The sequence below is a fragment of the Dromaius novaehollandiae genome, chromosome 4, assembly GCF_036370855.1.
Source record: "Dromaius novaehollandiae isolate bDroNov1 chromosome 4, bDroNov1.hap1, whole genome shotgun sequence".
Lineage (NCBI taxonomy): Eukaryota > Metazoa > Chordata > Aves > Casuariiformes > Dromaiidae > Dromaius > Dromaius novaehollandiae.
In genome coordinates, this window is record NC_088101.1 from 76,550,049 (window position 1) to 76,622,137 (window position 72,089).

Consider the following 72,089-nt stretch of genomic DNA (forward strand, 5'->3'; position numbering starts at 1 on the left):
CCAGGCTGCCAGTATAACTAGAGGGCAAATGCCACTTCCAGTTTAGGCATGACAAAGTAAATTGAGTTTTACTATCTGAATGTAGTTAAACCTGTTAATCTTTCTTTCTAGTAGTGACCATTCTGATGTATCTGATGGAGGTAAAGATAATATGGAAAATTTGTAGTTGAGCTGTGAGTCCTCAGTACCTTGGCTTGGCCCGCAGAAGTGGATAAAATGCTGCTGCTGATGGTGCAGCCTCATGTCCAGTTGTGTTGGCCACAAGCAAGGTGGGGGGACAGCACTGCAGCTAGGGTGCAAAGTTATGTACGAAAACCTGAGTGGGAGCTTTCAAAGTCATCTCCTTACCAAAAAGTGTCTTTCATTTCTTGTCTGTCTGAGGCCATAGTTTCATGAGAAAGAGTATCATTGGGCCTGACCATTATGTGACTTTGATCTGTGCGATAGAAAAAAAAAGAAAAGACCAAATCAGACGAGGGGTATTTTATGCCTGTTTTTTTGTGGGGGTTGCTGATCACAAGAAGCAGTACAGGACCAAGCTGAGGCTGTTTCTCACCCTGAGTGAAATTTCTCAGTGCTACTGTATTTCCAGCAGTTGAACTGGTAATTGCTTTCATTAGATGCTAGTTTAAAATCTTTTCTGTGCTTGTTGGGGAGATTCTTAAGAGATAAAAGCAAAATGAGACTAAGAGAAGTGGAGGGGAGGACAAGAAACAACATACAGTTGGGGGACATCAAGAACACCATGAAACATTGGTCAATGTATCCTTATTCTGTTCAGATGGTGGCTGGCATGTTTTAGTTTTATTCACAGTAAATGAACTGAAAGCATAATAGCATGCTTGATAGGACAGTCCAATCATTAAGTGTTTTTCTTGGTACCACAGCAAAGGAGAGTTTTTAAGATGGGCCTAGGGGAAGAGGGAGGTAACAGGGAAGCGTTAAGTAGGTGGAATATCATGAAGAAAAAGCATGAAGGGGCTTGTCTGAAAGTCTGCTATAGGAAATCCAGGCTGGCATGATCAGTTGATTTGAAGGGAGTCAACCCCAGCTACTGCCTGGGGTAGTAAGATGTGTTGTGAAGGGAAGGGCCTTTTGGAATAAACATCAAATAGTTTGTCTGAGGCAAGAGAGGCACAAGCCAGTGGAGTGACAAAAAGACATCGCTACCCACCTAAAGCAATTGGGCAGGAAAAAGATCTCTTTCATCATCCTCGATAGATCTGGATTGGCAAGATCACACTTGCTAAGGCCAGAGAAAAGGATGGGCAGTAATTAGTAACAAGAGACTTATCTTTGGGAGTCTTACAGATATGCAAAAATAATATGTAAAATATATAACTATACATATACAGACTGAAGGAACTCATCTTGAGTGAACCAAAGTTTACACAAAGTTTGGAAAGCTGAAAGCTGGGCAAAATGTTGTCAAAAAAGGATGGCCAATGGAGCATCATCTGGTGGAGAGGAATCAAGAAGGGAAATTACCCATCGGGGAGGGGTTAGTCCTGCAAAGGAAGAGTTGCCCACAAGATGCTCTCAAAGAGACATGAAAGATGCCATGCCAAGACTGTAGGATCTGCCTTGCTCTGCATCCACCTGCCTTGCTCCTGCTACCTGAAACAGTTCGAACTACAGTCTCACGGATTTTGGGAGCTGAAGGTTTCTATTTTCAGCCCTTGGCTGGATGTCACACTTGCCTGAGGCTAGACAGGATGGTGCTCAGACTATTGGTAGTGAGGGCTTCAGGAAATATAGGGTGCTCTCATGCTTCATGAGTCACTACTAAAGGCCATAAATAGAGAATAATATAAGCGATAAATAGTCTACACGGTGTGGAGAGAGTTTGACTCAGTCCAGTCACCCCATCCCCGATTTTATCACTTCTTGTATTCACTTCTATTGTGAAATGCTGGGGACAAGCGAGAGTCGGTTGCATTATTAAAATGTATCTTGAGAAACAAGTACTGAAGAAACACTATTTATAATGTATTGCAACAAGTGGGGAAAAAAGCTAGGATGAAATAGCTAGTGATAACTGTGCTAAAAATCTGAAGTTGAGGTTGGATGTGAAGAGAGAAAAAAGTACAGGGAAGAGAGTGGGGAATTTTCTTACTTAAACCCTTGGTGTATGTATAGTGAAACCAGGATTCCAGAGTAGGAGGAAAAGGGAGTGAAATAGCTCATTTACACGTTCACAAGAGTGGAACTGCATTTGGTGATCTCTCTTAAGCAAGCAGAAAGAAAAGGGCAGGTTTCAGGATCGGGTTGGAACATTTGTTTGTACCTTGACAAAGCAAGAGCGAAAACAGTGGATGGTGGCCAGTGTGAAAGGACAGTCCCCGGCAGTGCAATCGAGGCAGGGACCTTTCCATCAGCAGGAGAGCTGAGTGGTGTCTATGATTGAACAGGACTAAGTTTGAGGTGGGCTTTGTTAATGCGGTCTGTTCTCTTTGTCTCTAAGTCTTTGCTATTTTATAATCAAAGGTCTAGCCTTGTATTTTGCTAGATTGACTTTGTCTGGTGCTTAATCTTGTCTCATGGCAAGCCTCATCTCAAAGCAGCTTTGCAGACCCTGCATGCCTGTTCCTCTGGGAATGGAGAAGGAATTTAGCGAGGTGCAGGTATTATCTGAAGTGTCTTGTATCCTAAATGTATGCAGAAAACCCTTTATACCCCACTGACTAAGGGTGACAGTGTCTGGGTAGGAGAGGGAAGTGTTCCTGCAGAAGCATAAGTAGCTTGTGACTCAGATTTTAGTGAAACTCCTGTGCTTTTTCATAAAGAACCAGAAGAATTGAACTATATTTTATCATGCTGTCTAATGAATCAGACACTCTCATCCATGTGATCATCAATATGGGCTACAGACAGAAGAAACTGCATATTCTGACTAAAAGTGATTCCCACAAAAAATTATTTCTCCCCCTCCTTCTAAAACGTTTTTTATTTTGGGGAGAACTTGACCATTTCCTTCTTCTATAAAGTGGGCAGAAAGATGGAATAATTGGACTGCCGGTGGTCAGGTGGTGCCCTCAGTGGGAACAAGCAGCGAAGGGTGGGAGAGAGGGCTTGATTTGGCCTCTGCCAACAGCGGGCAGCCAGTGCTGGAGAAGGTCATGGCTCAGGAGGGAAGGAAACTAAACTTGAATTCACGCAGAGATAGGTGGTGGAGGTCTGACTGAGATTTTGCTAACTGGCAAATTCTGAACTTTCCTAGGAAAGGTCAAGCTAGTTTAGTAGGAGGGAAAAAAAGCTGCTTCCAAATCATGACTGCATTTCCTTTCTTTTCCCCAGCTGGGAATAACTCTGAATTTTCTAGGTAAAGTCTCAAGAGGCCAAATTTAGTCTGGTGCAGTGCCAGTAAAGTAAGCCGAGTTATGCTTAGCCAAGTTCATCCCTGGCATGACTATTCACTGAGCTGCTTTTGCACCAGGGACTGGTTGTATTCGCCCTTCTTTTAAGTTACTTCTCTGGACTATAATGAGCTCCTATCTGAGACATCTGAATAAAATAATAATTTTAAATCAAAAATATTAATAAAGTAGATATTTCAGATACTTCACTTGCAAATAATTCATTGCACTGAATTAATTTTCTCTAATCAGTTAGGAGTCTGCCAGGTACCAGCAAATGGTAATTTAACAGCAGGAGCAATTTTATGTATTTTTAGAGAGCATGAGAGAATAGAACCAATTTCTTTAAAATTGCTCCTCCAACCCACAGGGCCTTGGCTGAACGCTTCCCTCCAATGACACTAGGCCCTTTGTTCGCTAGTCTTCTTATTCGGAAAAAAGACATATTGATTTAGTGATATTTTCAGGCTAGTTATTTTGCTTGCTGGTGAAGTGCCATGAGTGTTACCCAAGTGAGCAGAATATACAGTCATATGATTCATATATATCAAGGGCAAAACCAAGATCTGCAGAGAGGAGTATGAGTACCTATAGTTTCTACATCTACAGCTGACACATGGTTGCAGCAAACTCCTTTTGCAATCAATACTGAGAGGTAGAGGACCAGCCTGATCCAGAATATCCAGATGGTGATCTGAGCTGTATACAGACACGTTGTTCTTGTGTTCCTTGATAGATATTGCTTATTAGTCATTAATTCTTTGGTCTAATCCAATTTGTTCTTATGAGCTCAGGGCTGCCTAGAGCTATCTAATAGGAAAGGATAGGCACATGTTGTGTCCAAACACACTGTCGGTAGACAAGGATAGAGCTGGGACTGGTTACCGTTTGGATAATGAATTTGGGATCTGAAAACCCATTCAGCAAGTAGCAGACCTGGTTCAGAGCCCACCTTAACATGAGGGAGGAATTGCCAGTCTACGTGATCCCCAGGCCGTGGGGTGGATTTGTACAGTGATGCTTGCCTTCAACTTCTGCTGCCAGACCTGGGTAGGTCCTTGTCGACCTAACCAAAGCCTCTATCTCTGAAGCTCCTTGAAGGCTTATGCAGACCAATCTATGACTAGGATGTATTGTACTGGTGTGCTGCTGTTTGATCTTTCTGATAGGATCTTGATAATGAAGGCATCGGAGTCCTAATGGTGAGACCTAAAACCTGTTGTGATTTCATGCAGCATCGAAAACATGGCTTGCAGTCCTCTCTACCTGCTTTTGCTTGGATGCTGGAGGCCACAAAGCGCACCTCTGGCTGTTTTTGCCTGCACTGACAAGTGCTTTAGTTTTCTTTATGCTGGTATTCAGGCCAAAGTCCTGTTCCAGCTGCAAGTTGGTACAAAATATGTCAGTCCAAGTAACATACATCAACAGTACAGCATGGAAATCAAAAGACAAATGCTGCTACTTTGGCAACCCACTGTCACATAATGCCATAGTCAACAACAGTCACATCGAGACTAGCAAAGCAGCTTTCGGTAGATTAAAGCAACATGTCTCAAATGCAAAAGGCATTTGGCTTCAGGCAAAAGCAAGTATGTGCCATGCAGTTGTCATTAGTGCTTTTCTGTGTGACTGTAAAACTTGAACAGCTTACAGACATCACATTGTGTGTTAATCAGTTCCACATTTCACTCGATAAAAATCTTGAATACTGATGTTTTGCAGAGCTGAGAAATTTCAGTGTCTGCTTCTGCAAACTCATTACACTAGTCTCACTATTGTCTAGTGTGTGGTTTTGTCTGCACAGCTGGTTGTCTCAAGCCATTTTCTAAGGGGAATGACTGCCATGCAGCCCAATGAAGTGATCCAAGCCGTGCTTAAGGCAAATATGCAACAGTGCGCTACCAGCTCTGCAACACTGAAGCTAAAGACTATCTGCAGCAGCAGAGAACATGTCACTATGCTGATGCATAAAAACTGTGACCGAAGCCAGAATGATTTTTGCCTAGCACAAAAGGTACCAGAGGAAAGTGGGAGTAGTGAGCTGAGGGAGCGCAGCTTGTCCGTGCACTCGCTCCCACTCTCAGCTTCTCAGAAGCTGAGTCCTTGGGGCTCAATCTATGAGAAACTTCATCACAACCTCTTAGGGAAAAAGGCTGTGTTTTTTGGTTTGTTTTTGTTTTTGTTTTTTTTTTTTACGTTGAACCGACAAAGGCATTTGTGAAAATGGATTATTCTTATAGCTCCTTTCATATTTAAGAAATTGCTATACAGGCTAATAATAGTGCTGTATTATATTTAGTGCCAAATGCTAAGGGCTATACAACAACCTGAAACAAAGACAGCCTCTACCCCTGTGCAAAACTCGAATGTGGTAAATTTCTGGTTAACCTTACTCACATTTTCTCACTAACTTCACTGAAACAACTTACAGGCATGAACTTAAAAACAAACAGAAGTGTTTGCAGATCAAGGCTTAAGATATTTTTAAGGGCCTGAACCGAGTTCCACGGAAGCCGGCAGAAGGCTCCTACCGACTAACAGATTTCAGAGCTCAGATCCTACAGACAGTAAGCTAGTGGGTAGATGCATACTCAAAAAGGTTCTTGAAATTATGAGAGTGATAACTGAAATTAGTACAAGCTTGAAACCCATCCTTTCATGGGGCTAACCCCGCCCCCCAGAAGCTGTACAAAATGACTGTAGCAACTAAGTTTTATATGTGATTGGTTTAATAGTTTTCTCGGAGGCATATTGCTTAATTTCTGACTTCATTAAATCTGTCCATTACTAAACAGTGCACTATTACAGTGGAGCTATAAAAATGTTTGTAATGATCAAAGCACAGCTTTTACAGAGGGTTTATATGACCTTTAATGCATAAAGCAGAATGCATAAAACAGAATGGTTCAGGTTGGAGGGGACCTGAGGAGGTCTCTTATTTAATCTCCTGCCCAAAGCAGGGCCGGCTTTAAGGTCAGACCAGGCTGCTGAGGGCTTTGCCTAGTTGGGGCTTGAAAACCTCCAAGGGTGAAGACGGGACAGCCTCCCCGGGCAGCCTGTCCTGCTGCTGGGCTGTCCTCAGGGGGGAAAAGCTTCCCCTGATATCCCATTTGAACCTCTCTTGCGCCAATTTATCTGTTGTGGCTCAGCCTCCCATCAAACATTACTGTGAAAAGCCCAATTCTTTGACTTTTACCAAGGATTTTTTAATGTTGCCTGGGGTTAGTGAAACCTTCTTGTTTACTGACTTGTTTTTACAAATTGGATCTCATTCTTCGTTGGAGCTTGGTGAATTGCATTTTGCAACAATATCTTGTGTCTTTTTGTAATTAGAGACCCTGTGAAAAGTGAAAAATAGTTCTGTTAAAAATGTGAACATTTAGAAGGGTTATTGAAATTTCAGCTTTTGGTAATTTCAGCTACAATTAAAATAATTATTGTGCAATCTGCTCTATGAAAATGTTTAAAAGAAATACTAAAGGAACACACCAAATTAAAACATATGTTTCAGGATTCATAAGCCTTCAGTCAGGATCTCAAAGGACCTCATAGTCTTACTGCTTTGAAATAAGCATGTTATGCAGAACTGCCAGACTTCTGGGCCTTTTCCATCTCAACTATTAGGATTCTCTACAAGCTTACAAAAATCTCTGCAGATAAAATGCACCTTAAGAAGGTTTTCTCATAATACTGTCAGTGGAGTATTCTACCTTATTAGCAAATTCTCTAGTGCTCTGTTTATGCTAGCTATAAAATTAGGATATACAATAATTTAATAATACTTGCATACCTAGAGAAGGCACCTTGCTACTCGGAAATTGTTTTTCTATTATAATAATTGACTTTTTTGTGGAAAAAGTTTTGCCTGTCAAAGGTAATGGGATATAATACGCTGGTTCAAAATTTTCACTTCTGTAATGACTTCAGTAATGTACTTTGGTAGCATGGTAATGGTAATATGTAACGCTGCTTTTCTGTCCACCTGCATCATATACTGCAATGCAGCATGTGCAAAAGTTTCTATGAACCTGAACATCGTGGGATGTGCGGGTGAAGTTCTTCTGGGGCAGTACATGTTATATTTACGTATCTGGCAGAAAGCTATAGGAAACTTTATTCTATAAAATCTGTTGATTTAAGTGCACAATATATCTGGTATCAGTAAGACCAACCTTGTTTGCTGGACAAGATATTCCATTATGACCGGCACACATGGAAAAATGAGACAAGATATTTCCTTGGGATGACAAAGTGCTGCGAAAGGTGCTGAAGAAATGCGTTTGCTCCTAGCACCCTGCGTAAAGATGTTTTCTCCAGTGTTGTTGGTCCTCAATATTGCATTCATTGATTTCTTTGATATGTTCCAGGGCTCAGGTGCGAGGTTCTTTTTTAAAAGACCGATCAGCTAACTGAAAAGCTCCTTTTTTTTTTTTTTAATATAAAAAAAAAGTCAGGTCATGGCTTTGGGACCCTGGCCACTCCTCACTCCATTCCCATAGGGGGGGATGATCTGCCAGCCAGCTTCTCATCCACTTAACGGGTCCCTCTAGTGGTGTCACCCTGGAAATTTTACTCTTTTCTTACATTCCCGAAAAATTAAGGAACAAATGCAAATAGAACCAAATAAATATTTTAATGAAATCTAGCATTAGTGAAAATACTACTGCACGATGAAATCCAGATATATTTGGTCTAATTACAATGTTACATTTGTGGAAAATGACATACTGGTGTAACTCCACTGCCTTCAGTTTAATGGGAGTTGAAGCAGTTTTTAGTGACAGCCAAGCAAGGTTGACAATTTTTATGCAAACATGAAACAAACTAAAAATAAATTTTTTTTAAGATGCAAAATGTTCTCTTCAGCTCTCTTTGGAAAGATATTAGAGGAAGTTTATTTTGAGAAAATTAATTATATTTCTATGGTGACCTTGTGAGAGAGAACTTAGTATTATCAGTGTGTGTAGTGCAAATGGATAGCTCAAGATGGGGTGTAGTGTTCAAAAACAGACCTGAGAAAATAAATGATATTTCTGCTTACTTGAAGCTCTAAAATAATGAGAAGAAAATAACAGTGAATAGATTGGAAGTGAAATGGAAACATTTCTGATAGTGAAATTAAAGAACTGAGAAATTTAAGATGTTCTTTGAAGTAAGCACATCAGAACATAAAAGACTTCAAGGTAGGTGCTCAATATCCCAATATAGCATTATTTTAATTCTTAGGGTGGTGGAGTTTTTTGTTTGTTTGGTTGGGGGTTTTTTTGCAATTCAGTTAGGAAAATAGGAGAGAACACATTGATTTGTAGGGGCTTTTTAACTTCCAGGATGCAGGGCAATTGGAGTAGATCTGCACAATGTTTTGGTTGACACTGGTCCATCCTGAGTGGCCAAATATAGAGTGTGAAGTTGGGGAAAATAGGTTCTGACCTAAATGACAGAGAATAGAAAATTACCAAGTGCAGGTTGTCCTGACAGGCTTTGTATTTCTGGTCAGAAATACACTCAGCCCTGCATAATGTGCTGATGGAAATCTCATTTAGCATGCAGTGGCTGCAGGCCTGGAGAAGCGGGGCGTGCCTGGGGTGGGAGGTGTTCCCGCAGCAGTGTGGTTAGGGCTGTCTGGAAAATGAAGTGGGCAGGAGTGGTGCAGCTGTAGGTAAATCCAGGCAATTAGAGTTTACTCACCTCCAATCTGAGCGAGACGCAATCATCCATTCCTCACCGCTTTGCCTGCAGCCCCAGACAGCTGCGTTCATGTGCTTCATTTCTCGTGCCACACTGCCAGGACGTCATGAGCGTAGAGCACATGATATTTTTTTGGGTGAGGCACTTAATCTGATCAAAATTCAGCTTCATCTGGCAATGTTAGCTCTTTTAGGCTTAGGAATCAAGAGATGGTCATAAGGGGAGTTTTTCCTCCAGTCTTTCTGGTCCACTTCTTTCCTTTCCCTTTGGGTCTAGAGACAGCGCAGTGGCACAGTTGGACTCACTGATCCAGGACAAACCACTCGTTTCAAGAGGGGAAGGAGGATTTTGACTCATTTTGCAGTTGTGTGATTTCTGGATCCAACACAAGAGAAATAGTGGGAAGGAAAATACAGTATTGTCCTTTTTTCTTTTCTCTAATAGATGGAAGCCAGAGCAGACTAAATACACTGTAATACTGTACCCTAACGCAGCCCTCTGCAGGGCCGCTGGACCAAAGCCAGGGCTGCCTGACAAGTCAGTGAATGCACAGGGGCTGCTGCCCGTACTGGGCTGGTTTACTGGTGTGCCGCCCCGGTGCTCAGCAGACGAGCTGCGCTGGCCTGGCCGGCCGGCTCGGCAGCTCCTGCGCTGGAAACCCAGCTCCTGTCCCCAGCCAGCACGGCTATTCCTACGCGGCCAGGGACTGTGTGCCCCAAACATACTCCGGCCGGCTTCTGAAACAGTCAGTACCACTAGTCTAGGATGTTGCTATTAATAGACACAACAGGCAAAATTTTCAAGGGGACCGGATTAAACCTACCATTAAAGTCACTAATAGGAAAACGCAGGCTGTGAAGTTTCCTGCAGTAAATCTAAATATTAACTTGGTGCAAGAGGACTTATCAACAGCTGCTTTGATTGAGTTATAGGTGCTTTAGGTACCACAGTTTTGTATTTTGCAGTGGAGTATTTGACTATTGAAAGCCTCATCCAAAATTTATTTTAAATTAATAAATAAATTTTATTTATTTCCTTAAGTTTGATTTTTAATAGATTTTTTAAAAAACATATATTACTTTCAAGAGGAACAGACTCTATCTGGGAAAATTTAAAAGGAAACAGACTAGAACAACAAAAAGATAGGATATGGGTATTTTTTAAATTTCAAAATACAAAACAGAGAGCTGTGACTGCCTGATCTTTGTGTTGATGTCTTTGAATGCTGAGTTCACAGAAGTGTGCTGACCGTTTAGAGAAGGTTTGGGCTCTGGAATCAATACTGAGCACTGAAGCAGCTTTTAGAAGCTCAGCTCCTGCTGTGCTTTTTCTAATTTGTGGTTTGTTGAAATCCAGTTTTAAATGTTACTGGAGGAGCCTGCTTTATCTTAGTGAGAAATCTAGAGAAGTCGGCAGTAGGAAATAATGGATCATCAGGAAATAAATGTAGGGAAAATGTATGCAGTGAAAACTTCAATCACAAAACTTCTTGGGTGAAGTCAATCACACATCTCTGCTAACTTTTTATTGCTACGAAATAAATCATCAGGCCAGAAAGATGTAATTTGTATCTTTTTTTCCTCATTTACACAGATAAACATTCTCATCTGAGCTCTCAAAACAAGTTGTCATTTGGGAAAAACGATCCCTGTAATTTTCCTTCCTCCTTTTTGATCCTTCCCTTAGTCTTACCCTGCTCTGGGCCAAGCATCATGTTCCCCAGGTGAAATTGCCTGGCTCCTCATGCGGATCAAGGTCTAAGCATCAAACTCCCACTGCTTCCCATCTCTTCTCCCGTACGCTGGGTTTTTGTCTCTGTGCAGTGTTATGAGAAGGGTTTTTGCGAAGTGGGGCAATATCTTTTGTCAGGATCTGTCCAACCGGCCCAGCTGGCCTGGTTTAGCTGTGTATGTTGTGTGTGACTATAACGCCTCTAAAAATCAGAGACCCTGCCAAAAAAGCACAGCAGTTACTATGTGTTACTTTGGCAAGCTCATGCTTGCAGCAAAATACATGTGAATGTTGGGCAGGAATCCCAGTGGGAGAAAATCAGTCCTCACCCTTTAAAGAGGAGAACATTTTGGTCAGTGAAACTTCCTCTCACCTTACTCTTTGGCAGCCCCATTTTAGAGGGAGCCAGAGAAGACCATGGTATCTGTCAACACACTAAATGGAGAAATGATATGTTTTAAAAAAACTCATGCAACCTCACTCTGGTCATGAAAGTGGTGTGAAGAAATGGTTTAGATGGCAATGTACTTTTAAATTGCAATACTGCTAGTGAAAATCCTCTCTCATTGTAATCCATGGATCAGTGAAGTCTTGTAATTAACAGGTTAAAAGGTTCCTTAAAAAGTTTCCTTTTAATACATTAAAAAGGCGCCTTACCTTCCTGAAAGGGCTTTCAAATGACTGGGAATTGATTTAGCAACTACTGAGTTACAGTTGCAGATGAGAATCTAGATGAACAAGTACTTGCACAGTAGAAGTTTTGAAAGCAGTTTGTACCTTGATGCGAGCAAGTGCCCTGACTTCTCTTATTGTTTAAGATTTTTAAAGCCCACAGAGCGGTTAGACATGTACCTGCAACAATAAGTCACTGCTGTTTGGGTGCCAATTCCTTTTTTATGCTTTCAAACATCCACTCCACACCAATGCTTTATGGTAGGGGGAGGGTTCCCAAAAGAGAGTCGTCATGGCCAGAGCCCAGTTTCCTGTTGGGGCAGGATGTAAAAGAGGGTTTTGCTGAAATAGCTCATTTGCTATATGCAAGGTGCAGCTCCCCTATCACAGCAGCCAATGCGTTAGCCTCTCTCCTCTTTATTTCTCTAAAAAGGCTGGTTGTAAGAGCTCTTTCTTACCTTATAAGGAAAATGGGAAGGGTAAAAGCTGTGAGGTCCTTGCATACAGCAGAGCTTGATGGTGCATATTAGAAGCAGTCTCTGTTTTAACATCTTCCCCTGACTGTACCAGGAAGAGTCCTTGGAACGACAGCGAGGGTTATGTTCATCTCCTTTGTGTTTGCAAGGCTGTTGGTGTTTTGGTGTAGTGCTTCTATGCATTACAATTTTGTTTTTCTACACTTTTGCAAAATACAGTCCAAGGGATCAGTGGGTTATTCAGCTTGTAAGTACTTTTTTTGTGCTATTTGCTAAGGTGTTAGCCATACCTCCTGTCTTTACATGCCTAGCAACTAGCAACATTGCTTTAATTTAATGCCTTTTGACCAGCAGAATTCAACTACTTCATAAAGGAAAAAAAATGAAACAGCTGTGTCATAGGCTGATATTTTAATATTACCCTCTTGTTTAATTAGTAATTAAATAGATACTGAGAAAGCATTTAATTTTAAAGTACATTCATTTGTCTTAAGGCTTTAGAATAGCCTTATTACCGCACCTACTTTGACTGAACAAATGGAAAAATCTGTTCTTAGCTCTGACCAAGCTGGTTTTAGACTTAAGTATTCTTTGCCTACCAATATGTGAATGTGATTTAGGTTTTGCAGTTGGAGAAAAATCTGGGGCTTTCACCTGCTACACAGAACACACCGAGGGCAGGGGAGGGAGGAAGTTCCCTGAGCTCCAAGAAGAGGACACTTCTGAAGGGGAAATGCACATGAGGGTTGCCCACGTCCACAGGGCACAGAGGAGCGCTGAGGTCCCACGGCACAGAGGGCCGGTGGAGGAGAAATCTGGAGGCGTGGGGATGGTTTCCTTGGAATCAGTAGCAGGATACCAGGATCCTCCCAACCTGGTGAGTTTGAACCTGTGGATTGCAGGCCAAGAAAATAATTCTTCCCTGTCCTCTGGGCTCAGTGTCTTTTCACTGCTGCTACTAGTTTTTCTAAGGAATATGGAGAGAGCAGCACCTGAATCAGCTAGGCACAGGAATGTGATCTAGCCAGAAAGTGCAAAACTTAAGGCCACCTGTTCAGTTGTTCAGGATTGCACCTCTGTGAGTCATTTGCTTTTTTAACCGCCAGACCAAGTAAAGCAAAATCCTAAAATGAACTATCAGTTCAGTCAAAGCAGTTTCTCAAGTGAGGGAAACATTGCCTCCTAAACGGACAAAGCAAATATCCTGGTATTAACAGGGATGGGTTTTTAGGAAGTGAGGGTGAGGAGGGAGGAAGCAGAACAGTTGCTCATTTGAACACATAGATGCGTTATTTGTCCACGCTGTGCAGAACCCTTCCTTTCTGTCTGTCAGTCCTTGGGGCGAAAGCCTGATAGCTGCTGTATGTTTTGTAAGAGCTCAGACAGCCTTCCAGCTGGAAGGGGTTATCAGTGTTACAGTCCTGGACTGGATTATTACCGAATGAAGTCTCAGATAGACTTTATCCCCACTGCAGAATTGTTTTAAAAAATGAGAGAGGAAAGTGCAAGCATGAAAACTCATTATAATATATAGCTGAACTAAGCCTTAGAGTAATGGAAAGTACATGCTGTATCTAGCTCATGTCCAATACCAGCTCGGGATCCATACCAGCTCCAAGCAACTTTTGCTGCAGCAGAGTCTCTCAGCAACAGAAAATTCACCGTGATGAAGTTGTAGCCACATCAAATGACATTCACCATCTCTCAGCCATGGGGCTATACACTGTTGCAGGCCAAAAACAGGGAATCTGATTCAGTGCAGACCTTGAAGGGCTTTGTTGCCATGTCTCCTAGGGTATCTTTTATAACTCTCTGAGTTACAGAAGCCTTGAATAAGACAAGCTCCTTCCCCTCATTGGGGCGGTTTTCTTCTTGGCCACCATGAAGTGTAATCTGCACCTGTAAGCCAAGAGAAGCAAATCTCAAACACTGTGTTCTTTTCTTTAGCAGTCAGATCTCAAATAGAGGTATGTGATTTTTGCACCTTGCCCTTGAGATTGCTCTCAAGGTCAAGGTCACTGGCCATCAAGGAGAGCTTTAGGAAAGCCCCCAACCACAGTCTGTGGGCCTAAGCGTTCTTGGCAGCTCTTTGTACAGCTTTTGGTGGTTTAATACAATTGCAGGAGAGGCCAGATGGGCAGCTTGTTGCCTGTATATAATGCTCCTATGTGTAGTGGAAATAGGAATAAAAGATGAGCTGTATAAGACAGATGCAGAGATACTTTCCATTAAGAATATAGTTACTCTTCATAAGTACAGCATACACTGTTCATATTTCTAGCCATTGAATTCATCAGTACAATGAATGCAATTTAGATGGGTAATGAAAAGTCTTCTATTTTACCTTAAACTGGCACATAATTTTACCTGTCAACAATCTGCAGCACAGAAGGTTGTTTCTGAATTTCCTGGCTCTAGAAGTTACGGAGATACTTATGAAAATGTACTTAACTGCCAGTGAGTCAGCATTCGTCGGTCTGAAACTCATTTCCAGGAATTATGTGATTTACAAGACTTGACTTCCAAACCTGGCGACTGACATAGCAAAAGCAAGAATAAAGAAACTCTCAAATATAAACGCCAGACGTCTTTCAAATGCAAAATACAGTAAGAAAACAGTCAGTTTCTTGAGACATATCTGTATTTGTCATTTTAAATTAGAGAATAAATAGTGGAGAAATAATCAATCATCTCTGTCGTCTTCTTTTTGGAGGCATGGTTTCTTCACTGATCTCAAGATGAAAGGTCACACTGAGCTGGAAAAGGAAACATTCTTTAAATTTAACAGTACTAATGAAGACCATTCTTGTTCTTTTGGATTCATCAAATGTGGAACGAATGCTTCAGGTGTATTACCAGCATCATAACAATGGACAGTATCTGCTTCTGGCACCTAAGCAGAATGTAAGTAACAGACTACTGGCAACAGCAGTTTCAGTATTGTTATTTAACATTAACATCCATATAATGTGGATTCCAGAAGCACTTTGACCAGGCAGGTAGAAGTGAGAACACTTTCAAGTCATATTTAGAGGAAGAGGCAGATTATTTATTTAGAGAGTTAAGACAAAGGAACTGACCCTACCTGAGTGCCCCACAGCCACGAAGCAGTATTCATTGGTAGCAACCCCTTAGGGAGAAGAGAGGTTTTTTTTTTCCTCCTGGCAGTGCCTTTAGTAGCTGAATGTATGCTCTTGGAAATAAGCTGCTGTTCTGTCTCATTTCCTTAAGCTCCTGGCTCTGTGTCCTACTTTTCAGACAGATATTTCTTCTTCTCAATAGAGATGTTGTGGTGAAGGTGTAATTTATACTTCTGTGACCCAGGGTGGTAGGAGAACTATTAAACACACAGGTGGTGCAGCCAGATGAGAGCCCATGGGCTGGAAGGGGAGACCATGCTCTGGGCTGAAAGAGGAGACCAGGTAGAGGCCAGCTGCTCCTGTTGACTAGATGGGACAGAGGATCAACTCCTTGCACTGGAGCGCTGGCTAACACAATCGTACCTTTCCCCTAATCGTGGGATGTTTGTAGTTGGAGTAAGGCTCATTACAGCAAAGAACTAAAATTTATGTGAACTCTCACAAAAATCTTTTTGAAAAAATTGGCATTTAATACTTTAATTTGTCATTTGTCTTGCTGCAAAAGCTGCTATGCTCTTTGTGGTGATAGATAAATGCCACTGGGGTATATGAAAATATGTAGAAAGTGCTAGTAGCTCTTATATGTATATGGAGTTTTCCCCTTGCTTATGGAAAACGTAGTCACTTGGCAAGTTCCCAGTGTCAGATAACCTGCAGTATCTTGCATTGCTATCAGTCCATTTTCAGACTTGGTTATTCCAGGGACACAAGTAGCTCTTATCTTGTGAGAGAAGATGATGTCCTCGTGTCCGTCAAGCCTCCATCACATTCTTCTTAAAAGGCTAGCAGATTTTGCTTGATTATTTATTGGTTTAGGCTTGTGTGTGTGATGTGATTGGAGTTGATAGATTTGCCTAAATACAGCTGTTTTGTTTATGTCTTTGACAGAAATCCGAGGTTCTTGATGGCCATCCTTTCTAAGAACTGTCCATTCTGCAGTCCCATAATGTCCATAAAATCCTGACATTTCTTTTGTGGAGTCAAGACAAACCTTCAAGGTACTTGTTTTATTTCAGTTATATTTCTACAAATTAACCCCCCTCCCTATGAAAGTGTGACAACAAATTAAATAATTTGAGTCAACTTGCTTGGGTTTTATCAGAACAGGAGAGGAGCTGTTTTCCAAGGCAGACACCAGGCGGTTACATAAAGAGGAATATGCTGATCATTCTTGTATGCCACACAGACTTTCTTTCAAGATGTAATATCCCAAGCCAAACATCTATGTTCCACCCGGAAGCCAAAAAGTGGTCTGCCTAGGTCTTTTCATAGTGCTGTCTAAGTAGTTTACAGATGGAAAGTAAAACTTCATGCACAATACAGTCTATCTGTTCTCAAAGCAACAAAGGTGTCTATTACGACAGCAACATCCTAACCCAGGCAAAAACCACTCTAGAAGCATTCGTGGGCACTGCACTAGGGTTTAGTATGGCATCAACCACAGGTCTGACAGCACTCGTCATTTGTGAAAATTTTGCATTTTATCCAAAGCAAACAGATATTCCCTCATCGCTACCCTGTATTTCATCAATTATAGTTCTATTCCTGGCCTGAGATAAGATGCCTGACTTTTCAATAGACATAAAATATATAATCAATAGAGCACTTGAAAAAGGTGGCTGTAAGCTATTTCTTATCACAGTCTAAATAGAGCTTTTAATTTTTATCTGGAAAAGAGAATTTCAATACTTGCCTTAGACATGATTGCTGCATTCAAAGAAGAGGAAAGCATTTTAACCAGGACACCTTTTCATCTGCTTTGTTTTGGTGAGGGTTATTTATGTTCTTATTAAAGCATCTATTAGCAATCAAGTGAGGAAAGGCAGGAGGGTAAACATGTTGGAAATTAAAATAGAAAGCACTAAGGAAGGCTCCCGTGTTATTTCCATTTTGCAGGCTGCAGAACTTGGCTTATTGTTGCAGCAAGCCAAGACGAGCAGGTACCATGTGACTCTGCAAAATCAGAGGGTCCAGCTGACTTCAGCAGACTCCATATGGGCAGCATTGATTTGAATGTGCACCCTGAATCCTTGAAGGATTCAGTCCCTCCCATGCAGAAGAAGGACAAATTCTGAGGTGAGAACTGCCCAACCAGGGATCAGCTTTGGAATGAAACAGTGTGACTCTTCCTGCTGTGATGGACTTCACACCTGGTCTGAGAGAAGTAACGTGCAGGCTGAGTGCTTCTTCATTGTTTCTTTTCCTACCAGAATTCGTCCTGTTAACACCTTGACCCTTCTTCCATTTGATGCAGGACCTAGTAAACAAATACAGGAATTATAGGGACAAATAGTTGGCTACTCTAATCAAAGATATTTATTAAGGGAATTGACCAAGATTTTTAATCCCATGAAATGGAATGTTCCATTAAGCCCATATGATACCAGCTAATGTATGTGCTGTCTGTTGATGGTTCAAGAAGACAGTTCCCTTTTATTTTAGGTAAATCATGTTTGAATACTGGATAGTTTCTTATACCTTTGCCTTTATTTCTACGATGTCTATTTAATGTACAGATAGATGCCTATGGAGGCAGCAACCTCACTAACAATGGATCATATGGACTATCTATCTGACATCAGCACAAATGATTAATGTATAATCTTTTGTTATTACATTGTGTGACTTACTGTTACAGCAAATCATCTGAAATTGTCTTGCAGTGGGAATGATAGCTATCAACCAGATGCTCATTTGCACGCCCGAGGGTCACTGAGAAACAGGAACAAAAGGTACAACAGCTTGGAGAGCTGACACCACTCTTAAAGTTAATGTAAACTCTCATTGACCAAGCTCACTGGGGTAGATCAGGCCCTGTAGAAGCCACTGCAATAGTAAAAAAGGCAAAAAAATAGACCTTTTGTGTAGAAAGATAGCAAGGTACTAAATAATCTTTCCAAACAAGCTCTTGATACAGAATGTAAAAGAATCCCTCCAGACAAATACATTTTAGTGAGGTTATCCTAATTCTCTCACACAAACCCTACATTCCCACTTCTCATTATTTATATTCACTGTGGTTCTCATGAGAGCAGCGAGCAAGATGTCATTTTGGAAGTGCTGCTATCAAGGGCATACGTAGTTTAATTATTAAAACAAAACTGTTGCTTAGCAAGCTTTAAATGCCACTGCTGCCACTTAGAAACTGATGTGATTTGCATTTCTTTTAATCAATTAGGTATTTAATTACATTATAAATGTAATCTCTAATTGAAGCATCTTTTCCCAGTGGGTATAGCTCCATGACGATTTTGAACGAGCTATCTGGAAGTTGGTGCATGCTGCTGCAGGGTGGGTATCTCACTAATAAGCACTTAACATCATATTTAAGTACTTTTGCAACTTAATGGATTTTCCCCCAGGATATCTATTAGGAAAATACTTGTTCTGCTGTAGTGTGTTGCCTTTTGTTCTTGTCTTCTACCTGTGGCTATTTGTGTGTGTGCACTTTTCTCTTTGATAAACTTTATTTTCCATGCCTGGATGCCCATCGGTATCTCCATCGTATGTCAAAGAGGATGCAAACCCCCATCCATGGGCATTTGACGGCAATGGTGGTGCTGTATTGTTTTAATCCTATTTAACTGCTTAAAGAGAGATGAAATTTTTAATAGCTATAATGTAACTGAAATTATTAAGCGAGCTCTGATATGTCAGTCTGCTGTGAGTAGTAACTTGTAGACCCAACTTACAAGAACAGCTCACTGCTGAGTATGCCGGGTAGAACTTCACAGTGTGCTGAAGTGCTGTATCTTTCTGATCACTAAAGGTTTAACAGCTTTAGAGATATTTACCTTAGCCTCCTGTCTAAAATCTAGTCTGAGCAGTTATTTTCTGCTTATCTATAATTTGTTGTTGCTTCAGTAAGGAGTTTCATTTTTTGTTTTTGTCTGTAAACTACTTCATACTGTTTCTGCCAAATTTAACTCCCAAGGTGGCTGAATGGATGAATTCAAATAAAACCTGTCTATATTTCTTAAATCTAGAGAGCGTTGTGAAGTTGGTGAAAACAGTATATAAATCAATCTATTTAGCTAATGTTAGTGTTTGATTGCAGGTCATAATGGTGTTAGGCAGGACTAGATGCCAAAAATAATAATCTGTGCTGTGAAGAGCGCCTGTTCAGCTTCTTGCATTGATTCTCATTTCCAAGACTACCCTTGGAATTGCCCTCTGTGCCGGCTACCAGCTCTCCTGCCAGCTCCCGTGGTGCTGTGGGAACCTGATGTTCAAAGCTGAACAAACAAAACATACAACAATTATGAGTTTTGAGCTCATCTCTGCTACTGCAGTGCAACTCAATTGTTCGAACTGTGGCGGAGGCTCTGAGGAGCAGAATAAGACGTTAAGAATTCTTCAGAGTTTAGATAGCTTAGAGACTCTCCCTCTCGTTCACTCTCCAACAGCATAGGAACTTCTACACCACGTTAACAACTGAAGTCTATCTAATATAGTAACTTACTCTTGTCAATAGACAGATATTAGAGAGAGGTCCCAGAAAAAACAGCACAAAGAAGACCATTTGTGGATTGCTTCTATTCCAATTTATTCCCAGCCCCCATAGGAATTTCTCTTTTTTCTAATCCTTATTTAAACTCTCCCTTCATTACCCATGTAAGTTTTCTCTGTGCTTTTGAACTGTGGTCTTTGTTCTGTCTAGCACTTCCTAAATACACAATGTTGATTACCTAAAGTCCTTTCATTGGCTTTAGTTTACTTCCACCGTGCTTTTCCCAGTTCTCATAGTAGGAGAAAGATAATCAGCGATGTGCCATCTAAGAAAGCTTGATATTTCAGTGATTCAAGAATGAATAAGGTGCAGTTTCCAGGATTACAACAGACAAGGTAAATAACAGCTGGGTAACCTTAGAAAATTCATGTCTCTCAAAGAAGACTTGAACGAGGGCATGCTGAAGAAGGACACGTTGTTACTGTTTCTGGTTACTCTCTGTATTCTGTAGACAATACAAGAATCTTCTCAGTTTCTTTGGGAGACATCCAAAGATTAATTTAACCAGTTTATATATACCTGATAGATGATGATACTTTTTTCCCCCAAAACCTCTCATTTTGAAAGATGAATCCTGACTTTCAAATGTGAGCTAAACAGCCCGTTTAATTACTTTAGGACTTTCCTGTCTGTGGGTGGATAAATTCTATTTGTTTCTCTGAAGTACAAGTTCCTTTTCACAAAAAGCTGAGAAAGCAACACCATTTATTTGTCTTTCCATAAACTGAGTGACTAAATACCTAGTTAAACTTGTTAGCAGAATAAGTGAAGAAGTATGGAAATATCATTTCCAGAGGAAAAAATGCACAAAAACAGTCTGGCTGCCAAATGTATATTTGTAAACAGTGCATCACATTCTCAGCTGCATAGCTTTGTTGACTTCAATTAATAAGGATTTGGTCTATCGGTTTTCTCTCGGATAAATATTAATGTACTCCTCCTTCTGTCTCAGAACAGTTCTCACTGATATCAAAAGCAGAAAGAAGGTAGGACAACTGAAATGAGTTCCTGGCTAAGACTTCTCCTTAATAGAGACTATGGCTTTTTCAAAAGTTGTTTCCACTCCCCTCCTTTAGAGCAACTTTGCATTACAGAACTTGGTAGTTGCTTTATTTTATACAATCATATGATTTGGCAAATAGAGCAAGCATGTTTTCATGTTGCTGTCATGCTGTATATGGGTCACTGTGACAGGTCTGCTGCTGTAAGGCAGCCAGGATCTCCAGCTGCAGCAGATCTCTCCTTCCCTGTCACTTCCTCTTGCCCATGGTGACTTCAGGGTACTCAGGCTCTCCCTAGGGCTTGTAAGGCTCAGGCTTCTTGTCTGGAGAGGTGGCTCGTGCATCCTTGCCAGCAGGCTCCCTGTAATGCAGCGAACTCTCCATGCAGGAGACCTCCTGGAGGAGACCTCCTCTGCTCTCACAGCCGAGCAATGAGAGGTAAGGGGCACAGAGGAAGGGGCACATTCACCCTGCTTGGACAAACGCTATGGGATGCTGAAGTCAGGGTATAGGTACAAAGAAATAAAATGTGCATATGCCTCTGGGAAAGAGGGGCAGCTAGTATAACTTCAGGGATCTTGCTTCTGAACCTTCCATTATCTAAGGTCAGCCCGACTCTGACTAAGCAGATGTTTTTGAGACATCATTCTACGCCAGGTGACGCATTTTGTGCTTTTAACAGCATCAGCAATCCCGTCTGCAGCTATACTGAGAAGGCAATAAAAAGGAAGAGGAGATTGAGGGGGATCACAGATACTTTTTGGTCAGGTTCTCTTATTGTAGCTTAGGGTTTTGAAATAATAAGGACGCGGATTGTGCCATAGCCTTGGAATGACCCCGAGCAGCCTCACAACTTCATGGTCATAAAGGACATTTTGCTAGAGATGTTGGCAGAACCTAACACAGGCCTGTGGAGCTTCAACATGAAAAATGTTCTCGTTATTATCACTGCTTGTCAAAAGAAGAAAGAAATAAAAGACTGCCTAACTCGCTAAGGGCTTTGGGTAAACCATCTGATAGTGCCTGCTGCAAGGCTTGCATGATCTTCAGGGTAGACCTGTGGCTGAACCTGCCTTGTCAGAAACCTGTGGCACAGGGTGGATGGTTGAGGGCGAAGTGGGTAGGCAGACAGGGTGGCCAACTGGCATCGGTTAAACACAGTAAGACCTTACTTGCTCCTTAACTGCTACTAGTAACTAACTAAACGCATGTTGGTCAAATAATCAACTGTGTACTTGGATCAGCAGTAAAAGGCTTGTTTTTGTGTGTGATAACTATAGAGCTTGCTAATTCTCGAGATGGTTTTGGTGGCATATTCTCGGTGGTCCCTATTGTTACTTTGTGGAAGGCAAATTTCTCTCCTCCCTTCCACCCCAATGGCACCTCCTGTTGTGTGCTGCTTAGCATTTTTTTTTTGTGTGTAAGACATTGCATGCCTTCGGCTATTGAAATGAAGTTTTCTATTAAACGCCTGAGCTGTAAAAGAGAGTAGTTTTGCAGAATTCAACACAGCTGTGGCATCTTAGCATAATGTGGGTGGGAACAGTAAATTGAAAAGTAGGAAGCTCCTGATCCATACTGCTGAGAAAATAAGTGGTCAGTATAATCTCTGTGATGGGAAAGGAGAAACTATCCCCTGGTGTTGGGTGTGGGAAACTCAGGGACTGTTGTGATACTTAGGCTGCTGGCAGGATGCCCTCTCCCAGCTGATCTCTGCCTAAAGCAGACAGCAGGGATGCCTTGTGTTTTTTTTTTTTTTTTTTTTTGGGGGGAGGGGGGAAGCTAAGTCTTCATGCTCTAACTCCCTATGGCTCTGTTCCATGTGCTTTCTCTACGTGGCATATGGTTTCATTATGAGACTCACCTTCAGTTTGGGAAGTCTTTTCACTCTCTGGGACTTGTTTCCCTCCCTCCTGTTGTCTGTGTCTGTGAGTTTAGAATTGCCTTGATCTGGTTCAGGGTTTGGTAGTGAAAATCCCTAGAGTCGTAAATAACTGAGCTAGTTTCTTAGTAAAGGACAACGAGAATGCTCATATGGGAGAGATCGGTCACTGCTTTGTAGAGCCAGTCATGGTGATTTCCTTATGATAAAAGTTTGTCCCCAAATATGGGTCTTCTAAGTTGCATGACTTGTATTACACCTGATTTTAGTAAAGACTAATTGAAAGTACTGAGGCTTACCTAAAGCAGTTTTGATTGACTTCTTTGTTCTTCACTTTATCCAAATGAAAAGATGTTTACTTGTGCTGATTAATTTATTTGTGTTAATGAACATCGACTGACTCATCCTTCCATATTGCACTGAAATTTGAGGTGTACTGCAAATCAGGCATGGTTTAGCATTCAGCAAAACAAAAGCACTTGGGGGCTGGGTTTTAATCAGCCCCCCCAAAAGGTTATATGCTTACCTTAAATAAAAGCATTTAGGAAATTAAAAGCACTGACCTCAAGCTGCTGGTTAGAGGAAAGCCTTTGTTGTCAGACTGTTTTGTGGCTCAGCCGTTTTTGTGGCATTGCCTATTTACAGCCATTTATACTCATATGCCAGTTTATTAAATTGCTCATAGAAATATTGCTGCAGCTGAATGAAGCAATCTTTATCATTCCTCAAGTGATGGTATGAGCTGCTTCAGGCTGGGGAAATTGTTGATAAATATCACAAACACGAAGGAGTAGAGGAAAACCAGCTCTGTCTGGAGCAGGACGAAGGGCTGATGTCCTGCAGGGAGATGTTTCTGTTGTGGCTGCCCTGGGCTGAGGAGTCCCCAGAGTCCCTGAGGTGAGCAGGAGATCATCTGAGCTTGGCCAAAGCTCTCCGCTTGTGGAGGAGGAAAGGGGAGCTGTCAAGGAGCAGGCTTTTTGGCAGGGGTGTTTGTTCACGATCCCTGTGACCAGCTGCCTCTTCCCACAGTGTGCCAATCTGCTGAGCAGGCAGAGGCTCTTCTCTGATGGCTTCCCGTTTGTGCCTCAGTCCTGTTTCTAGTCCTTGAAACAGCACCTCCATTCCTGACCGACTGGTTTCACTTCAAGGAGGGTGCTTGGAGGTCATGAGATGTTCCCTTCACATCTTTTCTCTCTCTTTCAGATACCAAGTGGTACACAAATGAATTGTCCTTCTAGGTCCAGCCAAAGCAGATGCGCGTCTTGTGTAATCAACATGAGAGCAAAAACAACCAGTGTTCTCAGCTTTTGAGGTTTCAAAGGTGATACTTTTCTTGTCCCCTGATGAACCTCAGATAAACCTCATCTCAGTTTTAGGAGATTTGGGTAGGTCATTTTCTACTTCTTTTTCCCACATGCCTTGGAACCAAACTGCAATGAATCGCTCCTGTTCTTGGCAGCTGTTTGCTGAGATTGGATGAATGCTGTGTTTGGTGGCAGGATAGGCAGCTTGCCAGCAGACTGCATAGTAGGTTGGGGAGTGTCTGGCCCCGGTTTTCAAGGATGTTGTGAGAAGAGCTATATGTGTTTGCATTTGCATCTCTTTTGGGGAAGTGTGGTGACAAAAGGCTGCAGGAGCTTTTGGAGCAAGGGAATGAGAAGGAGGAAGTAACTCTGAACTGTGGGACCAGAAAATTTAAAAATAGTAGCCAAGCAGGGTGTGCATAGGTGTAATTTGCCAGAGTAGCCCCACCTGATGTTCTGCTTGTAGCTGCTGCTGGAGCATGGGAAGGCAGGGTTGCCTCCTAACATGGACTTGGAAGAGCATGAGCCCTGGAAAAGCACTTTTGGCTCATTTATCTCCGAAATGGACATACACCAAGCTCACAATAAAATAAAGGCAGTTCTGCTTGCTTGGGTGGCACAGCTGGGTCATCTCTATGTGGCTTTGTTCCATGTCTACACAGAGCTTGTTGCAATAGCAATATTCCATGGGGGAAATAGGCCAGGTTTACCAGTGACCTGCTTACCAAACATGTCCACCAAATTCTGCTTAGCAGGCTGCTGTGCTCTTGAAAGCATACTTTATGGTTGACAAACAAGAAAGATCTTGGGCAGGTAGAAGAGGTGCAAATGGGAAGGAAAGTGGGGACTCTAGAAGATGAGCAGATGGGACAGGGGCTGTGATCTGTCTGCTGTGGACAAGGGTCATTGGTTGTTGCCTCCTGTGGCTTTGGCTCCCCTGGCTGGCTGCTCAGATATTCTGGTATGGGAAATGCCATCGTGGGAGGCTGGAAAAGGGGCTGGGAAAGGACAAATGGTGATCTCTGTGAGGCTGACAGGCTTGAGAAGAACAGAAGACACAGAATCCACAAAAAATGTCGATGAATGATGAGAAGCCTACATCCCTCTCCCCCCTTTCCCTTCCCAGTTGGTGTTACCACCTTGAGCATGTGGGATACTGAGGGAAGAGGGTAAAAGTGAATAGTGGCATAAGCCAGCAAAACCATGCCAAGTGTATAGTAGACTTTAAAACCAACCGTTTACAACAAAGCCAAACAATACAAACCAAACGATGCTTACTAGTGTCCTACACTCTGGGCAGGCTTCCAAGCCATGTGGGACGTGAGCTGGAAAATTGCCAGGCTTAGCACAAAGTACAGATGTGCTGACACGAACCTTACTGCTTAGTGCTTTACTGTGCAAAGAACTCAGTAACATCTCAAACATGCATAGACGAGGCACAGATTTTCTCCAGCTCCTAAAGAGCTGCGGTTTGTGCAGGTACCCACTTGAAGGTAGCAGCCTATGGCTTCCTTCCACTTCAACTGATGAGACCTGATTGCATTTCAAAGCTCTCAGCTCTGTGGCAGGATACTAAAGTGAATTTGTTCCTCTGGCCCTTTTTGAGTTAACTGCCAAGTGTTATAGAACCCTTTGCCCTTTCTGAGCTAGGGAGTCTTCCCCTGTGTTTTCAGCTCCTTTAAGATTGATAAAAATACTTTGGGGATGTGGGTTTTCTCATGTGGAAGAGGCATCTCTCGCTACTGGATAGTCTATTTAAATGGAGAGTCAGCATCTGGATAAATTTACATGGATGCTCTCTTCTGGATTTAAGACACCAGCTTTTATTTCCAAATTGCTTTATATTTTGTTGAGACACTTACATCTGTGAGGCTTTAAAATAATATCAATTTTAAATGGTGATATTTTGCCTTTATTTTATCCAAATGTAGATGTTCAGGTTGTTAAGCAGCGGTGAGTTAGGCCCAGAATGAAAGTTTTAACTTATCTGTTAATGAAGGAAGTCCCCTGAGGCTATATAGGCATAGTTTCATCTGCCTCTAAAATTTCCACTCTGCCTTTAATTATACTTCTTGCAATACTTCCTCTCTTCCCCCCCAAAAGAATAAGTTCTTGGCTTTCCTTTTTTTCAAGTTCTTCTATAGAAAATTGGCAAAACATTATGTTTGGAAGAATCTGTTTCAGGGAAAGAAATCAGTCAGTTACTACTTCTAGAAATCGAGTCATGCAAGGTTATCTTATGCATCCAGCTGGAGGAATTTCAAGGTATGTAAGCAAGAGTTGCAGCGTTTCAACTTATCCACTTTCTGGGAATGTAGCTTTTCCTTGCACTCTGCAAGATAGTTGAATACAGTTCTATTTATGTAACAAATTAGAGGTTTGTGTGAGTATTGATTACCTAACTTCAGAGGAGGCTTTAAGGAGGTAAAATGTACTATCAGCACTTCAGATTCATCAGTGTAATTAATAAATGTTTAGGATTTGCTTGATCTTTTGGAAATCACCTTATTTGTTTGAATAGCTAGTTGATTACTGAGTCTTTTGTTTTTGTAAATCGCCAAAATAAAATGCATATGAAACTCAAAATTCCTCAAATACAGCATTAGTGAATATTTTTCTGTCCTGAGGAGCAACTCAAAGCCTCTGAAATGCTCTAACACTTCAAGGCTTAGCGCCATTTCACTTCAATTGCTATATGGGCCTTGTATTGTCCTTCTGCACAAAACTGATTTCATTTTATTGTTGCACTGAAGGATGTGGGAAAGAAGAACAAAACTAGTCCACTTCAACTCCGTGCTTCAGATTTTTCCCACTTGCAGTTTTTTCCTATGACGGAAAGCAATTTCGTTTCCAGGACATAAACTTGACGCTTTGGAAGTAAATAGAAAGGGACTATTCTGCATATTTCAAGCCACTGTGGGATTGAATGAATTAGTTCATGGGCACTGTAGGATTATTTTTCCATGGCTTTCTGCTCAGACAGCCATGCACAAGTAAACAGGAATTGTTAGTGACATTTGAAAAGGTGAGAAGTCTTGCCCATGTGTTGGAGCTTTCTTTCGTCGCTTGCACAGGTACGAATGCCAATGTCTTTTATCATAGAACAAACCATTGTTAATTCAAAATACCACAATTCATATATAAACTTAAGTTCTATTAGAACTTACATTGTCTGCATACAGAAGGGATGTTTTTTAATAAAAGTATGGAGATAATTTTTATCTGACCAGTGCTTGGCTACTGCAGATTTTGTGTATTAGTCAGCAAGGCATAATTATAGCTTCACCAAGGAAAGAGAAAAATCTGGACTCTGAACTTGCATTCTGTGTATATTTTTATTTATCAGGTGCACCTTCTAGTTCTTATGAATAAAGATACTGGGTTGGAGGTCTATTGGAGATCCAGTGGGTTGAAAAGTACCTTTCAGCCGTATAATGCAATAGTGCTTCAAATACTTCTTTTTAACTCTGCTGAAAATTTGGTCCTCTGGACCCAAAAGGAAAATTGGGTTTAAAGTCCTTCAGTAGTCACTAAACAAATGTTACCTTCAACTCCATCAACACAAAATTCTCATCCATAAGGATATTGCATTGTATGCAAGGCATAAACACAGAGTTTGGGTTTTTGAGTTTTTTTAAAGCCTACAGACTAAAGTAGCTGTTACTAAATCTTCTCTATCAAGAAAGAATGTCCGATGCCAAGAAATGATCTTTACTACACTAAAGTGCAAGGATAGTGAGGAAGTAAATGAATGCTTTTCAGATACAAAATATGTTTGCATAGCTGTAAAGGTCTGGCAAGCAGATGGCAACACATTGAATTTCAATAGGAAATCATATCTGCAAAAACACTGTTTGTTACCAGGATGCTGTTGAAAAGGCAGATTATGATGACTGATAGAAGTCCCTGTGATGAACCCCTTACCCAGGCTGCCAAGCGGTTGCTCACAGGAATAGTTCCAATTTTTGCAGTTTGCTGGCTGTCTTCCCACAGCAAGGCAAGCCTGTAAGCTGGTCCAAATCTTTAGTTACAAATCAATGTGCGGTTCATCAATATTTTCTCTGAGGACTGGCAGGTGATAAGATTAAGAGTTTATCAGTGGAGCTGAGTGATTGCATCCACGTGCTTACTCCATGGTAAATGAAGGGTAATATGACTGAGTTTAACCTGTGATGAACAAGCACTGAGCTCTGCTGAATTGTGCTACACTTAACACAGGCTGGAACCATGCATGTCAACAGCTACCTCAGCCCAGCTGATGGATGGTAATTCTTTACACTTTGGTTAACTCGTAGGTCTGAGGCATGAAAGAGCCTTTTTCTGGGAAAATCCTGTCTGCAGAAAGCGGGGGAATTTCAGAAGGGAAAGCACAGAACCTGGTACAATAAATAGCTTCTGAGTGGGAGGATATCTGAGAATCCAAGTGTGCTTGGGGATACAAAAATATCTAGGAACCTGGAGAAATCCCTTCAAGAGCTGTTGGAAAAAACAGAAGGAGAAAGTGTAAGTGGTTCTGGGAGATCACAAATTAGACCAATGCTGTTTTCTCTGTGCCTTGGACACCGCTGTATGAAAAATCTTGAGATTTGTTCATTGTGGTTTAAGGGCAGGGCACAGCTCAGTCCATTGCTCTGTGCTTTATCAGAACAGGCAATGAGAAAACTGTGAAAGTTTACTATGAATGTTTCTTGCCTTTAAAGTTTTTGGTAATTATATCTAGGGAAGAACTGAGAGAGGCAATTTCTATTAGTCTAGCTAAAGTTTGCTTCTGTATTTCTTTCAAGTCAATGCTTCCCTTGCCTACAAGTATTTTTGAACTACTTTCATGGAGTCTGAGTAAAAGGTAATGAAGAAGAAAAAAATCCATTCCTATGATGGGATTATGCAAGAGTCCCTTGAATCCTTCCTTTCTGTGAGAGTTTGTGCTTTCATTGGGAAATAAATAGAGCATAAGGACAGAGGAAACTGACCACTGCCACTGCTTGTATAAGAGATAAAATATTGTAAAACCTCTAAATGTCATGTAGGCCTTGGAGTTGGTTGTTATGCTGTGAGTTTTAAAATCTCTTTTGGTGGCGTCTCCAGAAGAGCTGCTGTAGAAAACACACATTTTGGTCAAGGATGTGGTGGATCCTTTTCACAACCCTCTATTTTCCCATTTCCTCTAGACGACTACTGTTTCTGTTGCTTTTTCATGGTTTTTAGGAAGACCTTTGAAGACCTTTCTGGGACTCCTAAATGCTGTTCGGTTCCAGTCATGGCTTATTGCTGGTGATTCATTCTTTGGGGAGCCATGTATTCACTACTTTACAGATGTGGATCCTGGCACAATTCTGCAAAACAGCTAAGGTACAGTTGCCACAGGCAAATGTAGCAGTAAGAGGTGGGAAAGGGAGGGAAAAGGGTGGTAACAAATAAAGTGTTAAGGCCTAAAAGCTCTGAAACATTTTACAAATAACTTCAGGGTTCCAGCAATCCTTCGTGTTCCTTCAGAACTGTACAGCTCTTTCTCTCAACTCCGATTTTTGGGAGGTGGCTTCTCCTTAGCCTTGAGGATTATGTGAAGATTTGATAAAGCAAAATGATGATGGTTATGGTCCAGCTCCCTTAAATTCTTGCTAGAATTTAATGAAGTCTCAAGGCTTTTGTGTTAGCTTGTGAAAATCTGATTTTTTTTCCCTCGCCTGTTTTCATCTTCTCTAAGATAAAAACATGCGCATGCATGGGTAGATACATTTGTGTTCTTCATTCATGCTCCCTATGTGAGAGGTGCTAACCACATTAATAAGAATTGCCTTCCAGGCAGAGCTATGTCATTCCTTGCTTTTTTTTTTTTTTTTAATTTTTAATTTTTTTTTTAATTCAGAATAATGATCTCACAGAACACTTAAACAGAAAGGGTCATATATGCAGAATCATGCGGAGTCATCTACTCCAACACAAAGTAGGGATAATTTCAGAGTTAGGTCAGGTTGCTCATGGCTTTGTCCAGCTGAGTTTTGAATATTTCCAAGGATGGAGATTCCGTAACCTCTCTCAAAGCTTGTTCCCATGCTTAACCTCTCTCTCTGTGCATGTTTTTTCACCTTATGTCTAGTTGGAGTTTCCTTTTTTGCAAATTGTGACATTTACCTCTTGTCTTTCTGTTACACATCTTTGAGAAGATTCTGGCTCTGTCTCCCCTTTAACCCACTATCGGTTAGTTGAACACAGCAATTAGGACCACCTCGGCCAGGCTAACAAGGCCCAGCTCTCTGTGTCCCATCATACATTGTTCTTTATTGCCCACTGTCCTGGCTGCCCTCCGCAGGACTTGCTCCATCTCTTGCTCTGGGAACCCAAAGCCGGACGCTGTTCTAGATGTGCTGTCATCAGTGCCGAATAGACGCGAATGAAAAATGGTTGGTGGAACTTTCTTTTAAGAGGACAATATGATCCAAAACCTGATTCTGAAAAAAAAATGCATCCTTTTAATTGCTATTTGAAGAAAATATACATACAAATTAGTCTTGAATCTCTCTGAGGAAATAAATGTTGTGGCTTTACTTACTGGCTTCCACAACTTGGACCATGATAAACTTATTTCACAATAGGAGGAAGGTAGTCTGTGATTAAAAATGAATTAAAGGTGGAGATTACAATCAAAATAATTTAGGATTTGTACTTTGCAAATAAAATGCAACAAATTAAACATTGAAGTAGAAAAAATAGCAATGGATGTGTACGAAAGATAAGTTTGCATGTTTGGCATTATCACTGATATGACAGCATAGTCTTAAATTCAGGCATACCTGAAATGGAGATAAAAATAGATTTTTTTGAATCATAGGAATATATTGTACTTACACTTCACTGCTAAGATTTTTCCACTGAGGGCTAATGTAGCCATTAACACTCACAATTGTCTGCCTGCATAAGCAGACTGCCTGTCTGTATAAGAGCTGCTTCTTAGAGGGTATCAGTTAATTACCTCACTTGAGTGCAATAGAAGTGAAGATGTGTCCTGGAGTTTACACACACTTATTGTCCCTAGATCCTCCTAATGGTAGAAAATCACATCAGTCTCCTACTGTCAAACATTTAAAATTTGGAAGCCTGAAACTTGGCATATAATTTCAAAGTCACGAGCGCTACAACTTGAAGAAGAGAAGCAACTGTGTAAATGCCGCAGCCACAGCTGATAGTGCTGATTGATGGGTTTGTCTTGGGATCCAGCTGTCCTTATTAAAAAGGACATTATTAAAGAATATGGGCTGCCAAAGCACATGCTAATTTAAGCTTCCCAGAAAGTCATGCGTGCTGTGGGGGAAAATTTACTATGCCTCAATAGATCTGCAAAATTTCTACATACTTTACAGGCTTCCGTGCCGAGCACTGTACGTGAGCCTTCTGTACAGCAGAAAATATTTCTTTTTTCCCCATGTGTTTTCCAGTGTTTCCACAGCTGCATCTTGCACTGCTGCAGCGGAAGAGGGGCTGACTGCTGCACTCCCAGGCTCGCAGGAAAGGATTTCTGGCCAAATCATACCACGGGCAGAAACACACCCCGGCTAAATTTGCTGCTTCTGAGGAGTGGGTTGCAAAAACTGCCTGGAGTCACGCAAGTGATGCAAAGGCAAAGGCAGGAAGCCGAGCTTGTCTTAGGATCCTTACTTATCAGAAAAAAAAATAAATATAAAAAGAATTTTAATGCAATAGAAAAGATTTAAATTTTGCAGCAAAAGAAGAAAATTCACACAGGAAGGTCCAAGTTCAAATGAATTTAAATCTGATCATGAAAGACTGATGGAGGGCTTCTAGTCAGCAAAGCAGTTCATTACCTGACTATTTATAGCATGCCATTAGCAAAGGTGATCCAAATGAAATAGTCCACCATTTTGTTTTCATGTTCGGTTTGACAGCAGTCACTGGAAATTACCCTCACAGGTTTGATAGGATTCCCGTGGCTAGCAAGAGCGGGAACAATTCAATATTATAAAGTATTTATAAGTCCCTAAGGCATATTTATAGATGTCCTTGGCAACATCAATTTCCAGCCTGTTAATAGCTTTAAAAGCAGAACTGTAGACCTTTTCTAGTCACCAAAAGGCAGCAAACGCTGACAGACAAGTAGTGAGTAGGCAGATGCCTCTCTGCCCACCTCTGATAACAATCAAGTCACTGTATTGTGCATTAGCTTCAGGGAATGGATTAGCCCTTTTGGCAGCCCACTATAAAGCACTTTGCAGTAATCTCATTTTGAGATCTCAAATGCATGAATCATCCAGGTCAAGTATAAATCGTGCTTTGAGGGCCAGATTCTTATCTTGCTTACGCTGCAATGAATAGAGAGCAATTGCATTAAAACCAATGGTGTTATACAGCATGATAAAATCAGTATGTGGGTAATCAGAATTGGGCCCTAAGGGTAAAAACTGGCATGCTAGTAAAAGTTAGCCGAGGGAAGATGTATGGGTTGCTATATATAACAGTAAAGAATCAACTACTTTCTCCTAACACTGGAGCTTCCTGACTTCTTAACACTGGAGCTTTCTTCTAACACTGGAGCTAACAAGGAGCTTTCTTACAATGAAGAAATGGAGTGGTCCAAATCCAACCGAATATTTAAGCTCCTAACTGATCAGATTCCTAGTTATTCATTGAATTCGCTGGACCTGCTCATTGACTAAGTTATAACCGTTTCCCACATGGCTGGATAGGCAGGCAGGCTTGAACATTTGCACCCATGCATGCTCCCATCACACAGCTGTACGTCCATCTGGCTTGGCGTGAGCTCACTCCTGGCCTCGAGGTGACCCCGCTTGTTGGGTACATCGAAGAGACAGTGGAGCTGGGAAAAGATGGTGGACGATGGGCTACTAGATGACTTTATATAACCCTTGTCCTGCTCCCACTCACATCCAAAGGACTCGGGGGGAAAAGAGGGCTAAACTGACTGGCTGCTGGGGGAGCTGTTTGTGGGGGTCGCATCAGCCTTGTAGGCAGTACCTTTGGGTTTTCCCAGTTCGATCAGTTCTGAGACTACTGACTTCAGGGTGAGTGAGCTGCAGTCTGTGTCCTCAGAACAAGGCATACATTTTTCAGTTTCATATAATTTAAACACGGTATGTAGCACAGAGACATATTCCTCAGGCAAGAGTACCTAGGTGTGAAAGACCTAAACACTTAAGCTTCCTCAAACCTACTCTTATTAATAGCTGGCAGTGCACATGTTTATAAGGTTTTTTGGGGGGGGTTTTTTGTTCTTTTTTTTTGAGGCAGCTGATCTTGCAGCTTTTTTCCTGCCTCATCCCCACCTTTCCCTTTAAATTGTTTATATTTTTCAAATTTTTAGGTTCCTGCTGAGCAGTGTAGATTTATTCTGCTGGTGGAGGGAGCAAGGACTGGGCCCGGGGCTAATGCAAGAATTTGCTGAAGAGTTGCACACAGCTTTTCCTTTGCAAACTGCTCATTCAACCAGTTCACTCTTTCCTGAAGGTTTGGTTTGGAAATGATGTGCTTAAAGCTGTCTGGACCTCGACAGCTTCAAATGCAGAGCACGCAAGCTGTGTCCAGGAATCTGAAATGGGACAAGAGGCTTCATTAGCCGATGACCTCTGATAAAAGAAAACTGGGCTCAAAGGAACTTGCAGGGATCAGGTAGTCCATGCCTTACCTTGCAGCAAGCTTAGCTCTACCTAGATCACTACTGACAAATGTTAATCTACCCTCTTCTTAAAAATCTCCTCTGGGGCAGATTGTCCTGCCTGCTGAAGCAACCTATTCTGCTATTTATTTGTCCTTAGTCACCTACTGATTTGTAATAACTCTTAGAATTTGGACTGGCCTGAATGGAGAATTCCCAGCTTCGTTATTCTATTGCCAACAAAGATGGTTTTGGAGTATTGAGCACTGGAGTATACACCTTTGAAGTTTTATGGAGCGGGGAAGACCATAACTCTTGCTTCAAGTTTCAAGCATGTTCTCTGATGTTTTTTGAAGCAAAATAAAGAGGGTCCTTCAGTGATCCTGAGCTCAAGCTGCTTGCAAGGCAAGCTTATGGAAGCTGAAATTTGTGCAACCACAAGTCAAGCTCAGACTTCTAGCACTGTGAAGCATCTGGCTGCACAGTGGGGAATCTGTCAGCCTTGTGAACTGGATCTCCTATGCTCTGCCACAGGCAGTGCAGGCTGGGTGATGGAAGGGTAGGCATATTTCCCTTAGAGGGTTAAACTAAACTAGTGTGTCCCTGCTAAATATGCAAATTATTTAACTGGTGCATTCTGGTAGGAAAAGAAAAAGTCCAGTTGGAAATTATTAACAAACCTTTCAGAAAAACACCCTCCCACCATGTGTTTATCAAATATGCTAATTATTTGCCCTGAGATAGTTCTAGTGATGCTTTTCCCTGCATTTGTTGGGTAACTGTGCAGATGCAAGACACTTTTAGGTCATTCTACAAGATCATTTCCGTTTGCATTTTCTTGTATTAGGTCTCTATACTGACAGACTCGACTTCAGCTTGAAAGGTTGCCAGGGAAGAGCCTTACTGGATGTGGGCTTTGTAGGAAGAGATCTAACAAACGGAGGGAAAATACTGAATTTTGTGTATGTGTGCAGTTTTGTGATTGTGTCTCATTGCCTGCAATGTTATCAGCTTTCATTATGATTAATTCTGAGCTGGCAATGAAACAAACTGCCTGCATACAGACATTCACAGGAACATCGCTTTGAGTGGATTCACAGCTTCTTGGTTCACTTTCGAAAAACTTCAAAGAAGTAGTTAGGCCGTTTTAGTTTGTCTGTTTTGCAGCCAGAACACCAATATTTATGATTCTGCACATTGTTTGATCCTTCTGTTAATGTCTTCATACTGGCTGAAAATGTTTTTTTCAAAAGTTAAAAAGAAACCTCAGCTATAGCAAGAACTCTTGCCTGTGGAAATAAACCTTGTGCTACTACTCAGCTGCCATTCAAGCCCAGGGTGATGAGGAGTGTTTGCAGAAAAATGCATGCTGAATGCAAGAGCACCTTCTTCTCTGCTTACACTTTGCTCCCTTTCACAGCACTTGGAATTTAAATGCCTTAGTGACCAGGTTCACTTTGTTTTGCTGGAAAATGTTATTCTCTCCTCACAAGCCTACAACATCTACAGAAATACAAGTCGTTTCCTTACAAAAGAGGGGAGCAAAAGCTATTCTGTCCGATACTTGGGCAAGAAGTAGCACAAACAAATACTGCTCAATTACACAAAATGAATTGAATGTGAAGGCAGGACACGTCTTTGCAGCGTGCAAACAACCCAGAACAGGGACAGGACTTTTGTTACTACAGAACTGTTACGAGATGTTCCCTCTCCGCAGCGGTGGAGAGGGAAAGGAATGCAGCCATCAGGCACGCTGTCCTTCATTCTTGTAACCTTCATCCCCGATGCTTGAAAACATGCCAAACACATGCACACCTCCTTCAGCAAAGGGAGTCTACTTGTGACTGTGGTTATTTGAGACCTCTTTTAAGAAATCAAGATTCTTCCTGGAGCTTAATTAGTGAGGGTGTCTGCTCCAGCATCTCACATAGCACCCGCAAGGAATATCTGGATGGTGTTTTTTATGCTGATTCTGGGAGAGCTTGTCTCCATGAAAAGAACTGAGAGGCAGAAGGAGCAGGAGAAAATACAGAGAAGACAGGAACAAGAAAAGGCCAAGAAGAACAAGTATGAGTGGACCATGAAGGTGCTTGCAATGACCAAAATCACTTTGGATATAATTCAGATCCCAGCTAAGTCACTGGCACGTGGCCGTCTCTTTGTGAACTGGATGTTTAAAAGTCCATTAAAGTTAATGGAAACCTAATGGGTACACACAGGGAGTCTAGAGGCTATTCAGCTGACCAAATGTCACTGTGTGGGGTAAGCATTTCTCCTAGAGTTTCTCTGCCATAAAAAGGTAAAAAGGAAAAAAAAAAAAAAAAAAAAAAAAAAGGCAGGTGGGCCTCAGTCTCTGCCATCTCACATGTTAGTTGAGTTCTTACTGTGTACCTACTTCTACTTTTTCTACTTTTTCTTCTCAATTTTCATTTGATGCAATTTAATCTTTTTAACTTTTAAATAATTTTAAATAATTTAATAATTTTTATATATTAGAAGATTGTTATGCTTCTGCTCAGTCTTCTCTAAGCTAAACAACTGCATTTCTTTCAGCTGTTCTTGATAAGGCATGTTTCCTGGAGCTCTGATTATCCTTGTTACTCTCTTATTGACACCCCAATTACTCCCCATCTTTCTTTAATATTCCAGAGATACAATTCCAGCTGAGGCATTACCAGAAGGGGAAGGTAGGTGAAGATTACTTTGCATATTTTGCATAAAACCCACCTGTTTCTTTATGTCAGAGGGAGGTAAGTAGATATAGTTATGTAAGGTAGATATAGTTATTCTTAACTCAGTAACTCATGTTACTTATTGTTAACTCATTCAGTTTTCAGGCTTTTCTCCTAAAAATTACATTTATCCAGTGCTTTCCTGTCTTTTATTTTTGCAGTTAATTATTCCTACCTTTTCACCTATCCTTGCTGAATTGCATCCTATTTATTTCATAAAGAGTACTCCCCACTCTGTTGTCCTAGTCGTTAATGGAAATGCTGAGAAATACTAGAAGCAAGCTGAATTTTTGCAGAAAACCAGAGATATCCTTCTAGTTTGACAGTGAACACTGATAAATTTTGGCATAAATTTTTTACAAGCAACTATATATATCTTACAGCATTTTAAGCTAGGGCAGGCATTTAGAAAACATGGTATAAGTGCTCCCAATACTCAGCAAGTTTCAAAGTAGGTTGAATACTATGAGATAGCAAAATGACTCCTTTGCACCTGAATGCTGCCCAGCAGAGTCGGGACTTGCTGCTAATACTGGCAGTAGTGGCCGAGGAAACCAGGCTGGGGACCCCTATCTACAGGACATTCCTCTAGCTCCTCTGAGAAAATGCTGTGTTAGTAGGCCTTCTAATGGTGTTTCAAGTCAAAACACAGCATGTCATATCCACCTCTTTAAAGTGTTTCTGATCTGTTGTAGAATTAAGTTATTATTTGACATCGGTTGGCCTTGAGAAATCCATGTTGGTGTCACTGGCTTCTAAGGGCTTGTAAATTAATGTTTTTTTGTTTTATTTTAGGCAGTGTTGGAGTTAGGCTGACTAGACTATAATTCTGATACTTCTCCCTTCCTACTCCAGGCTTTTTGGTTTTTTTCTGTTTTCACCTCTCCTCCATAATTCTCAAAGACAATTGTGAACTGCCTGGATTGCATCACCCCAGAATGAATTCCACCAGGTCAGCCTGATCCAGAAGGTACAATTTATAGAATCATAGAGTAATTTAGGTTGGAAATGACCTCTGGAGGTCATCTAGTCCACCCCTGCTCAAAGCAGGGGCAATTTAGATGAATTTATTTAAGTATTATCTCTCCCCAGCCCCCTTATTCCAGCTTGAGCTCTCTTTTTCTTATTACTAAAGTTAATTGTTTTAGACACCTGAATACAATTTAATCCTAGAAAAGGAAGACTAAACTAAATGGAATATAACACCAGAACGCTGTTGATTAGTTTTCTAGTCTAAAAGTGATGAAGCAGCTTCTTTTCTCTTCTGATGAATGTGTATATTGAATATTTCCTTATTTCTGTCTGTGTATTTGTCAAAATATGAAATAAACTGCTTTTGGAGAATTTGCCTCTACATAATCCAGTAACTATCTCATACTCCTCCCGAGTAACTTGAATTAGTGAAATAGTCTCTTTGTGAGATGCCAAGAGTAAAAGTATTTAGAAGTGCAACTTAAATATATTCAAAGGTTTTTTTTCTTCACAATGTTGATTCCTATTTCAAGATATATTTGTTCCTGGAAGGAACAGTAACTGAATAATTCACATGACCTTCAATGCAAAGATATCTGCCTTTTTCCTTTCGTACTTCGTCAGGAAACCTACTACTTGTTACTGCTGATTTTGCCCTTTATGCGTTGTCACTATGAAGCCCTCAAAACGGGTTGAGAATATGCCTCTTAGAAGTAGTCTGACCATAAAACTCGAGTCATTTTTCACTGGGGTACTTTAAACTAGAAATACTTTCCAATATTTTTTAAAATTTATTTTTATTGCACTGCTAATTCTCAATCTGTCAATCTGCAGTGTCTGTGGGGACATTTTCCCAGGGTTATTCAGAAGAGAAAGAAATGCTCCTGTGCTTCACTGGGCAAGAGTTATTTCCAGGCCTGTCACCTTTTGACACAGAAAGTATCATAACAGATCTTATTTGTATTACCCCCTTGAATATAGTATAAAGACGTGTTACAGAGTAGACTTTGAAACCTATCCCTCAGGTTTGATCCATTTCTGAAGGAAATATAATTCCCGACTGTTTGATTTTGAATTAGGTCTCTGGGCATTAATGTAATTAATGAAATATATGGTCACTTGCATTTTTGGTTTTTTTTTCCCCTGGGAAAGAGGACTGGCACACAGCTGAAGTGCTCTGGACATCCTGTGGGAATGCCTCCACTCTGACTTGATAGCAGCTGATATGCTCACCCAGAAGAGAGGATCTAGTTAACCCTGCTGTTGGCACTGAAGCTGAACCAAGTATACGTTGGACAACTGGCAAAAGTCTCAGAACTACATTTTAAATGCGTTTAAGTGTCTAAGTGCTTATGCAAACACTGTTCTGTATTTTGTGGTAGTTTCCACAAAATCCAAAGAATACATCAACAATAATCAGTGAGATGTAATTTTAGAGATTCCAAGCTAGACTGAGGTAAGACAGCATGCGAATATAGTAACTTGAGTCTTGGAAGCAGTTTAGAATTGCAAAATATTGGACTAATCAATCCTGCTTAGAATTACATTACTGGACTAATCAATGCTGCTTTTTAACAGGGCAGTTGCCTTGGAACAGGATTGCTGCTTCTGGTGCTGAAGTTGAGTGCTGGTTTGAGTGCTTTGCTATGCTGTACTGCACAGTGTAAATTCATTGAGTCAATAGGATCAACTCATGATCACAGATATTTCAGTTTTTGAGAGCCAGAGACTTGCAACCTAGCCGTCGAAGGAAGTTCATAGTGGCTTTCTGCTTTTCTCAAGTGAAACTCAGTCTGTGACTAAAAGTTTCTTTAAAAGACATTGTTTATTGAGAAGTATTATTAAAAAAGAACCTGAACTAGGACTTCATAAACTTCTGAAATATCAAATGTGTGTAAGAAGTGTATTTAAAAGAACTCTGTTGAGGAGATATAGCATGCTAGTATGCTTCAAATAACTCTCAGTTTGGCATAGTCATATGTTCAGAGAAGGGTTTTCATGTATTCCAAAATATACACAAAAGTTTTTCCATTTAAACGAGTCACTTTTTGTTACATGGGAATTCAAAGTAATTTACCTGTACATCTGTAAAGCAAATGCAATAAATATATTTGTCTTGTATTTGGATTCAGCTCTGCAGAATCATTTTCTTTTTTCCAGCTAAGTGAAAATATGAAGGATGACTGAAAATGAATGCTGGGGTATTTTATTGTGCTGAATTCACTCAATTCAATTTTCTAAGGGAAAATATTGAGACATGAGTATCCAACTCCATGCCTTGGAGTGCCATCTACGCATGTATAGAATGTTCTTTTTTTTTTGATGTAATAGAGCAAAATGCAGCTACATTCAGATCTTAATATTTATTCATAAAACTACTTTCTTTTTTTTCTAAAGCAGAAGGTAAGTGGAAACCTGCGGACTGCCAGTAAAGCACAGAGAATGGGGAAGTAAAATCACAGAAAATGTCATTTTCAAATGGTCACGTATGTCAAGGACCAGCAGGGAGGCCTTGCACTAGAGAAACACCATAGAAGCAGGAGAGTGAGTGGGTGGCTCAAAAGCGGCCTGGAGATACAATGATGACACTTTACCTGCTAAACACATGCACAAAATGCTGCGTGGATTTAAACAAATAAAAGCTTATGTATGTGTTCTGTATTGCATGCTTGTTTTTTTCCTTGTTACTCACTGCTTTCTAGGAAGTCAGAAGTGACAGTTTCTTGACTACAAGGTTTCAGCTACTTCAACTTTAAATGTTACTACAAGCGTCAAAGAAAGCTGTATGAACAAAAATGTCTTAAAGCAGAAAACCCCAGCGGTTCAATAGAGTAGAAGCAAGCTCAGTTATATATATCCAGATCTGAAAGGTCATGGCCGAATGCACAAACAAGACCACGCCTGTGCAATGGCCCTGGAATATGCACTCAATACAATGGCGCGTGCAAATGCAGTCCCATATGTTACTTGAAGCCCTGCAAATCCTGTCAATTGATTCTAAATCATTTATCCCCACTGTTTCCAAGGATATAGTCTATTTTGGAACAAACAACTGTAAATATCTTAAGGCTCTAGGAACTAAGGTAGACCGAAATGCTTTCATCAAACATGCAGCTGGAGAAACTAAGGTTGAATCTTTGCCTCTAAATTTTACAAACTGCCTTGTGGCTATGACAAAAGAAGTATTGGTTCTCTTCCGTCCATCACATATCTCCAGAATGAAGAAAGTGGACCAATTTCCCCAGTTGTGGAGGCCTTCAGAAAAACAAGAAGCCCAATTCTTCAGCTTCAAAATATGAGCAATACCCACTGATCTTGAAGAGATCATATTGTACAGTGGGAGAAGAAAGTGCTAAGATTAAAATAAAAAGAAATAAAATACCTTTTTTTCCCCTAACAGTAACATAGTGATCAAATTGGTGCCCATGTGTGGGAGTGTAATGATGTAAACATTACAACTATTCTACTAACTATTCAAACTGTATTTTAATACATTTCAATATAAAGATTTTTGTCTTTATGTGTTATGAAGCCATGCCTCAGGTTTTATCTAGCTGGTTATTGAGTTTTGTAGGAAGGTGAATCCAGCTTTATGACTGCAGCTAGAAACAACTGGCAGCTTCACATTTTCTCTGTTTCTCTGTTTAGGAGGTATTTTCAGCACCCAAACCAACTAACAAGATTCTCCTTTTCCAAAATGTAGTGGCTTTTTCACCTTGCAGTAAAGCTAAGGTTCATAGCATTTGCACAAGGATTTCCACCTTTTTCTTTAAGAAATTCCCTTCTGTTTTCAGAAGTTGGGTTTTAGTTATAGAAGATTATTCCTGACCTGTGTGAAACTTTTCATATTTTTGCATTTCCATCGATCTGTGATGCAGACTGTGTATGTTCCCATTCAGGGAATTTCCCCATCCCTATTCAACAAGCCCTCAGCAGTTCCAGGCTTTTAGTTGATGTTTTGATTTTGGGGGTAGTCCTACAGCCTTTGCTTGGACAAGATTTTCCTGGGTTTCAAATCTTGGGCTGGATGGTTGAGATACTTTTTAACTATCTGTGGAAGAAACTTACCTTTTGAATGTCTTGTCTATAGTCACCTCTGACTGCTGACACTAATGACAGGCTTGATGAGTGCAGAGAATGTAACAGGCAGCATCCCTCTTATGTCATTTCTCAGCCTCTAGTTTTGCTGTTGAGAAAACCTGACCTCTGATTCACTGGACTACATGAAAGCTTTGGGGAAAAAAGATTGGCAGACATTAAAGAGTTACTGCTGTAGTTGTATAGAGTGGACACGAAAAGCTTCTTTTTCTTAACTATATTGGAATTTTGGCATGAATGCAGTCTAAAACAGTAGCTTGATAAATACAAAGAAATGTGCAGTTTGTTGTTCTCTACTGTACAAGATGGATTTCTAGAGAAATATTAATACAGGTCATTACAAATGAGATGCTGAGAGATTTTCCAATGAGGTAAATTTATAGGCAGATAAGGTGTCAATCTACTACATTGCTGAGGTTCAGTGATGTGCTTTAATAGCTCTCTTGCTTATGTAGGGTGTTATTTAGGAATACGTGTTGCAGTTTAAATTCATTAATTTAACCTGTAACCTTTATCAGAAATGATCAGATTTAAACAAGTCCATGTTAAACACTAAATCATCTAACTTTCTACTTAGCAATGTCTGAGACTAACTTTGACAGAAAGATACACCAAAACGAGACAAAGTGTAGCAGGAGCATACTCAGGTATTACCTAACCACAGAACATTTTGTATCAGGGATATTTTAAAACCCACAAATAGCATGTAAGTGCCTCACTCCTAATGTAGTTTATCTCCTCAGCATTGTGGCCTGTTATGCACATTTAACTTTTTACGGTAGCTTTTCTAGCAGATTGCCTCAAATTCAAGGTCTTGCCCTTGTCTTCAAGAGACTCCAGGCAGGATCTATCGGACCAGGGTTAGACTCCTACATCTGAGTGAGTCATCACAGGCTCCCTGTACTGTCAGTGAAGAGAAATAGGTGATTGATGGCAGAAATCTTCCCATCCTGAGGTCAAAGCCTAAAATAGTTTAGACAAATCTTACCCAGCAGTGCTTATTTCTTTCTGTTGACTATATTTAGGTAAGATGAATTCCACCCGCACACAACTGAACTCTCTGCAGCAAAGAGAAAAGCTGGTCTGCTGACTCTAAATACCAGCTGGATGATTATAGCAGACACTCTACTGCAAATATTTCCCCTACTGGGACTGACTGAGTGAACAGACAAGTGACAAACATGTTATGAGATCTAATGAACGTTAGAGGAGGTTCTGACTGTAGGGAGGGCTGGATAAGAGCGTGCACACAAGTACACTGGCAACGTAGCAGGAGATACAAGCCCAACTGCTCTTCCTGATTTGGTAATCTGCCATACAGCTCTTATTTTATCTAAGTATAAATGTACTCCTGTTCAATGTAAAGATTATATGTCATAAGTCAGTGACATCAGCTTCCTACTCCTCTTCTGGGAACAATTAAAATATTTCATATTAAATCAGTGCATATGTTGTTCCTGGTTATCGCTGAGATCACTTAATATTCCATATAGGCTGAGAACAACTACTTGGGTCTTTCAAACTACTGCTTCCTACAGCGAAGAATCCTGCTGGGAAGTAAACATTTTAAAACAAAGACTCCTGTTTTTAGAATTTGGTTCTCTATCAAACCTAGCAGACTGTGTTTTCTGACTTCTGTGGCAAGGAAAATGTGCTTACTGATTATTTTTCTCTGTACAGCTTACTGTTACTTGTCAAGAAGAGATGGATGTTTCTAGGTCTCCTCAGAGTAATATTGAAAGCCAGTACATAGGGAATTTCTTTCCTTACCTAAACAACTTTTAGCTACAAAATAGGACATTACTATTCTTTCCAGATAAGCTAGGGCCCTTTGCAAAAGTGTGCTGCTGTTTATGAAAACATGTCTGTCAATCTAACAACTGAGCAGATATCAACTCTCATTCGGTGGTTCAGAAATAATGTACTGATTATCTAATGCTATATTGTTTTTCAGACTGACTGAAAAACAAAAGCTGACTTCAAGCTGTCCAATTTCTTTCATTATCATTAAAATAATTTTCTGTTCAGTGGTGTTTTTTGGCAGTAATTAGTGCTTATGGTTTGTTACCATTGTTATGCAATCTGTGACAATACTGGGAATTCTATGTCCTTTTTACTGTTACACCAATCTGCATAGTTTTGAATAAATGACATTTGTTAGAAAAAGTTAATTGTTAACTAATTATAAAAATGTTTTCAGTTTAAAATTGTAGAACTGATGCTTTTCAAATTTGAATTGGCAAAACTGGGAGTAATTCCGTAAGCTACTTTGACCCAAAACTTGTAAAAGGAAGGGGAGAACTGGGATGTTCTGAGGCTAAAATAATCCTGGTGAGACAACAGTGTGTGAGGCAGTGAGGTTGTCCATGGATGAGAGTCATCCATTGGACCAAAGGCGGGCGTACCTTACGGTGAGCTGAATACCTCTTTGGACTCACTAGCTAGAGTCAACAGTGACTACTGTGGAGCAGTACTACAGCAATACCAACATTTAGGCACTCAGGTTCAGGTATCGACAGTTTGAACTCAGTCCCCTCTAAGGATATCAAAAGGCAACGAAAGCTTTGAAGCCTGTTGGGCCATGGCCCCAAACTCTTTGTTTCTTACTTTGTATTTACTCAACCCCACTGAAAACATCTGCAAGTTGGAATTTCTGAAGAGACTTATTCTGAAGAGGACTGTTTCAGGAAGGCAGTGGTTTGAAGATGCCACCCTTCAAGAAGTTGAAGGACATGTATTTTTACAAGTCTTCGCAATGGACTCTCCTATAACTCTGAGTATAGCACCTTTGACCAGATGAGGTAAGACACAAAGGTTGTATAAATCTACCTTGTTGCACCTATCATATTTGATAGCAATGTTGTTGCTGTGTTTTATCTTGTGTTTCTAAGAATGATATCTTCCTTATTCCTTTCCTCTAAGCCTTCCATTCTTTTCCATTTTGAGGTGCAGGTTGGTAGCATCTCAGAAATCACAACAGCATTCATCTGCCAAAAAGTGGAAATGGCCTTCAGTGAGGCATTGATTTACCTTGCCAGTGGTTGACTGGAGAAGAGGAAGGACAGAACATGGTCTGGGGCAAAAATTATTACTCTGAGATCTCCAAAGATATCTCCCCCAAAGAAAATGGGCAAACAGAATTCAGTGCTGCAGTATAAGGAAGGTAGGATGCATAAAAGCAGTTCAGATTATTAGGAGTTCAAATCTGAATAGTGCTAACTCAGCTTGTACAGTTCTTATTGGTTTGGGGTGGGTGCTTTTTGCTTGTTACAGGTAGAAATATCTGACAACTGAATTCTTGCATAAAAATGTGAGTATGACTTTCAGAAAATTCTACTTCCTAGTGAAGCACAGGAAATCTGGAGATAAACTACCAGACTACTTGTAAGAGTGTAGATATGTATGTTAGATTAGTTTTCATATTCTAAATTAAAAGAAATCTCTTTATTTTAGAGAGAAATCTAATACAAAATGAGATTAAGTATGCATATATTCCTCTAGATGTACAGCTAACAATTTTTCTAATTAATCTCTTTTTACTCCCATCTGTGGTGTAACAGCCATTCTACAGCTCATAACTGATTCCCAAGTATGTTTGGAAAAGCCTATCTAGTTGGCAAACATGGAATATGTTTCCCAAACACGGGAAACACCTTCTCTTAGTGAAAGGAACCTAAAATTACTCAAAAGGCCCAGTACCTGTGGCAGAAAATGGGACTAGATTAGGAAAAGATGTTTTTCCATTCTATAATTCTGGAATGAATCAAAGCTAAACTTCAGAACTTCTCTTATTACCCTAGAACTGAGCAATATGACTCACATTGTGTCAAAACCTGCTGGTGAAAGTACCCTTATGGAGGGATGCCCTCATAGGTGAAACCTAAATAACACTTGTATTATTCCATTCTGGTACTGCTATTGCATCTCAGCCTCAGACCAGACAAGCATCTCAGTCTTGAATTGATCTTAACCTAGAGATATTTTTAACTCCTACATTTATAAACTTTCCACTGTGCTTTGACTGGCTGTGCTTGCAGGAAGAGACTGAGCGATGCGTCAGGCTAAATGGCTGTTATCAGATATTCCCATAGAGCTCCAGAAATAGCTGGTGAGCATGTCTGGTAATTGCCATACTTAATCTCTGGATAGTTCCTGGTCCTTCTACTGAGCTGGTCTGCTTATTCCTCAGTGCACATAGGTGCAAGGAGATTCAAGTCCGTATCTCCTTATCCTCCTTCCTTCTTATTAGCAAAGATAAAAGCTGCAGTATCAAGCTTGTAGATTTTAACTATCAGAATTGATTGCAAAGTGTCAGACTTTCAAAACCGATCAACAGAGTTCAGCTCCCTTTCCTATTAGTATGGGTTGTTAAATTTTAATTTAAATCTATATTAATTCAAGTATCTGTTTTTAAACAATCTGTTGACAAGTACTTTTTCCTGCCACTTACCAGCAGAAATAGTGCAGCTTCTTCAGCCCATCTCTACTGAGGAAAAGATCTTAGCTAGGTCGTACATATGGCCTTAAAGTTTCAAGATCCCATCAGAACTACAACACAGAACATAAACATTTGCAGCAGGATTTAAGCAGAATTGAAGCTATGATATCCAGAGTATCTCACTCAGCTGCTGCCAAACCTGTCTAGTTGTAATGTCCTCCAGAAACCCATAATTCTGCTTTTGTGCATGCCTGGAACAGCTCTAGCTGAACGACTTAGTGCCCATGTCCTTCGGAAGGATGTGCATATAGTACAAAGGGATGCCAGAGAGAGGTGCCCAGACAATGCTGAACAAGTCTGGGTGCCTGAAGAGGTCCAGCCACTTAACAATAGTGCTCTACCCTGGCTAATTATATTTCCTAAGAAGCAGGTTTGATTTGTGTGATTGGATTTTTTAAAGCTAACACAGCTATGATGCTTTTGCTACCTAAACTAGGTTGTTCCAGGTTAACATCTATGCACAATATAACATTGTGACCTGTAGTCATACCCTGTGAATTTTTCACCTGTTCTCAGAGCGACCAGATCAGCTGCTCATAGAATTGGGTCCTTTTTGTAATCTAGTTACAATAACTTTATTTGGAAACCTGAACAGTGATGGTGCCCTTCTTTAATAGAGCAGCCTAATCCTTAGAGCAAACCAAGCAGTAAGACTTCTGTTCCACTGCTTTCTAAAAGAGGTCCCTAGACTTGCCGGAGTAAGGCCAAGGTTTTGGTGAGAGAAGATCCACTGTCCACAAAGAACTCAGCATTCATCAAAATTTGACTTGAATACATTTTCAGGTCTACCATTCGCTCTTACGAACTCTAAGTGGCTCCCTTTTTAAGCTGACGGTCATTTTGAATACCTTTCTAAGGCATCTGACCTCCTCCACTCCCAACCAAGAGCTCATCTACCCAACTCCATGCTGATTCATCTTCAGGAGCCTCACTTTTGGGTGCCTTACTCAGACATTAGGCCTAATTATAGAACTTTTAGCAAAAGTAGCAGGTTACAAGATGGTAAGCATTTTGCCTTTTTATGGAAAAGAAAGTTTTATTACCCTGGTGACTTCACCCCTTGATGTCCATATTATTTGTAAAGAGGCACAAAATGACATAATCTGCTCTGATAAAACTTGCACCTTCTCTCTCCTGAGAGGAACAGAAGTATTTTTTTTACAAATTTCAGTGAGCTAGTTTCCTTCCCCACAAAATTCTGTCAGCTGCCTTTCTTCTTATTGCTGAACTTCAATAAAACACATTCTGAATGTCCGACATTTAAAGCCTTTAGTTGAGCTTAATGTCTAATTGGAGAGAATTTTCTCAGCAAGTACAAAGAGGCACTGTATATTGCCTTCAGTCATGTTAGCTTTCAGTAATGAAGACAGGTATACTAATCCTTTCTTTCCAGCTTTCCTATTCTGCAAATAGGCCAGGTCCCATTGGGGACAAAAGATGCTCCTAGAAAAGTCTATAATTAGACAACTTCAACTGTTCTGTACAAATACCTCATTAAATTTCCACTGTGATCAAGTCTACTGATGCATAAGACAGACATAAACATCTCCGCTGAAAGCTATATTTTCTTTGATTCGTTCTGTAAGACAAATATTTCAGTATTTATCTCTTTAAGCAGATAGCTGTTTTTCTTCATTCATAACCTAATCAAATGCCTACTGCAGCTGGTGGAGTATTTTCATATAATTTAGTGGGTTTTTGATCAGGACCTGATGAAGGCTAATGCTTGGCCTGCAGAATAAACTCCTAGTAGCACTGATTTCATCTAGTTCAGACAGTAGTGTAGTCTGCAGCAGTGCCTGGTCACTGACCCAGAGTGAATGCCAGCTAGATTTTTGCTTAAAGTTTATGTCATGTGCTGAAGTTGAGTCTGATACTTCAGAAAGTAAGATGAGGATGAATGTCTGATTTAGAATGAAACATGGAGGGAAAAGGAGAGAAGAAGGTAATTTTGTACATTTTTCTAATTTATTTGTATTCTGTATTGTCTGCTTTTTTGTGAAACAGCTCTCTGCATGTGAAACTTAAATTATCTCTTGTTAAATGTGGATTATAGTGTCATTTGCTTGCATTAGAATCTTAATCTTCAACACTAATTCTTGATTTTACACGTACTCCCCACCCACAGAAAACCCCATTCATTGAAGCCAGTCAATTGTTTCCACTGGGCACAAGAATAGGTAGTCCTGGTTAGCTTGCTGCTTCTGTGTGATTCACTGTCAGATTGAAAAATCAATTTTCCCCTTTTAAAGAGTGATGGTGTCAACTCCTGCCGCTGCCTTATAACTAGGTTGCATGTCTTTCAGCTGGCAAAGAGAAGCAGAACAGCAATCTCTCTCACTGCACTTTGGCTAAATAACCAGCAATGCTTGAGTGTGTTTGTTTTTCAAGAGAGAAGTCCTTGGAGGCTAACAACAAGGAGTTAAGGGGGATATGATTTGTTTACATTATTTCTTTTTCTAACTGCTGTTTAGGCAGAGGCAAACCTTTATATGCCTCTTAGGAAAGAAACTGGACCTCATTAAAATGGGGGGGAAGATGGGTGTGAAAGGTGGAGATAGAAGCTGAAAATCCGAAGGTTTTTTTTTTTTTAAAGATATCCAAAGATAAGACATATGATTATGTTGTCAACTATAATAATCTGAAGAGATTTAGAGAGGAAAGACAAGTATGTGCAGCAGAAAAGGATAAACAGGAAAAGAGGCAGGCTTACTTGGCTTTGTTTTGTCTAGGAAACAATTCCACGTTTTATTTTTAATACAGTTCTTTCTACGCTGTGTTTAGGCTTTTTCTTCTAGGGATTTACCAAAGATTCTTGATGTTCAGGGCTTGTTTAGAAGCTCTTTGCACTGCAGTTTGCTGTTACAGATCCTGGGGACTGACAGATGCTCTGATCCTTCTTGGTTTGATGCCAACAGTGGCAGCAGGTAGTGAACTACACTGTTGCCGCCAACCCATATGGCATGTCCACACATTAATTAGTTCTCGACAGTCAGTCCTCCTGAGCCCACCCATTTGTTGCTTTCATTGACGACTGCCTCATCTCATTAATCAATACTCCCTTCTGCAAAGTTCTCGTGAAGTCAGTTAGCAGACATGTAGCATGTAAAACTAGAAATGTGTGTTTTGTAGCATTGAAATCCAAAATTTAAAGATCTGCAGAGCAAGGATGGCTTCCTTAAATTTTACAGCTAGCACACTGGAGATTTGACTACAGGTTTATAAAACGGTCATACAGCATGGATGTACTGAAACCTGAATAGTTGATAGAGTGACTCAGGTCTCTCGTCCCAAGCACATTCTCTCCATCTTTGCTAGTGTTAGTCAGCAAAGACTGAGTTCCTGCTGTAATATCTTAGTCAAAATTTGGAATCATATCCCTTTTCTTCCTTTTTTTTTTTTTTTTTTTTTCAGTATCTGGTGATCTCACTCTCTAGGCAAGAGATGTGGGAGTTGAAAGAAGAAATTCAGTAGATTTTTAAGCTCATTTTTAGTGACTTTTTCTGCTTTAAATGTATCCAACTAAATGCAATTTCCATTGTCTGTCTTAAACTGGAAAGCACCAACCAGAAGTCTTCCAGATACTGTGTGCTCATATTTTTCTTTATATTCATTGATTGTTCAAGACAGATTCCTATCCCTTGGGGAATTTCACACACCTGGGGCTGTCTTTTTATTTTCATATCAACCTTTTGGCCTAGTGTGCCCTACCCTTTCCAAACCCCTGAGAAGCTCTCTTTCCCAAATCTCAGTTTTTATTATGTGCTTCTGAAGTAGCCATTCCTCGACTTGCATATCAGTTCCTCCAGCCTGCTAGACATTGTGTGCAAAGGCTCTGTTTTATTTTTACCTGAACTAAATCATTACTGCATACAGACAGGAGCTTTCTCAAGCCTCAGACACACAGTTTAAATAGAATAATAAATAAATAAATAAATGAGATGGCAAGAAAATTAAGGACATTTCTTTTCATGCTTGGAGCTCTCTTTAGTGTCTGAAGAATTCCTTTTCTTCCTCAAAGCTTGATTCAGTTGCCTAAAATAGGTTTCTAGGGCCAGCTGGGATGCCCTAGGCTACCCTGCCTTGCCTCCAGCTGCTGGCCCAGGAAGGCATGCATTTCCTGTAGATCCTGAGGCTGTTCTGCCAGCTTTCTGCAGCTCTCTCCTAATTGAGGGCATCCTGAATGGCACTAGACACCTGTGTGAGGGCACGTGACCTTAATGCCTCTAAATGCACTTGCGTTTTCACTCTCTCTTTTTTTTTTTTTCTTTTTTTTCCCCTGTTTTCAACCATACCTCCTCAGTCTCATCCTCTAGCCTGATCTTTCTAGTAAGGTGATCATGAGATCAGGAATGAGGACTGAGAACTCCCCTGAACCACTGCTCTGCCACAGGAGACATGAGTTGGGTGACATGGCATGTAAATGAGGGGCTCGGGGAGCTCATCTGCAGGTGATACACTTGCAGAGGGCTGATGAGAAAGAGGAAGAGGTCTTCTCTCATAGTGTCTACCACCTGCCTCATTTAACAGGGGGATGCATCTATTCTAAAAGGCTGCTCCTGCATAAAAACAGATAGGTATGGACTTATCAAGGGGAGGAGAGGAGTTAGTTATTGTGAGTTCTCTTATGCTCTGGGAGCTGGAAGACAGAGGTTACAGAGCTGGATAAAAGGAGACTGAATGCTGGTACGTCAGTTGTGGAGCCTTCACCTCCCTCTCTGTTTTCAGAAGTTCTTTTTATCTTCTCAGAAGAAGATGAATAAGGAGATGGAGACAAGAAGGATCCTCTGCCAGGTCCTCACAGTCCCACTACTGAGCTTTCTTTCTATCAGAAAACGTTATCCACAGAGTCTCTATTCATGTTTCATGAAAATTACCCAAACAAAACTACTGCACAGCAACGGCTCTTCAAAGAGTTCTCATACATGTCTATTAAAAATGTATCTGTGACAGGACAGCTCACTTTGGAATTATACTTCTTATAGACTTGCCTGCTGTGGAATCAAGGTTTGTTTAAATTTCTAAAGTAGAATATGAAGTAGTAAGGTATGCATTTGCTCTAGCTAAATCTGGAATATATATCAGCACATCACTACTGTGTTGTTTCTACATTGTCTGGAAACTGTATTGCCATGTTAACATCAAGATATGTTATCTCAAGCACCATGCCACTAACTTAGCTTTTTTCCGGAGCAGAGACCACTCATATCCAGCCAGCTCTGGGCCTGAGACAGGTGGGTCATGTCTATACTGGCCATGTTTACGCACCTTTACAGCTAAAGGGATATGAAATAGTTGGTCACATGGAGCATGCTTTGTGCATAATAAGGTTTTTGAACCAGTTTTTGAACCTTCTATACAAGAGAATGGTGGTGATATACCCACTACCTGCAGGTAATGCAGCTGCAGGCATCAGCTCACCATCCAGCTTTTTAAAATTTGCCCATGAAGGCCACCTGTGAAGAAAAGGTGCCTGAGGTTTTCACAGATCAGGGTCACAGACCTGGCTCTCTCTCAGTGCTAGAGAGAAAGGTGAGGGGAGAGGACAGTACATGTATCTAGACTATCCTTCAGTCATTCTGACCAACGAGACTGTACAACTGCTCAGCAGCAATGAGTGTGCTGCATGGTAGAATGAAGCAAGTTTTATACAGAAAAGAAATAGCTATTAAGGTAGATAATTGTTTTGATGTTTTGCCAAACAAGTGGGTTTACAATGGACTAAGGAGAGTATAAGTGATTTTGCAGGTGGTCCTAGGAAATGGAAGAGAGCCTGGGGACAGCGGTCAGGGAAGCAGATGTGCAGAAGTTTAGGGAATTTATTGTGGTCTTAGTAAACATAAGAAATCTGAACATGAACCTGCACAAACTTCTTAAAGAGAAGTTCCATATGTTACTGTGGTGATAGGCAACCACTGTAAGAAAGTATTCAGAGGAGACTACTTCCTTATTTAGATTACTTTAAAACAGTGGTGAATGTTCTTGAAACATAATGAGCCCAGAAGTAAAGGCTAACTGGGGATGGAGAATTTTTTAGTCCCACGTTGATTTGTTCTAACAGTTAATTAATCTTACCTGAAAACCTCAAATCTTCATTTTCTGTTGCCAGCTATTGAATTACACTGTGCTTTTAGCTGGCAGCTTGTGGATCACCCTAGTACTATTGGATGGGCTTTTTTTTTTTTTTTCTTTTATGGTAAATTGACCTCATGCAGTGGGTGTAAGCAAGTATTTCCCTCCTCTGCTTGTTTTGGGTCTTTTGTATATTTACCTTACCCCTAGAAAGCTCATTTGTTCTATCTTAAAAGTAAGACATTTTTATATTTCTCAAAGGCAGACTGATCCTTGGTATGAAGTGGGGAGAGGTAGACAGAGGCTGGTCAGCTGCATGATGATGGTTATCGTATCATAAAGTATCATACCACAAGACAGTGGGTGCCAGAAAAGCTAGTGCTTAGGGTGGCCCGCTCACACTCTGTTGTGCTTCTACCCCCTCCCGCTCCAAATCTGCACCTGATATAAAAAGCGTCATGTAGATTTGAACAAATAAGAGTTCAAATCTCACCATACATTGTGGTTCATGAACGCAACATAGACCATGAAGTGAAAATGAAAGCGCTTAAAATTCTGAATTGATCTGGATAGCTTTTGTACTTCAGGACAAAAGCTTAGTCAGTTGAGTGTATTTACTTGCTGAAAATGATTTGATGTTGAACTATAATTCCAGGTTATTACTGCAAATTCTGCCAAGAGAGGAAGTGGAAATTGGCTATTTATTTTTCACCTGGTCTAGACTAAATGAGAATGACAAGCACTGGGAAAAGAAACATCATTTCACACACCAGGTGCTCCCTTTGGGGGAAAAAAGCAGAAATAACTGATGTCTAAAAGTAAACTACTCATTAGGGTGGACGTGTATTAGAGAATCTGTGGATGAACAACAGGATTGACTTTAGTCAGTTGAGGCTGAATTTTTTTTCTCATTCTCAGTGTATAAAAATATCAGCAATGAATAAAATAGAACTACACTGAAGCCAATATCACAGGCCACCCTCTGAGTGAGATAATTTTATACCCAAGTTTTCTTGGGAACTAGACCAAGGCAAAATGCCAGAGCTATTTCTGCAGTTCCTCTGCTTGTCCTTCCACTGAGACAAGACTTCTCACCAAGCCTCAGTGGAGGTGAAGGTAGGAATATAATCTTGTTTTTCCAGCCAGCATTGTTTTGTTCATTATTAGCTTGGCTGTGTCTCTGACTATTGATCTAAACCTGCCTTGGTTTTCTTCCCTGTCCCTTTTACAGTGTCTCAGTCTTTGGGCTCTCTGACCACAAACATCACTAAATAGCTGGTTTGCCCACAGCAGAGAAAAGCATGTTACCCAGTCATTTAAAGCAAAGAGAGGAGAAATAAGTACATACATTTATGGACCTTCTTACTTGGCACCTGTCCAGGCGCAGCAAGGGCTGGCTGCTCCCTACAGGACAGGGAGCCGGGAGCCCAGGGCTGTCAGGGCCAGCTGTGGTGTTGCTGAGCTGGCCACACATCCCAGCACCCAAATCCCATGGCAGGGTGGATGCTCTCTGGGCCATTACAGCTCACACTGAATGGTGAAGGTCTAGACTGTCCTGCTGTTTGGAAGCCAGTACAGCCTCATGGGCTTTACTCCTGCTTTAGGTTAAGGAAACTGGGACAATAAATTGTGAATGTAATAGAGCCTTTGGCTACAGTGCCAGAGATGCACATCTCAGCACCAACAGGCTTCCTTAATGCAGTGATAGGCTGACATATACACCATGAAATTAGGTGGTTGTTCCCTAAAATAGAATCAGCTGAGCTCTGCGCCAAGTTTCCCCACAAAATCGTTTTGTCTATCACCCTCCCCCCCCCCGATAAGGAAAATGAAATCATTAATGCAATCGATTTATTTTACAGTCCACCCTATTAATTATGATGCTGCGCAAGGAAGAAGAGGCCGTAAGGAGAACGCTGCATCTGGCTTGTCTGCTTTGCACCCAGAAGGCAGGTGCATTACCTTACCTGTGTGTTCCTAACCCTGTGCTGCTGAGAGGTGTTGTAGCAAGTCCCCGGGGGCAACAACTATATCCAGGTAAGGAAAGTGGCCACTCTAACAACCAATGGCACACTCTGGCCACTGTATCCTACATTTTTGCTGCTGTGGAAAAAAAACAGAGACAGCAAGTAACAGAAGACTAGGTGAGGAACCTGAGAGCGATGTTGCCTTACCATCGCAGGTGGCATCAATGAAGGATGCCTCCTGAACAGCACTGTCATATTTCCACTGTCTCCTGTGTGGGGAAGGAGTTAAAACACTTCTCTCATAGGCAGAAGTTACAACCCACACAGTATGGGAATTAAGCTATGCTATTTAAGCAGAACCATTTCTATAAACATCTGAATTTAAAAATGGCATACAACTACTCTTTTTAATGCTCTAGCTGCCTTCCCACTCACACATGCATTTTTCAAATCCACCAAAAAAAGTTAATTGTGCACCCCTTTGAACTCAGGCAGTATGGGTACAGATTGGTCCTCTGTATTTTAACAACTGCCATAAATACATTATGCAGGTGGACAAATAAGCACTCTTACAGAGGTGTGATTGCTTGTTATTGTTTCCAGGGAGTTTATTTCTATGGAAAGGTAGCAATTCATTCACCTCACTCTCTCTTGGTCTTTAGCTTCAGTAATCATTGCAGTCAGATTTATTTTTGAGCTTTTTCTGATTTAGGTGACTATGCAGCATGTAAATAGAATGTATTGCTTTGGATTATTGCTCTGGAACCACCTTTAAGATCTCTTTAAGACTTTGATTTTTAACTCAAAAAGAAGGTGTAGGGTATTTATTTTTTGTGGACAAGACCATTACATGAGTAAGCCTCTGTGTCACCTCCTCAGGTCTGTGCTGCCAGACACAGCTGCATTTGCTGAGCTGCTGTGAGGATGACAGGAAGAGCTCAATGAAACTTTGAATTTCTGTTTAGTGGGAAATTCTGACATCTGGAAACTTGTTTTCCTTCTGAAGCAGAATGACTTGCAATGCCTTTGGAAATCCTGACAGTGTCTGGGCCATTTTAAAAAGCATCATTCCACCTTCTAGAAAATCTCATGTTGCATAGTTGAAAGTCATTTTAATGGGAAAATCAAAGTGTCACTAACTTTTTGATAGTGTTTCTATGTAAAGTACTGCTGAAATAAGTAAGCATCCCAGTGTCAGGCTCAGCGGCTTTTCTGTAACAGCAGCCTCAGGGGAGAGCCACGTTTGGGGGGAAAGCGAGCATTGGGGCACCTACTGTTTTTCCTTACAGAAAAATTTCTAACACCAAGCTGGAGAAGTGCTGGCTTTTCCTGTGGTGACAAAGCCCTTTTTGTTCTCTGTCTCTAGCAACATGATGCAGCCGCAGTGCAGCTGCATCTCAGTTATGCCATTGAAGTAGCTTTAGGTTTCAGGCAGGTTCAAAGATCCTGAGGAGCAGGAGATGACACAGGTGGAGGGGAAGAAAAAATCACAGGCTGCTGTAGCAGGTCCAGGGCTGGGAGGATGATACAGATAAATGAAGAGAGAAGCAGTGTAGCTGTGTAAGGATGAGACCTAAAAGCAATGGAAAGAAGAAAAGGCAGCTGGAGTGAGGCTCCTGTCAAAATGACTGGGTTTGAGTTGAGATTGGTTGGGGTGTCTCTAACATTGATCAGTAGTTTCCGTGCTGTCAGGGCACCCTGGACATCTGTGTTACTCTTCCGCTGCTGGGGAGGATTTGGCTTGTCCAGAGGTATTCTCACCCCCTGCAACCATGCTAAGGTATTTGCTGTTGTGACTGACCTCCTATGGAAACAAGCTCTCTGAGACATCTGTCCTCTTGCCGATAACTTTTGAAAAACCAGTGACAGATTTCAACCTGATTTGTGACTCAGGGATAACAGAGTTACAACAATTTTTGTAGAAATGGATGACTGGAAGAGGAGGGTGCTGCGGTTTCAAACATTCCCAAGTTTGTCCTTGTAAATTTTGATCATTATTCTCGTAACCTCTGATTCTATTAGTGAAGTTGCTCAGGTAAATTGTCAGCCACTCACAAAATGCTCTGAGAGGGAAAGTTACCTGCATGCAGAGATTCTTGAAACAGAAAATCCATTTTAGAATTAACTGTATAGTTGAATGAACCAAATGTTGGAAACTGGGCTTCTTTGTTTTCAAGGGCTGCTAGCTGGATGCTAAATCCAATGATTTGGTTAGCCCATTATGTCTTTTTCTTCTTCAGCAGCAAGACTTTGCAGACAAGTACATTAACTTTGCTTCCAAATGATATGGAGCCATCTGAAGCAAAGAGCCCTTTTGTGAACATTTCAAGAAAAGACTGGCAGATGGTCCCATCTTTATCTCAAAGGCTGAAGTTAAGCTAGAAAAGAAAGTTGTTTCTGATGGGATTGAGAAGATGCGAGTTAGAATTTGGCATATCCTTGGTATGGTATTTTTCCTCTTCACTTGATGTGGGCTGCTTGTGTAAAGAGGCTCGGGGCAGGTGATAGGAGAAATTGTACCACAGCCCAGCCCAACCCACCACATGAGGCAGAGCTGCTGTACTACATCTCCTGGTGGCGTGTGGGAGACAGGAGATGCCTGACCACTGTCCTCCTCCATTAAATCTATCTCTGACCATTATGATATCTCCTGTTTTACTGACTTCCTGCCTCCAACAATAACAGGCCCCAGTTCTCGAGCTTGAAACCGTGGAAACCTTTGTTACTAGCCCTAGTTTAGCTATACTTTTCCAGGCATGCTGTCTTCCACAGTCAGTCCTATCTGCATCTGCTTCTAACTACCTAGAGTGGGTTGGCTGCCTGTTCTGAGTTTGAAAGTGTTTTTGGCACATAGGCTGGTTATACAGAGTCTCAGGTGTATACCTTAGCCTTAGACTTAGACCTTAGACTCTTTTGATGGTAGCCATTAGCACCTTCCAGCTTAGCATCTTTCATGGACACTTGCTTTTCTGTTTCCTATAATCATCTTTAAATAAATATGACTGAAAAGTATAGCTGAAAGTACTTTTGTACTTTGGTCCCCAAACCTTTGTCTGCAAACAATCTTGTATCTGATTTTCAGCATTTGTGCATCTACTGTCAAAAGTACCTCTTTATCATTTTAGAATAAACACAAGCAAAGCTCGCACCAGAATGTACTTATCTTGGCATCCTTCTTTACGCATTTTCTTTCTACCTTACCTTAATCCAAAAATATTGAAGTTTTCTTCTTCCTCTTCCTTATGCAACTTTTAGTACTGTCATGTCAGGTTCCTGTCATGAAAACTGGTAATGAAAGTACTGCTTAAAAAAAACCCTCATTCAGTAATCATGGTGACATCTCATGTTAACTACTTAATGTATAAAGGCTTTGGGCATTTATGAATCTATCATTTCAGAAGAACTAAAATGAAGCAATAGTATTTCAGGAAACCAAAGAAAAATTCACCAAGGGCAAATTTACTGTTATGTAACTTTTCCAAAAATATCTATTCTATACATGTAACAATACACTTTTTAAAAGTAAAAATCAAAACACCTCAGAGAATTTACATATGAAAGCCTGGCTACTTTCTAGGCAGAATGTCATATCTGTATTGAATCCTTCTCATTCTGTGGACCTCTTCCTTGCAATCAAAAAATCCTTTGAACAAAATAAGTAAACACTCTTGTAATAATTTCTCTAGTTTTTTTTTTTTTTTTTTTTTTTTTTTTTTTTTAAGGCAGTATACATAGCTACTTGCTAGTGGTCACTTTATAGAAAAGTAATGTATCATATGAATGACATTAATAGTTTTATGATGCCCTTACTGGGTGATGCCTTGTCCAACAATTAATCCCTTAGATTATTAATGGAGGTTGGGTAATCTGAGTAAATCTGGGGTTCTGAGTAGCTCTTACCAGAATGCAGGCTTACTAGATGGGGTTTTCAATCTTGTGTGTAGTTTGTCACCATCATTAGGGGAAATTCTATGTAATACATTTAAGAGGCAAATGCAACAAAAAGTAATAAAATACTCTAAGTCACCAGAGAAGCCCCTTGTGCTTGAAGAGAGTCTAGTTGACAAGCCTGAGACAAATTCTTTGAGAATAATCAAGTAGATGGAAACACAAAATGTTTGAAGGAGGAAGACAAATACTGAAGAAATCTTCAAAAAATTAGGGCTAGAACACTGGCTCTAGAGTTGCGCATCTCAGGTGCCTGAGTTGTCACCTGGCAACATCTCGTTCTGTGAGCAGAGTCCTTTTGTAGAGTTGCTTTGTTCACACAAACAGAACATTTCACTGCCACTCTTTTTGGGGGGAGAGAGAAATACCTCTTTTGACTGCAGTGTGTATGAAGGCAGTTTTGACACATGCTTTGCAGCTGCACGTTGCACCGCTGTGCAATAGCAGTGCATCGTGGCAGTGGAAATGGGTCGGATGCCATCAGTGACCTCCGATCTGCATGACCCTTTGCCATGGCACCAGGCTTCCTAGCGCTGCTCGCTGCCTTTGCTGTACATGTCTGTGCAGTCTCTGATACCTGTCCAGGTGCATGTTAGAGTTCAGTATGGCATTACAAGTCAGATGAATTATTTAGTCTGTGTGAGTCTTGAATTCATTGCCTTATATCTTCAGTGAGAACAAGAGTATGGCTACATGAATAAATTACTACAAGATAAGATAAGCAGTGCTCTTAAAAAGTATCAGCTGCTCTGTGGAACTTGTCTATTTGCATGTTTTCACTCTTGAAAAAATACGAGGAAATTTGAGATAACACGATTTTCAAGGCATGCAAGCTGCCTTGCATTTCCCTTGTGGCAAAAAAGTTCCTGGGAATGGTTCCTGTGAGGTAGCTGACGTGCTATGAATCTACAGTCTTTTAGATATCTTGATAATTTTGTGCAATGACTCCCAGAATATGGGAATGAGAAGAGCTGTACACTGTTCTTACCCCAATTAATGATGTTTTACTTAATTTACAGCTGATCCATCAAAGAGCTAAATATTTGGTAGGAGTAGGGCACGTTCGAGCTAATACTTGGGATGCTCCATGTTCATCGCTTTAAACTGTGGATAACAAAGCTGTAAATGACCTGAAAAGGTTATTTATTTAATCCACTCCCTGCCCAAAGACAGGATCGACAACAGCTTTGTCATTCTTTACTGTTTATCTAACCTTTCAATGGCCCGTGGGGTGTAACTTCCACAAGCAGAGAATTGTAATTCACTGTAATTCAGTGCTTGTAATTAAAGAGTTTTCATAGTGTCTGATCTGAATTTTCTTTGTCCTGTCTACCACAGATATGAAAAAGACATTATAACCTTCTATTTCTGCAAAACGGGCTTGAAAACAGTCTTGTGAGACTATTTACAGTTGCCCTTCAGTCTTCCAAACAACTTTAATTCCTTCAGCTGTTCCTCACAGGCAACCAGAAGCAATATTTTCTAGACTTCTGTCAGTCCCATCGCTCCTCTCTGGACTTTCTCCATTTCTGCACTCTATTTCTGAACTACATTTTTGCAAAACTGCTACATAATCACTTCCTCCCCATCCTGTCCACTTGATTACTTCTCTTTATCTTTAGAACCTTACACACTGAATTTCATTCCATTTTGGGAACATTTCTCCAACTTCAAGATCCTTATTAAATTGTTATCTGGTCCTACAACCTACATACAGTCATTTCTAGCTTTGTATTAACTGCACTTTTAATAGGCATACTGTCCATTCATCATCCGGTTTATAAATTAAAATATCGTACAGCCTCGGAGAACTCTGCTTGACAGGTCTTTCAATTTTGCCAGTGAATCCAGTGAATTACTCTTTGGATATGATTAGCCAAACACTTTTTTAGCATTTTCATTTAGACCACATTTCCCTAGCAGACAGTCCCAAGGCAAAGTTAATGGACTTACCAAAGCCTAGATATGTGATATGTACTACTTCTCTCCATCCCCGAAGACCGATGATCCTGTCATACAAAGAAATTTCCTGGTAAGATCAAAACAGTTTGTTCTTGACAACTCTGTGCTGGCTGCTACTTGCTTCCTTGCTTAGAAGTAGTTTTCTAATCAATGATTTCTCCAATTGCTCTTCTTTCCCTTCTTTTTAAAGATAGACACAGTTTTGATTTTATGGAGTCTTTCAGTGCCGTATCTATCCTCTCTGGAGTCCTGTAAGCACAATTAGTTGTTCTGAAATTGCTTCAGCCAGGTCTAGTCACTGGGAAGGTGTCCTGCACCTTGGAGAATGAAAACCTCAACTTCTGTGTTTCGTTGTAAAGTTTAGTGAATAAGAATACTTGGAATGAATTTGCTCCTCCTGATTTACATTGAACAAGACTGGAAACACAATATTTGTTTCCTTTTGGGTATTGTCTTGACTCTGCTGATAAAAAAGCAACACTTACAAAAGTGATAAAGAAAGCATTATTCATTTTCAAGATAGTGCCAAGATCAACTTAAAAGTGAAAAATTTCTTCTACTCTTCCCATGGTTCTTTCTGTGGTAATGTCCTCTTTTCCTGGCTGTGATTGATTGCTTTTATTCATTATTTACAAACTGTTTTAGCTTATTTCTTATGCACACAAATACAATAAAAAGAAAGCCAATCTGTCATGAGTATGTTATGTAGAGAGTCTAGTCTGCAGCTTACATCATTAACCTTATAGTAAAGTTGAGAAAATGTCAGGAAATTACATATAATGCCTTGATTCTCTTGGCCAACTGCAGCTAAAATTAGACTTAAGATCCCTGGTGGGCTTTCTGTAAAGTGGTTAATTGGGTACTTTGTATGTCTGCTCAGTGGCTCTTTTTCCAGAGTTTTCCACAACATTCCTGGTCAGAAAAGATAGGCCATGTATCCAAGAGCTGATTGTGGCATATCTGGGTCACTGCAGAGGCCGATTTTGGCAACTGAATTCTCTGAGGGAAATTTGGGGCTAAATTTTGGGTCATTTTTTGTTCTTGTTAGTTCCAGCACTTTGTAACATTGTACAGAGCCGGATCTGATAGAGTTTTTTTGTTGCTTTCAGGTGGCCATTATACTCTGTCTTCTTATTTCATCTTTCATATGATTAGTAATCGCAGTAAGTCAAGAGACAGTACTGCATTCCCTATTTCATTAAAATTCTTGTCGGTTTCTTATTTTTTTTTATCTTTCCTTTTTGATATGCTTCAGCATTTGAAATACTCAAGTGGTTCCATCAATTTATTTCAGTCCATGAAAACTCCTGATCAGTTAACATGTGAGTGTTACAAGTCATTTCTTCCTTCATGGTATATTGCCTTATTTTCTCTGTGTTTCTGTGATGGATGTACTTACTTTTGATCAGTATCCTAGCTTGAACAATGTCAGAATTTCCCATAAAGTTGTTTCCTCGACATATGTTTTAAAAATTCTGAGCGCCCTCTCCCCAGGCATTGAATCGGCTGGCACTCCTTGTAGGTACCTCTCTATCCTTACACTCCAAGGGCTTTTTTATTTGGCAGAGCTGAACCAGTGGGAGATGTCATTAAACTGATGCTACAGTGAAAGCCTATGAAAGTGTCTCATTTCAATTAATTGATGTTGGTTGGAAGGTGAATGAAAACAAGGCCCTTATAAAGTAAAATGAGAGAATTTATACAGCTTTTGGTACATCGTGTTAAATTCTTATGGAGGTAAAAATAAGCTATTTCAAATGTGAATTTATTGTGCAGATATTTTGTCAGCTCTGTCTCTTCAACCAGCACAGCTGGATTTGCTCAGTCCTGCTCTGAGTCATGCTTGGTTGCATCAACACACAAGTCATTCTTCTGACAGTGGTAGGTAGTGAAACAGTCCACAGTCTGCTCTTCTCAATGTGTCTTTATGGGTTGCGACTGTAAGGACCTCGTTTCCATCTTGCATGGGTGATATGTGGATGACTATGTTTAATTTACCGTAATTCTTTTTCATGAGCATTGATATTTAAGTCAATCTTACTAGTAGGAGTAGTGCAAAACAACGTTATGACTTGAGGCCTGGCTTACAACTTTATGACCTGACTTACCTATCCTTCTAATACAACTATGTAAAGATTGAGAGGAGATATTATATTTGAAGTTAGCTCAGCTTTGAGAAGGAAGTTGAACCACATCTCTGGCAGTTCTTCCCAACTTTAATGTTTCTATGATTATATATCACTCTCCTTATAAACTAAAAATAACTAACTGAATAAGAGAGGTTTCTAAGGAGGCTGGGAATTTTGGCTTTGTTTTTCATTTCAAGAGCTGGAAATTGTTTCTTCAATTATTTTCCTTCCTGTCCTTTGCAGAGTAGTATTGCAGGCAAGTTCTGGGAGATGAGTTTGTTGGGTCTGGGAGCAGAAGCAATGACAATTATGGTCCAGTGGGGCTGTATAGTCCTGGTTCCTACTGACCAGAGCCTATACTCTTGAACATGGTCTGTGCATGCCGATGCATCCCTGTAGACTTAACCAGGCTGACCCGTAATCCTGAAGCTATTGGTGATGAGTGGGTGATAAGTGGTGATGAGTGGAAAGATAAGATGATTCTCCTGGTTTTGTTTTCTTTCAGTGGTTCACATGCTGGTTCCTAACTTTTGCAAAATTCCAAAAGGAGGATAATAGAATGAAGCTTGAGGAAAGTGAGGTGACCATGTTAGAAGATGAAGTTCTTATACAGTGGTAGGGACACAGTTCTGCTATTGTTACCATCTATATGGTATGTCTAAACTTGTCTAAGGAGAGGTAAGATGTAAGCATGTCTTTATACTACCAGGCAGTAGGTAGGATTCAATTAGTAGCTGTCTTCTAGAGTACTTGAAGAGGCAGGTTCTTGCTGAACTGCACAAAATACAATGTAATGTCATGAAGCGACAGTGGAGCTAGTGTTATTTCAGCACTGACTCTTACCTGATTGTTTTAACAACCTCATCCTTATGCTAAAACAACTGTATTGCTGGGCCAGGGGAATCTAAAGCAAATTGTGATCCTATATCTTGCATAATTGCTCTTAGGATCTCAAGGAAGTGAACTAGACTTGTTCTGACTACATTTCTGATAAAGTTTCTTGGGCAATGTTTTCTTGGTGAACTAAGCAACGGGCACTTTCTGTGGCATATTTGACAATGAAATTAGTGCCTTGTACTTTCAAAGTATATCATCAGTCAAGTGTAAATCACAGATGAACTGCTCCAGTTTATTGTCATTCTTGCGATAAGAAAATATTTTTTTGCAGCTGGAATCATCCTATTTGGTTTTGCTGGTGTTCAGCTCTGTTACATTTAGGGAAGCTCTACATGAATTCATATTTACTTTCTGTATGGAAATAAATTCATCTGTAATGGCTTGGCAAGTAAATAGCATTTCATTATTTCTGCACTTCGTGTTATTACATCATGTTAAACATCTCATGGAGGTACAAATAAGCATGAATTCAATACTGCAATAATGTGTGCTGAGCAGAATATTCCTTTCGGAGTACTAAATCAGGTTCTTAGAGAGTGAAGAAAAATCTGTTTCCAGTGGGCCTGAGTTTTCAAACAGAGCCAAATTTTATAAGGAGCTCAGCTTTCAGACCTAAAGAAAAGTGGCTTTTTAAAAGTATGCAACCTCTAAAATTTCCCTCACATACTAAAGGATAAACAAAAGATTTGTAGTGTTAACTCTTTCAAAAAACTTGATCACTCATTTTGTTTCAAGCTTTTTTGAAAATTGTGCCTACAGTGTGCATTCTTTATGGCCTGATCAATTTTGCATCACATCTGCGAATTGTTATTTTTGTGGAGAATCATAGTTGTAAAGCTGTTTTGATACAGAGCTTAATGCCTTTGAAATTAAATCACTCTGTAAACAGATGTGTTTGAATATCAGTCCTGGAAGTGGAGAACTTGGAATCTCAAGTATTCGTTCTCATTGTGTCATTTTCTTTAATGAAATCCTCCAAGGAGTGACGTATTCAGAGATAAACAGCAATTAATAATTCACAGTGGCCGGAGGGAAGCAACAGCCGGTTGCACTTCATTGCACAGAGCTAACAACTAATGGGTACCACGGACACAAAATCAAAAGAGTTGGCCAGAGGTTGATTCTTCATAAATTCAATCTCAGTGTGACTAAAATGTGTCTGCAAACGTGAATGCATGTCTTCCTAATACAATATAAAGAATACTTATTCCTCTAATCATTAGCTTAAGAATACAATCTAGAAATGATCCTGTTCTGCTATGCACATTGGTATTTTACCTTGTTAAAATTATTCCATTTCCTGAATCTTCAGTTAATGGGCTATTTTAATCATCTGGTCTATAATAGAAAGAACAAAACAATATGAATTTCAGTCTCTTCCATATCTTTTGTATCTTCCTGAGACTCGCTGTGTTTAGATACGTAGAACCCACATATTATTTCCCAGAGTTTGCCATCATGAAAAGTGACTATTATACCCATGTAGTCATTGCGCATTCAAATGCAGTACTTTCATACTCAGCATCCAAGAATTCCCCCATATTCAGGCTCTTTCCAGTTCCTGCTAAGCTCTACTTTATCTTCAAAACTTACTTCTTCCTTTCCTTGTCTGTGCCATGGCTCTCAACTCTTGACGCCTTCCTGTTTTCTAGAGATCAACTAAAAAGCCCTTTAAAGGGCATGGACATATTCCCACTGATCAATGGGCTGAAATTGTTATCCTGCCTAGCTCCTTTTCACAAATCCATCCAAATTCATCCAAAATGCTCTGGTTAAAAATCATTACTACTTGGACTACTCAGGTCACTTCACTCCTAGAAGCATCTCGTCTACCTTCCACATTAAATCCAGGTTTAATGATCACATTTTCCAGGTCCCTTCCATGCTCAACAGAAAATCATAACAGAGCAAGACAGACCTGCAGTGATACTGTCATAGACTATTCTTCATTTCCAGTGATTTGCACTGTCTTTTTTCTTAACAGCTAATGATGCAGTTTTCTTCAATGAATTTGGGTGGTATACTCTTGAACCAAGATGAATTTTTAGCAGTCATGATACTCCATGACAAGGAACTCCACAGCTTCTGTTAGTATTGCTTCAGAGGATTTTGATCCTGTCATCTGTACTTTCCATTTAGGCTTAGTGTTTTTACTGGAGCTGAAAATGAACATCTATACTCTATTTACTTTTTCCCTCCCATCTGACATATATGCTTCTATTGCACTTCTTCCAAAGTCATGTCTTTTCCAATTTAAAGCCTTCTGATCTATTTAATCATTCCTCTTGCAGAAGGTGTACTTTGATTTTCATTAACTTTCATGATTATATTCTCTTCTTTTCCCTGTTTCTTGTGCTCATTTTGAAATGCATGACTTTCTGGGTTCTGACATGCAATATAGATATATCCCTGTACAAATCTTAACTGCTTATGCACTTTGCTTCAGCAAATGAATTATGAAAAAATTTGTCTACATCTGAAAATGTTGCCTGGTATCCTTCATCTATCCATGTTAGACTATAAACCATACGGACCAGGTACCAGGAGCTAATTTCTTTTGGAGTACATCTATATTAATACCGAATAATAATTAAGTGCATATTCAACTAATGTTCAAAAGGAACATCCATTATGGAGACAGCTTTCATAGGAGATAAGTACAGTAGTAGTCAAAGAGATCCACAATGAAAAAATCAACTTGATTTCTTGTATATTAGCAATTTTGAGCAACTGATAGGTTTTTTAAAATAATGAATCAATTTCTGGAGTTTCCCTGGGGTTAATCCAGTGTCTAACAGTAAGAATTTAGCACATTTGGATTTGGGCAAAAAATCAGAAACTTCTTGCAAGAGTTCAGGGGATCAACTTAGCTGCGGTTCTTCAATAGCAATTTCAGGTTGAATTTTGCATGACTTGGTGAAAAGAATTAAATTTGCTCTACATACAAAACTTCTTACAGTTATCAATGCAGATTTTTTGATGTGTGATAGGAGCTGTCCCAGTTACTAGCCTATGAATAGTTTATTTTTGGGTTTATGACCTTATACTATTCAATATTTGCATACATTTGATAACAATCTTTTACCTTTTTTTCCTCTGGTTATTTTTTTTTCATAAGCAGGTGTTTCTTGTTCCATGCACATTTTTTTCCTGAAAGCATACATTATTTATTTTTATTTGTCACAAATCATCTTATCTTGAAGTGTGCTGAATTATAGATATACTGGAGAGTTAGTTGAGCTGCCTCAAACTGCTGCAAGATCTTATCTATTCTCATCCTATTTCTGGAAACTAATAGCGTACTATTAAGGTGGTTTTGGTGAAAGCCTAAAATCAGCATCCAGGACATGAATATATTTTTGAAAAATATTGCTGGTGAATGGGCTGAGAAGTATCCCTAAAGGATGCTAGAAAGAAGAAAGGATGGAAAACACTTTTACAGGACAGCTATTTCATTTTTTTTTCAAAGGAATGAAGACATGAGACAATCTCCAGGAGTCAGTGAGTGGAGGATGAATGTTAACTAGAAATAACTTCAGCGATTTGCAAAAGTAGGAACGTCTGTGACCCCCAAATTAGCTTGTCTGTTGCATTAGCTCCGGTAGCAGCTTTTCTCAGGGAGTCTCTTTGAGACTTGGTTTCCACCAAACTGTAGATAAAACCTCCAGACAGCATATGGAGTCTTTAGGTTTCTTTCTTTCTTTCTTTCTTTCTTTCTTTCTTTCTTTTTCTTTTTCTTTCTTTCTTTTTCTTTCTTTTTTCTTTTTTTTTTTATGGTATTCTGACTCTGTTTGCTCAGTGTAGACTTAAAGATACAGTGAAAAGTAAATTCTAAATTAGCAGGTAAAGAATCATGATGAGAATCAAACGTTTTCAATGTTGAGGAAGTAAATTATACTGTCTGAATTCCCATTAATAAAATTAAAGCTACTTCTGAGCTTTTCTCAGGCTGCACAACACCAGGGAAGTGATGGGGTCACTGCTGAAATTCATTATGTAGATTCTATGGAGCATGTCATGAAGGATGCCGTGAAAGTACTTTAGACTGTGATGGTGATTGTAGAAGCTCATTGGCTACATGTAAAAACCATAAGCGTCTCTCTAGTGGTGTGGGATTTCCAAACTGGAAGAAGAAACAAGTAAGCAGGAGTGGCAAATGTATTTTGACATCTTGTAAAATTGAAGCTACTCAGGAGTTTCCAAACTTGCTGTAGTGTGGATAACATCTTAATAAATACAGAATCTGTAGACTGATCTCTTTGTAAACGTACAGTAACTCATAGCAATGACAGCTGTTGCAACTGTAAGCAATTATTATTAACTATTTTTAGGATGAAGTGCTGGCATGTTTCTAAAAAAGTATAATTTTAATCTTTTCTAACTTCAATCCATCTGCACCATCTTCTCTGCATTTTCTTTCCTCCTTTAAATGCTTCTCTGCCATTTGGACTACTTCTGATTTGCCCACTTGCTTCTGCCTCTTAGTTATCAAACTGCTTTTTCGTCTGTTGATCTAAAACTGCTTTGCATTGGTACTTCCTACCTCTCTGTACTTGTATTGCCCTGTAGCATCTCTAGGAATAATCCCAGCTCTGGTTCTGCAGCTGGATCCACACTGCTGGGGTCTCTGGTTCCGTTGCCATCCCTCATGTCCTCTCCTCTTCTATCTATTAGAGTCCCCAGGGAAGAAATCTGATTTTTCATTCAACTGAGAGCACACAAATGTAGGGCTGAACAGGACCACAAAGGTCACCAAATCCTTTCCCCTGCAATTGCAGGAAGTCTTGTGCTGGATGTGTAACTCAGAAGGATGCACAGCACATCCAGTCCCTTTTCCCGCACTTGCCAGATGGTGCAAAGTGTTTCTGACATCTTATAACAGCCTTCAAATACAGATTCCTGACCTATCCAACCAGTACACTTCAGCCCAGATATTTGTAACCCACTGAGTGCCAGGGAACAGCCGTTTAATAGCTGTGGTTAATGAAGCTTGCTTTGTAGGGCAGGAAATCTGATACCTTTCCTTTCAGAATAAATGGAAGCAGGAACCTGTGGGCAGATCCATGGATGAACTACCCATCATAGTAAATGACATCGGTGATATTTTAATTCACTGTGCACACTGGAAAGCAGCAGTCCTGCAAGATGGTCTAATAAATGTTTTCCCATCAGGTGCCAGGTCCTTCCGCACCAACTGACAGTGGCAGGAGAGGAGGTTGCTCAGCACCACACAGGAAACGCTCTGGGCAATTTTCCTTCGGTTTGCTGACTCTCTCTCATTCAAGCTTTCAGCTTGCCTCCTTCTTCTTTTGGAACAGTCCTTAGAGAGCAAAGAAGATTTTATTTTGACTACAATTAATGTAATTTCATTCATTATTAAATCAATATTCTTAGCACTGTTTACAACTCTGGTTATTTTTAAATTCTTCCAGTGTGGATCTTACAGGCACGCTGATTAAAAGCTCATTGTAAATCATCTGAAGCTGGATTACTGTAAACCAAGAAGAAAAAATTATTAAAAATGAACAATGAGCACAAATACTAAAGAATCAAGCAGTTCCGAATTTCCTTAGATTTAATAAATTAACATTCTCCATAATGTGAATGATAGCAGTTCTAAAAATACATATTACTTGCAGCCAAACGATGCATCTGTAAGTGGCATTGTCTATCAAAAGAGAAGTCACCACATCTGCACAATTTGTCGCATTTTCTAGTGGGCTGTGCTAGAGCTTGGGAAAATAGTGGAGGGCTGGAGAGTGGCTGGCAAGCTGCTGCTGGCCAGGAGAGTATGTGCTGACATGCTCGTTGGGACGTAAGCATGCCCATGTATATGTTTATGCTTTTCAAAGAGTTCAAGGCTATATTCTCCCATGCTTAGCATGCACAGCTGGGGCAGGTTCTCCGGCGAGCTCAGCTTCCCTCTTGGTGTGAGAGGGCGACAGCTTTGCAGAAGCAAAGCAAGCGTAACAGCACCTGCAGCAAATGCAGGGTCTGTGTTTTGGTGACTCTGTAACACAATAAATCGAGCTTCTCTGTAAATCTGAATCAGATAGTCAGCAGTATTGAATTAGAGTCATCATCCCGCTAAGGAAAAAGTATGAATTAAAACCTGAGGCTTTACACCTGTGTGTCCCTGGTCATTACTTGGCTTTATTTATTTTTATTTTTTTTAAGAAAGGCTCCTGTGGTATTGAGTTACTTGTACTCATCGTTGTCCTTACTTCTCAACTGAGGAGTGACTAGTTCATTCAGGAGTTTTCTAGAAAAAAGCAAAAAAAATAAAAGTTTAAATGTAAAGGCTTTATTTTCTAATGATACTGTCAGTGATATACAGTTTAGACATACCTACATTCATTTTTTAGAATAATGTAACCCCCCTATTTTTTAGTAGAAGCTGTAGTTGAGCGATGTTGAGCTTCCATTTGATTCACTGCATTTTATTTGTTCTATTTACTGCTTCCATTTTATCCTTCACCAACAGACACTCTAAAATTTCCTGTGCTTTTCTTTAAATTATTTTCCACATGTTCCCATTACCAGTGTACTTCTGCAAGTCTCCATTTGCAGAATATACAGAGAAGCCAATGTGAGTTTGGCAGAAAAAGGCATCGGTGTTTGAATGAAAAGCGAATACACTGTAGCCTTTACTAGGATTCTCCCTGTTTATTGTATTGAAGGTTAAGCCTTTATAGATGACTTCCCAATTAATTTTTAACAGCATGATCTGTAAATGTGCAAAAGGTCCTCAGATCTGCTTATTCCTGCTAAAAGTTTTGGGAATTCTGGGGCAGAATAGTCTGAGGTATTTCAATATTCAAAGGTCCCAGCATAGCTAATGGTGCTTCATGAGTTAAATCCTCTGGTCCTGTCATCACTGTGCCTGACCTCTGAAGTCAGTGGGAGTTTTACATGGCTGAAGAAAGTGGCAGAAGGTCTCTGGCAAAAAAAACAAAAAACAGGGTTTTATTAAGAGATGGTATCCAAGGCAGCATGAATTAAGGAACCGAATACTAAACTAATCATTCTGAAAATACCATTCACTGTTTTTACTGGGATATAAGAAATCTGTAGCTATTCCAGCTATATGTAGCTATTTCCAGTTCTTTTAATGTTTGGATTAATTGTGCTTAAATGGCCTTAAAAAAAAAAAAAAAAAAAAAAGGCAAGTGTATTTAACAAGTGATTAACTAATTAGATTTACTAGGAAAACAAAGTAATGGCTTTTCCTGGAAATCCAGTTCCCAGCAAAGTTTCTGGGGAGGGTTTAAGTGTTTGTCAGCTATTGAACTACTGAAGCTGCATTGAGAGCAGGCCCTCATTAGTTAATATCTTGAAAGCAGGTAATAATTTCTCACAGGTAGTGAGAAGCTTGTTTTCTTGAATAAACTCTTCCCTATAAGCCACTTTGGCCACTGTTCTGTGGTGGCATTCAGGCCAGCACAGAAGTCCACCTACACCAGCATCTCTGAGGTCCCAGGGCCTGATGCAAGATTTAGATACTCTTGAGTCCAAAAAAGAGTCTCAGGTTGTGCAGTGAACTCTAATGCCATTTCATGAAAACTCTGATTATTTTTCAGTAGTTTGTTGAAAGGTAGGTATTCTTTTGTTTTGAAGAAATAAATTATTCTTGAGAAAATTATAAAGTGCAAAAACTGGAACCAATTTATTTTACAATGACAGGAAAAAGTGGCAGGGATTATCAAAAGGATTTAAGAGAGTTAGGTGCTCAGACAACATTAAATGTTGCACTGTCCTAGGTATGAGTTTGCATTTCTTTGCCTTTCAAGTTTTTTAAAAAAGAACTTCCATTATAATGTCAGATTTACTCATTCCTAGTCATATCTTAAACCTGGCAGGATCATTGTGATCACCTACTCTGATTTCCTGCATAAAAAAATAAAAACAAAATACAGGCAACAGGACATTAGCAAGTAATTCCTGTATCAAGCTCACAGATAGCAGAGATTTTTTTTCAAAGAAAGAGATCTAATCTTGATCCTAATATTAAAAATTGAATGCACAAACTAGACTGAAAAAATGAAGGCTGTATTTACCATGCCTTTGCAAAGCCATATGACTAACTCATTACTTCCACTCTCAAATTTGCAACTTTAAAATGTTCATTCACTCTGTCTATACATTATAACCTGTATATAAATTATACATCTCATTGCATCTGACAGCTGAAAAATGTTTTGTCAGAGAAAAACTCTCACTGTTCTCCTCCCAGGATATTTTTCCTGCTGAATAAGATGAAGAGTATTAATGGAATTTATTCCACTTTTGCTGATTTTTATTAGACTTCCTTTGATGAGGACAAAAATATTCACATAGATTACTCTGTGCAGCCTAGAGGGACTGCTTGTTTTCATAAATATATGTCATTATGCTTCACTTATCTCTGATTATGAGGAAATAGAGATAGATAAGTAGAAGCATGCATTGGATTAAGGGTAAAATGTGATAAAAGTGACAGAACTTGCAGTACCTAGGTTTTAAGCCAGTCCAAATCCAGAGTTAGGTAGGTAGGCTCATTATACATTTTTCAGAAATCCTCAGGATGGTCTCACATCTCCCTGCATCTTTTCTTTTCTGATAAGAAGCTGCCTGAAGGTAGATAGTATGAAAAACTGCTGACAGAAAGGTCACTGAAGTCCTTCATTTCTTCAGAGGTTAGCCTGATTCAGGGCTGGACAGAAACGTCTTCAGCCATCTGGACGCCAAACTGCGCTTCCTGTCATGCGAAGGTGCACTTATTGGTTGTTCGAAAGAACTGAGGAGGGCTCAGGTATTTTTTTCCTCTTTTTTTTTTCTTTTTCTTATGATGCCTTTTATATTATTGTCTACAGTTTTATAATGGTAATATCTCTAACATGACATATGAGATGCACATTTATTCAGTCTGTAGGAGAAAAAGCCCAGAGCTGCAGCCTCTGAGAAGAGTTCTCTACATGGCCAGCAAAAGGTAGATTGAATTTGTGGGAAGAAGTATTTTACTCTTTTACTCATCTCTTCTATGGGTGTTGTGTCATAGTACAGAAAACAGCATTTGAGGGGGAAAACAGAGGATGAAAATGGCTCTATAGCTTGTATTCCATATGAATACAACAAGATGTTAGATGTCCTTCGTTTGAGTTTCTCTTCCAAGTTATTTCTAAGGTGTTTTCTGCCTTTGTATCCAAAGACTCTTGAATGTATAATGCCTGGGCAGGTGTCAAAGGGGAGTTTGAAATTCAGGGCCCACAAACCCGCTGTGTGTCCTCGTCACTAGGATGTAGTTGCGTGCTTCCTCTCCTTTTCCGCGTGAGCAATCTCGTTGCACTCTCCACACTGTTGCTCAGTTCCAACAGAAAGCAGAGAAAATCCCATTGATTTAGATCAGTTCAAGGGGACTTCCTAGGCCACCTGTTTTGACCTCAAGATTAC

General features: G+C 40.1%; 1 long non-coding RNA gene across 5 annotated transcripts; it reads left to right on the forward strand.

Moving 5' to 3' along the window:
- Window positions 1-12,553: 12,553 nt before the first annotated feature.
- On the forward strand, window positions 12,554-39,300 carry LOC112996538 (uncharacterized). Of its 5 annotated transcripts, XR_010389142.1 has the most exons (12): window positions 12,554-12,800; window positions 14,308-14,530; window positions 14,637-14,827; window positions 15,952-16,061; window positions 16,960-17,139; window positions 17,727-17,795; window positions 18,293-18,354; window positions 28,966-29,109; window positions 30,071-35,647; window positions 36,035-36,072; window positions 36,973-37,087; window positions 38,242-39,300. It is a non-coding gene; the product is annotated as an uncharacterized LOC112996538 (long non-coding RNA). The 5 variants fall into 5 exon arrangements; XR_010389140.1 differs by having other exon boundaries at window positions 36,035-37,087; window positions 38,242-39,299; XR_010389141.1 differs by having other exon boundaries at window positions 31,194-35,647; window positions 36,035-37,087; window positions 38,242-39,292.
- Window positions 39,301-72,089: the final 32,789 nt, after the last annotated feature.